We start from the raw sequence: 72,089 nt of genomic DNA, 5'->3' as shown, positions 1-72,089 counted from the left end.
CCCTCAAAGTCAAGGCCACAAACCAACCACCACATTTTAAACTATCAAGATTTTTCATTGATTGAAACAGGGGTAGGAAGTTTCGGTTATTTCGGACAAACCCTCCGTGGAGAAAGGCAGTCACCAACCAGGTTTGATTTTTTTTTTAATTTTCAGGACCCTCCTGAAAAATGGGACCTAGTTTAAAGTTCAGAAATAGCATAATCTAGCATAAATGTATCCCAAAAAATATAAGTCAGCTTAGAAGTTTGCATGTTCGAGATAGGATTCAATTAGGAGTTTCCAAGACCCTCATGAATAATGAGACTTAGCTTTAAGATTTCGATTAGATAACAACATTTAGCGTAAAGTCTGCTGTACGGTAGTAGAATTCAGCCATAGAAGTCGTCAATCTTAAGATAAAAGTTGACTTTTGATTTTCAGGACCCCCTGGATAATGGGGAGTAGTTTAAAGATTCTCTTAGATAGCAAGATTTAGCAGAAGTCACACCTGTAGAAGATATAACTTAGATTTAAAATTATCGTTTAGTTCAGAGTTGTCAGGACCCCCCTGCATAATGGGACCTAGCTTTCAAATTCTTAGTAATATTTGGTAATATGATTCTGTTTAACACTCACATATGTGCCCAGTTACCAAACTGGGGCAAAAAATTTTCTTTGTTTTTGTCTATTTTGTTGAAATAAGGTACCCGCTTGGAGAACAGGGAGAAGACATTCAAGTTTAGCAGTCAGGAGTCCGCCTGGAGAGCAAGGAATAAATTTCAAGTTGAAGTCAGGAGCCCGCCTGGAGAGCAGGGAATACTTTCAAGCGCAGCAGTCAGGAGCCCGCCTGGAGAGTAGGGAATACATTTCAAGTCAGCAATCAGGAGCCTGCCTGGAGAGCAGGGAATACATTTAAAGTTGAAGTCAGGAGCCCGCCTGGAGAGCAGGGAATACTTTCAAGCGCAGCAGTCAGGAGCCCGACTGGAGAACAGAGGAGTACAATTTAAGTTTAGCTTTCAAATTCTTTGTTTTGTCTATTTTGAAGTTAGGAGCCCGCCTGGAGAGCAGGGAATACATTTCAAGTTGAAGTCAGGAGCCCGCCTGGAGAGCAGGGAATACATTTCAAGTTTAGCAGTCTGGAGCCCGCCTGGAGAGCAGGGAATACATTTCAAGTTTAGCAGTCAGGAGCCCGCCTGGAGAGAAGGGAATACATTTCAAGTTCAGCGGTCAGGACCCGCTTGGAGAGCAGGGAATACATTTCAAGTTAGCAGTCAGGGGACCCCGCCTGGAGAATAGGGTCAGTTTTTACTTTAGTCAAGCTTAGTTTACAGTTTTCCTAGTCTATTCTTTAGTTTAATTTCATCATTGCATCAATAATACAAGTGGTTTACAATTTTGCTAACAACTTACAAATCTTCCTAGTGCAAACTGGGGCAGAAAAATTTCTTTGTTTTGTCTATTTTGTTGTAATCAGGCGCCCACCTGGAGAACAAGGGGAAACAACTCAAGTTTCTAGGGAAAGTAGTTTCGAAGGAAGACAATTCGAGTTTCAGGGAAAATGGTTCAAAGTGCAAGGGAAAACAGTGTCAAGTAACAAGAGAAGACGGTTCAAGTTCAGCAATCAGGCGCCCACCTGGAAAAAAAGGGAATTCAATTCAGAATGCAATTCAGAAGTTGATGAAGGATGTGAGCTGCTCAAAACATGGCCGAGGTCACAAGCACTACATGTCCGGTCCTGACCCAAAAGCTGTAGAAGAACGAGCTAGCACCTGCAGCTAACAAGTGTCAAGGTTCAAATCTAAAGTCTGCATGAAGAACTATTCAAGACACAAGATCAAGTTTCAGAAGACTTATAGATAGGAATCTTGTAACTCGTAGTCGATAGGATTAGCTAGTCTTTTTCATCTTTTGATTTTTGATGTAATAACAAGACCGCAGACCGGAACCTCGACGGAACGACACCTCGACCGGATCTCCACCTCGGCATACTCCGTCATCTCACTCATCTCTGAACTACACGTGGCCTGATTCCTTTATAGCCAAGGATATGTAGGTAGCTCAAATGCCAGAGCTCGGTCACATCCCCCTTTTCTCTTAGTTTTAGTCTCTCCAAATAAGGGTCGAGTCAAAATCCTGTCTAGTCAGTCTTTGTCTGAAAACTCTGTACGTTTCCAGTCAAAGAGGGGCAGCTGTAGACATGTGATTTTTGACCCTCTCCAAGATTTTTTATATATTAGCATAAAATATTTAATTTAGGCATAATATAGATATTTTAAGTAATTTTAGCTCTTTTTACTTTATTTATTACAAGAAAACAAAAATCACAAAAAATAGGTTTATTAATGTTTTGTAGTCATTTTTAATCTAAAAAAAATATCTTAAAAAATATATATACAACAATAGTATCGTATTTTTATTTTAATATGATATTTGAAAATACCAAAAATAGATTTGTTTTAATAGTTAGTTTTATTTTAATAATTATTTGAATAGTAGGAATAATTAACAAATCGGCCCGTATTTTTAATCTCGTTCGCAGCGAAAGAATAGAGCTTGGGCTCGAGCAATCCATCGTTAGGCCTAATTTTGGACCTAGCCCATAATTTTTAAGCCCATAATTCCTAGGCCCATACCCCCTTAACCTAAAACCCTACAACCTAGACTCTACACTATAAAAGAATGCTTAACACTAAAGAATTAGGGAGAACAAACAAAAAAGGCTAAAAGAAAAGGCTGCGCAAAAAGGACCCCATCGGATCTCTTTCTTCACCAACGCTTCTTCGTTCAAGAAGCTGGAACGGAAAAAGAACGAACAAAAGGGGCTAAAAAAACGCAAAGCTGCGCATGATAGAAATGAAAAGAAGGCAAAAAGGAACAAAAAGAAGCAGCATCTAAAAAGTTGCGCATCATCTTCTTCAAAATCAGCAGAACGACCCCCCGCGCGTCATCGTCTCCGACGACCCCTGCGCGCAAAAACAACCTCCCTCTTTCAAAAATCCAGCAGCCACGGTCGTCATCTTCAACCTCGACGACAAACTCCACCCCTCAACAGTCCGCTGCCGGAAACACAACGACAGTCGCGTCAACTCCACCCTCAACCAGACGAATCCCATCCAACGACCCCTTCCCGTTCTTCTTCTTCGACCAACAGCCCCGCAACCAGCCATAAACACCTCGAAAGCAGCCTCCTTTTCCTCACAAAACAACAGTATTTTGGTCGGGTTCGAGTCGAATTTTCCGGCGAGTTTCGAGGTTTCGTTGGAGAACTCCGTCCATTATTACGGTAGGCAGTAGCTTTTGGGGGAAGAAGCATCTTGAGGTCATGTTCTTTAACCTTGATTTTTACTGTTTTCTTTTAATATAAATGGTTGAAACTTTACTTCTATTTGTGTTAATAACTTGGATTTGAGATTGAATTGATTTCTTATATTGTTTGTTGGGTTTCATTTGGCGGTTAATTTTCCTTGCCGATTAGTTATTTGATTTGCAAAGTGACATATTCCGCCATATGTGAGTTCAAGCTTATATTTTCGTACTTCTTTTTATTTCCTGATTATGTTTTTAGGCTTTGCTTTATTTTTATTTTTTTTGAGAAAGGTAAGGTTTTGCCCTATCTGGAGGGAAATGATACGAGTTTTCCCAAAAAGGCAAATAGCAGGAGTACTGCGTAAGATTCATTTTCCTAAAATAGGCCAATTTATAGTTGGAGAAAGTTGCTAGTGCCAGAACAATGATTATGCAGGTGGATGGCGTGACACGCGAAATGCAACTGATAATTCATTCACCCTTTAATCGCCCTCTTAATTATATTGTGATTGTGTACACGTTCGCGTGACATAATTACGATTATAAAAACTAGTTCGGAGTATGCATTCGGGCAACTTCGGCCAAACTTTCTTAATACTAATAAAGCATGATTAATTGTGGACACGTATGCGTGACATAATTTTTGACGCACCAAACAAATGGGTACACGTGCGCGCGACCTGTTTCAATATGATCTTCTTAATTAAAAAGCAGCGAAAAGTAAATGCACGTAGGTTCTAAGTTCAGTAATTAAACAATTTAGTTAAGCCAAGTATAATCAAAGCGACCGTGCTAGAACCACAGAACTCGGGAGTGCCTAACACCTTCTCCCGGGTTAACAGAATTTCTTACTCGGATTTCTGGTTCGCGGACTGTTAAACAGAGTCAATCTTTCCTCGATTCGGGATTCTAAACCGGTGACTTGGGACACCATAAATCTCCCAAGTGGCGACTCTGAATCTTTTAATAATAAATCCCGTTTCGATTGTTCTTTAATTGGAAAAACTCCATTATACACCCTTCCGGGGGTGTAGGTAAAAAGGAGGTGTGACAGGCGCCACTGATCGAAAAAGGAATTCCTTACAACCATCGACACTGATAAGAGTCCTGGCAAGGTTTCTCGGTTTTGAGATATGGATTATGAAGGGTCTTTGTAAGATTGGATGGTTGCGCAGATCAAGTATCTAGTCCAAGAAGCATGTCATGTCTATTGAAGTCTGCAGACACTCCAGATAAGTCCTTCTTTTCTTTCCCCGAAAGGGACACTTCTCGTTTGAGTTCTTTATCCTGTCCTTTGTTTACTTTTCTTTGAATCACTTTCGGTTTAATCCTCCTCCGAAACTAATACAAAGAAGAGATGACAAGATTGGTTTTACAGGGTTCTGTTTAACAAAAGCTAAAATTCAAGAAAAAAACCACCCATCCTCAGCAGGTGCATCAAGTCGATCTCGACTGACCATGATGGTCGATGCTCTAGAGTCAAAGTTATTGAAAAGGAAAGAAATTCGAAGTCAAGTGCCCATAAGGGTAAAATAATATGAAAAGGCCAAAGCCTCACACAGGCTACCCATTATGTGAAATTTTAGAAAGTCAAGATCCCTGGGTTTAGAAAAGAGACAGATTTCCAGAAAGCCAACAAGCAATGGAGACTTTCATCGAAAGAGCTGGGCCGAGATCAAGTGATTAAAATAATCAAGGCCACAAAACCAACCACCGTTTCAAACTGACAAATTGTTCTTTGATTTGAAAACTGAAAAACAGGTGCAATCCAAAATAACCTTGCAAGAAGCAGGCGCAATAAAAGCAAAGCACACAGAAATCAAAACAGTTCTGCAGCAAAAGTTGACCCGAAAAGGGAAGTCCCTTTTTAAACTATTCATTCATTCTCCTAAATAAAATGAAAAATGAAGTAAAAAAAAAGAAAGAATAAGAAAGAAAAGAAAAGAAAAGTTCAAAATCATTGTAGCCTAGGGTCCCCAATCTCTAGCAACGTTTTCCAACATAGGGCCCCATTCCCTAGTCGCTGCCATCATAACTTGGTAGTCTTTTCCAGCATAGGGTCCTACTCCCTAGTTGATCCCCAGCATAACCCGAGGACCCTTTTCCGGCATAACGCGATGACTTTCCCGGCATAACCCGTGGACCTCCCCGGCATAGCCCGAGGACCTTTTCCGGCATAACCCGATGACTCTCCCGGCATAACTCGTGGACCTTCCCGGCATAACCCGAGGACCTTTTCCGGCATAACCCGATGAATTTCCCAGCATAACCCGTGGACCTTTTCGGCATAACCCGATGACCTTTCCCGGCATAACCCGTGGACCTTTCCGGCATAACCCGATGACCTTTCCCAGCATAACCCTTGGACCTCCCCGGCATAACCCGATGACATTTTCCGGCATAACCCGATGACTTTTCCGGAATAACCCGAGGACCTTTTTCCGGCATAACCAGATGACTTTCCCCGCATAACTCGTGGACCTCCCCAGCATAACCCGAGGACCTTTTTCTGGCATAACCTGATGACTTTCCCGACATAACCCGTGGACCTCCCCCGGCATAACCCGAGGACTTTTTCCGGCATAACCTGATGACTTTCGTGGCATAACCCGTGGACCTCCCTGGCATAATCCGAGGACCTTTTTCCGGCATAACCCGATGACTTTCCCGGCATGACCTCCCCAGCATAACCTGAGGACCTTTTCCGGCATAATCCGATGACTTTCCCGGCATAACCTGTGGACCTCCCCGACATAACCCGAGGACCTTTTTCGCATAACCCGATGACTTTCCTGGCATAACCCGTGGACCTCCCCAGCATAACCCGAGGACCTTTTCCGGCATAACCCAATGACATTCCCGTCATAACCCGTGGACTTTTCCGGCATAACTCGGTCATTTTTGCCAGCATAACCAGGTAATCTTTCTAACTTAGGGCCTCTGATCCCCAGTTGATTTCATTTTAGATATAGGGCTCCACTCCTTAATCTCTTTGAAGTACATCTTTCAGAAGCCCATGCCCACTGGCAAGCTAGCCAAGTGGCAAATCCTTCTGAGTGAATTCGACATTGTTTACGTGACTCAGAAGGCAATCAAAGGGTAAGCACTAGCAGATCATCTTGCTGAAAATCCCGTGGATGGAGAATACGAGTCTCTAAAGATGTATTTTCCTGATGAAGAGGTATCTTTCATAGGAGAAGATATTGCAGAATCCTATGACGGTTAGAGAATGTTTTTCGATGGAACAGCAAATTTCAAAGGAGTTGGCGTAGGAGCAGTCCTAGTATCAGAAATCGGTCAGCATTATCCGGTATCTACCAAGCTCAGGTTCTCGTTCACCAACAACATGGACGGGTACGAAGCCTGCATCTTAGGGCTCAAGATGGCCATTGACATGAACATTCAGGAATTGCTAGTGATTGGAGATTCAGACCTACTTATACATCAGGTCCGAAAATAATGGGCAACCAAGAACTCCAAGATACTCCCTTATCTGCATCATGTACAGGAATTGAGGAAAAGGTTCACAAAGACAGAGTTACAACATGTTCCTAGAGTTCAGAATGAGTTTGTCGATGCATTGGCTACCCTATCGTCCATGATACGCACCCCGACAAGAACTTCATTGATCCTATTCTGGTAAAGATCTATGATCATCCAGCTTACTGCACTCATGTAGAAGAAGAAGCAGACAGAAAACCTTGGTTTTATGATATCAAGGAATATTTGACGAAAGAAGAATATCTAGAACTTGCAAATCCTACTCAGAAATGCACACTTCCGAGACTATCTAACAACTTCTTTCATAGCGAAGGAATCTTGTATAGGAGGACTCTTGATTTGGGGTTACTAAGGTGTGTCGACGCAAATGAAGCATCCAGGCTGTTGGAAGAAATTCATGCAGGGACTTGCGGTCTGCATATGAACGACTTTGTCTTAGCCAAAAAGATACTCCGAGCTGGTTATTTTTGGATGACTATGGAAACGGACTGCATCCAGTATGCCTGAAAATGCCATCGTTGTCAGACACATGCAGACATGATAAAGGTGACTCCAAACGAGCTTACTGCAACAAGCTCGCCATGGCCATTCGCCGCTTGGGGAATGGATGTTATCGGACCTATCGAGTCTGCCACATCAAACGGGCATAGGTTCATTATAGTGGCAATTGATTATTTCACCAAATGGGTTGAAGCAGCATCGTACAAAGCAGTGACTAAGAAGGCTGTAGCAGATTTTGTCTGCGACCGCATTGTTTGTCGGTTCGGAATTCCGGAGTCAATCATCACTGATAATGGTTCCAATCTTAACAGCGACCTGATGAAAGCCATGTGTGAAACCTTCAAGATCAAACACAAGAATTCTACAGCTTACAGACCTCATATGAACGGAGCTGTAGAAGCCGCTAATAAGAATATCAAGAAGATACTGAGGAAGATGATAGAAAAGCATAAGCAGTGGCATGAGAAGTTAGCATTTGCTTTATTGGGATACCACACCACAGTTCGCACATCAACCGGGGCAACTCCATATATGTTGGTTTATGGTACAGAAGCAGTCATTCCCGCCGAGGTAGAAATTCCCACCTTGAGAATCATACAGGAAGCAGAACTTGACGATGCAGAATGGGTAAGAAGTCGCTACGAGCAGTTAGATCTTATAGATGGGAAAAGAATGAATGCAGTTTGCCACGGTCAGCTCTATCGGAACAGAATGTCCAGAGCCTTCAACAAAAAAGTCAAGTCGAGACAGTTTACACCAGGGCAACTGGTGTTAAAGAAGATCTTTCCACATCAAGATGAAGCCAAAGGGAAATTCTCTCCCAACTAGCAGGGTCCATACATGGTTCACCGGGTTCTAACAGGAGGAACCCTCATACTTGCGGAAATGGACGGTGAAGTTTGGCCGAAGCCGATCAATTCAGATGCAGTGAAGCGATACTATGTGTGACTTTTATGCTTTCCTCATATGATGTAATTTGAACTACGCCTGACCCGATTCTCGTTTAAGAGGGGATACGTAGGCAGCCCTATGGGTTCGGTCACAATTCAATAAAATTTCCATTCTCCCCGCTATTGCAAAACTAGGGCAGAATTTTGAGGAGGACCCTTCAAATTTCGAAGTGATTTCAGCCATTCGATGCAAGCAGCCATCGGAAGCAGCAACACGGTAAACTAGGGCAGAATTTTAAGGAGGACCCTCAAAATTCCGGAGAGAGAGAAGTTGCAGTATCTTGGACCACGTCGTCGTCGTTAGTTCATCTAAAGAAAACTATTCTTAATTATGTATTTATTGTCACATTTCTTTACTAAATCATGCATGTTCATTACTAAAATTGCCTTGTTTAGCAACGCTACCCCAATGATACGTACAGTATCACCAGATCATAGCCGAGTAGGTCAAGCAGAGCCAGCAAGGATACAAACTAACCTCCCCCCTTTTACAAAACTAACGATTTTTCTTTGGATGCAGGCACTTGAGTTGCAAAATCATCAAATATACTATACACTCACGAGACTCACATTGCTAAGAAGTACAACTCTCAGAACCGTTGCACTTACTCACAGCTGCTATCCGCACACAGTGCTCCCAGCAGACACAGTATCCCCAGCAATCGCAATATCTCGATCCGCTACCAGCTAAGAAAATTCTATCATTATTTTGCCTCTTTACTCCTTGCATAATGCTCCCTTTCTGCCTTTCGAGGTTAAGCTCTACCTCCATCTGCATTCTCTGCATTGCATAAGGCTACCTTTCTGCCTTCCGAGGTTAAGCTCTACCTCCATCTGCATTTCCTACATTGCATAAGGCTACCTTTCTGCCTTTCGAGGTTAAGCTCTACGTCCATTTGCATTTCCTGCATTGCATGAGGTTACCTTTCTGCCTTTCGAGGTTAAGCTCTACCTCCATCTGCATTTCTGCATTGCATAAGGCTACCTTTCTGCCTTTCGAGGTTAATCTCTACCTCCATCTACATTTCTACATTGCATAAGGCTACCTTTTTGCCTTCCGAGGTTAAGCTCTACCTCCATATGCATTTCCCTACATCGCATAAGGCTACCTTTTTGCCTTCCGAGATTAAGCATTGTCTCCATCTGCATTTCTCTGCATTGCATAAGGCTACCTTTCTGCTTTCCAAGACTAAGCATTGTCTCCATCCTGCATGGCTGAAATATCGCCACTTTATCACTCTTGTATCGGCTGAAATATCACCACCTTTTATTTACGTCTTGCATCGGCTGAAATATCGCCACCTTCTGCATCTCATGGGCTGAAGATTGCCAAATTGTCCAAAGGCGTCATTGTTCGAAGGCACCATTTGCATAGCCCGAAAACGCCATGCCATGGCCTGAGGACCACATTTTATCCCTTGCATATCATTATTCAAAGGCATCATAGTTCGGAGGCATCATTCTCATAACTCGAGAACATCATTTCATAGCGTGCGAACCCTTTATCATACGCTTCATGGCCCAGGACGTCATGGTCCGAGGACGTCATCCCAACCGTCCAAGGACATCATTTATGGTCCAATGGGAACTTGCATCACGTTTAAACTTATGCACAATATAGTTCGTATTGCTTATTTGCAGGTAAACCGGCTAGCAACGGTCATCTCAGCAAGAGCAATCTCGCTCTAGTTCCCGCAGCCTATCAGACTCTGACCATCTTTCTCAACCCGAACATCGCATCCGCTCTTTGAAATCTCCATCGGTATATTCCGCTAATGGATCCTGAACTACATATGGCCTGATTCCTGTAAGACCGGGGATATGTAGGTAGCTTAGGAACCAGAGCTCGGTTAAAATTCTTCAAATCGTTTCATTCGGTCAAAATTGGCCATCAAATCTTTACCCGATAACTCTTTCATCCTTCCTGGGTAAAGAGGGGCAGCTATTGATACCCAATTTTTTCCTATGTATTTTTATACATAAAATACTTTCAAAATATCATATACATGCATACATAAGCATACCCAAGTGTTTCAGTATTTTTCCAATCTTTTGAAGAGTTTTTAAAATCAATTTACTATCCATTTTAGTAGTACTAAATCCATAATTACTCCCAAAATCATCAATTTTGGTGAATAATTTATTTTATTCCTATATTTATACCAAAATATAATTAAGATAATTTTTGTATATTTTTAAAAATTTATTTGGTATTTAAAAGACTAAATTACATACAATTGCAATTATAGCCTACTTTAAGATTAATAGCATTTTATAATTGTAAAATTTGTTCCTGTATTTTTAAATTAATATTTTTGCATTATTAACTGGCTCAGTACTTTTAATTTGTTTTTAAATCATTTTTTTACCATTTTTTATAAAATAAAAAGGAAAACTGGCTATTTAACATTTAGCCTCATTTTCATTTCAATTACAGCCTATTTACATTTCAATTTTATCCCTCAAATTAACTCAATCCTAACCCCAGCTGGACCGGCCCAATTTCATCTTTTACCTGACCCATGACCCAATTAAAAAACCCGCCCGGATTCCCTTTTGATCTAGGTCGTTGATCATTTTGATCAACGGCCATAATTCCCCCTTTCCTTTTTAATTTCCCAAACACCCCTAACCCTAATCACTTTCACCTAACTAGCCGCCTTTGAATCCCTTCGTCTCTCAAACTCTCTCGAAAGTTCTTCGGAACCCTAGTTGACTTCCACCCTTTTCAACCGTTACTTCACCGGAATCCATGGCTTCTCAGGCCATGGATGGCCTGTACTCACCCTCTCTCACCATCAAACCTAAGTTGTTCGATGATTTGAAGCCCGAATCTGATGTTTCTCTTTAAATCCTGCTCAGATCTGTAGATATATGGCTTCTCCGGCCATGCTCCGGCATATTCAAGTACTAGAAGCCTTTTCTGACCTCATCCGACTCAAGATCGGACCTTCTTCCAAGCCTTTCTCATTTCTAGGGTATCTCTGAAACCCTAGCTATTCGAGGTTTTTCTCGGGTTGTTTTCTTAGATCCATGCTATATCTGTGTTCTACTGGAGTTTTAAAACGTTTTCCCCAATCTTCTCTTTCAAAATTTGTTTCTCTTCGATTTAAGGTTTCTGAAAAGTTTTAAAATGTTTTCTGACTCTTCTTCTTCTTTTCTTTGTGTGTATCTACCTATGTTATGTTCTTATGTTTTCTTTTTATGCCTCGCATGATCCTCCCCTGTGTTCTTATGTTTGCTTTATTATGCATATTCTTCTACTATGCTCCGTTCTTTCTTCTACTGGTTTCTATGTCATGCTTTCACACGTTTATCTTATGTGTTTGTTTAACCCTGTGTCCCTTTACTGTATTTTCTACTAAGCTCTTAGTTCTTATTTGCCTTCTTCTGGACTTTGTTTGAGTTCTTTCTAAACATGTTTCATCTACTGTTCTCTTAAGTGCTATGTTACATGTTTTCTCCTCTGAACCTATTTAAGTTCTGAGATTTTCTTAAAATATGTCTTTATGCTTCAAATCAGTTTCTTCACTATGTTTGCCTCGAACTTGTTATTGTATCTGCTTGTTTTTCTCATAAGTCTCTGAAAGAGATTCCTGAGCATGTGTTCAATTACTTGCCTCCTCCTCTTTGTATCTTACTCGAGTTGGAAACCCTAGGATTTTGGGGTTTTGGGCAAGTTTCGATCTGGTGTTCGGACTAGGGTTCTACTTTGGAACTCTGGGATTTCTCAGACTCGTTTCGAGTCTATGTACTGAACTTGAATTTCTTTGTTTATGACTTTGAACTTTTCTACACTAGATCTTTCTAATTTGCATGGCAGTTCTTTCCTATTTGACAGGTCTGTATGCTTTATATATGGAGAATTCTTCCTTCAAAAAAAGGTTTGCCAATTTGTGATTGATTCAAAATTCCTTTTTTAATAAGGTTCGATTGATTGTTACTGATTTTCTTTAATTAAACCTTTCTTCACCTTTTCTGGTTGGATTCATTCATACCAAAACTCAATTTCTGATTCTACTGGCTGTTGATTGATTGCCTTTCCTTATTTGCACAAACCGTGTTGATATCAAACTCTTTCCTTAAATAGTTTCTATGTATTTGCCCTTCTTGTACTACTTTGGAAAAGATTTTAATCCAATTCTTTCCTTAATTGTCTTCTGCCCGTTTGAAATCAGAATCCCTTAACTGAAGGGAGATTCTGTGTGATTGATTGCAAACGATTCCCTTACCTTTTCTTACTTGTTTTATGCACTATAAAAGGGGCACGACCCTTCTGCACTTAGACAACCTTGAACCTTCAGTTCAATACTTCGAATTCAACACTTTACACACACATCTCTCAATTTCAATACTCTTTCAATACTCTACTCTCTTCTGAGAACTTTTGTACTGATTGATTGCAATTTGATTTACAAGACTTCAGCTTTCACTTATTTGTTTCCCTGAAACTGGTATGCCTTAATTTTGATTTCAGCACCATCCCTATGTGTTTAATAGGCTAGTCAGGGGTGTGCCAACACTCCTGATTGCTGGGCATGACCACCAGCCTGCCATGGCTTTCCCTGATTTTCCCCCTTTGTGCACTTACACTCTCTCTCTTAGATTCTAAGTTCTGCCCCCCTCTTATGAGCCTTGCTTTGGGACCTTAAGTTCCCTCTGAACTTGGACATCTGAGGACTGGCATTTTCACACTGTACTGTCTTAATTTTGCAATATATTTGGGTTGTAAGTACTGCCCGGAGTCCATTTGAGGCTCTTAGGGAACTTTGACACATCCCAAATAAGATAAGGCTTTGGAAATCTGTTCTTGGAAGTTGGTTCACCTCATATTGTTGGACCTTGAGTCTGAATTAGGCTCCTTGGTTGTAGCTTCATTTCTGATGTAATTTTACCTTTTTCTTAATTCATTCTGGTCTGTAATATGTTGTAATAACTTATGGGGTTCTAGTGAAAAGGGGAAGGTCACTTATGTATGCATACGGGTAGACATCATGATCTTAGGTATTTAATCCTGCAATCACAGCCTGTTTTTTACTTCTGCATTTCATATAGAGATCCTGACTATAGGATTCTGCACTTCTATATTTCATATAGAAATCCTGAGTATAGGATTTTGCACTTATGCATTTCATATATAAATTACGCCTATCGGTTTTTTGCACTTCTGTATATATAGAGATCATGTCTATAGGTTTTCTTCACTTACGCGTATCATATAGATAACCTGTTTATAGGATTCTGCATTCTACATCTATAATTGGGAAAAAGTGATAGGTTAAGTAATAATAAGTTTCATTCTAGATACCATGTCTATAGGACTCCTGCACTTTCATAATCGTCCTAAAACCAACAACGCCTATAAATCATGCCTATAGGAGCAACCCTTTGAATCTGATTCGTTTATTTCATCTACGAGTTTAAAATCAGTTGCAATGTTGTCTTAAATCTGTGGAACTTTCGTTTTTTTTAATCAGTAAGTTTTTCTTTAAAATCGGAGCAAACACTGTTAGATATTATGCCTACAGGTCTCCCTTAGGCAAAGCATTAGGTAATTAATTAATTGCATCAGTCTTTGATAAATTACAACTAGGGAAGGCTAATTCGGACTCTTCATTTGAGAAATATGTGATGAATCAGCCTACCCTACGCTTTAATTTGATTTCAGACCATAACCAGTATCTGCAAGATATGCTAAACAATCTATCTTTAAGTGAGGAGGCATGTTTGAGCCTTTTAAATTGTTATGTGTTTCCCATATCTGCCTTATGTGTTTTTGTTTGTCGCTTTAGAATTTTATCCTTTTAAACCATACAAAGCCCAAATTTCCCTTCTCTTTAGGACTAGTAGTCCCAAATGCCTCCAGGACTGATAGGATTGGGGCGGGTACTAGCATGCAATAAATAACGACACCATTCTGCGCTTTACTACCTTAACGGGGTGGGGAGGGTAGATATGGATATGATGACCGGTGCGCTAATACCACGTGCAACCCCTCTTCTGAGGAGAGATTGCCGGGTATTGCATTGACGTGATCCATATTGTTTGTAAACCTAGGACCCCCTTTTCTTTTAACTTGTTTTATTGTCCCAACTATTTCTGCTTTCCTTATTCTCTCCAAACTTTCAATTTGCTTGCAATAAGATGTGAAAATCGCCTTTTATTTGAGGCCCTTAATTGCTTACTTGATTATGTGAAGTCACAATTGTAACATGGCGGGGAACCACACTAGTGGATCTTGAGGTGTGCCTAACACCTTCCCCTCGAGATGATTTCTAGCCCTTACCCGAACTCTGGTTCTTCAAACTCAAACCCTTTTTAGTGTCCTAATGCACTTAATCATTAGGTGGCGACTCTTCAAGTTCGAAAACCCAATTCCCAAAAGGGAACGAGTTGTCCTCCTAAATGTCACAAGCCCGATTTCGCGAGAAAAAGGGGGCGCGACAACACTACTACACAAACATCACGAATAAAAATGTCCTCAGGCCATCACAAGTCATTACAAATCATTCCCCGACATAGCACACCTTGTCTCGCCACGTGCGCAATAATAAAGTTAATGCCCGCCTTGTCTCTACGCACGCGCATAATAATATTCCCACCTTGTCTCGCCATGTGCGCAAACCCACATACATAGCCCGCCTTGTCACGCCGCATGTGCAAATATCAATAATAACAAGAGCATGGACAACTTACGCGTGAACACCCCGACAATCCTCTCAACAATACCACATATGCCAAAACATAACAACATAATAAAATGACTTTCACAACATGTGCCCATATTCCACAACCACGCATAGCCCTTGGCTCGACAACACTGAGTACAACAACAATAACACGAGAGTATGGAAAGTAAATCAACACAAGAACTTCAGATCACAAAGAAACGGAAGAACGAGCTCACAATGAAAGAGACAACAAAGAATAATGGTTTCAACAAGAATAGCTCAACAAGGGGAAAGATAGTGTACAACAATAATTCCACATAAGTGCAACTTGTCGATAAGAGATATAACATGATTCAATAATTCCAAATAAGGATAAGTCAACAATGGATTGGGTAACAACACTTCAATTAAGGTTAAGCAATTGCGGAAAGGACGACGATAACTTCAATTAAAGTTAAGCAATTACAGAGAAGGCAACATAGCAATAAAAGAGGCAACAACTTCAGTTAACGTACATAAGAGTTTAATTGGCAATAAGGGTAGAACATGAATCAATTAATTCCAAATAAGACACATAAGGGTGAATTTAGTAAATTGAGCATTTAACATGATAAAACAACTTCATATCTAATAAAAATAAGACCTAAGAGCCCTAAACGGTCAAATTTCTAAAATTAAGCCCGAGTACGTGCTTCGTCACCTCACGTACACGGTCTTTACATGACACAATTAGCACAAATGACTCAAATTATAAGTGGTAGTTCCTCCACACAAAGTTAAGCAAGATACTTACCTAAGAGAACCTAGACCGATACTCTAAAATGACCTTCTAGAGTGAAACAACCTCCGAACGGCTCAAATCTAGCCAAAAAAACTTCAAATCCTAAATAAAACTCATAGGAAATAATTTTGGATAATAAAGCATCAATCTTTAACAAAACTAAAAAGTCAAACCTCGAGCCCGTACCTCGAAACCTATAAAAATTTATAAAATCTAAATACCCATTCCGATACGAGTCCAACCATACTAAATTTACCGAATTCCGATATCGAATCGCTCTTCAAATCCTCATTTTATATTTTGAAAGATTTTTACAAATTTTCCTAATTTGTTCCATTCAATCCACTAATTTAATGATAAAAACAAAGATAAAATTATGGAATAAAATCAAATCCGAGTAAAGATCACTTACCCCAAACGACCACATGAAGAACACCTCAAAAATTGCACAAATCCGGAGTCTACAACTCTAAAAATGAATAAATCCTCAACCCCTCGAAACATACATTCTGACCAGGCTCGATCTCACCTGCGATATAATTAGCCGCTTATGCGGCGTCGCTTTTACGACCAAAGAACTGCACCTACAATGTCCACTGGCCAGCTGACCTCTCGCACATGCGGACTCTGCTCCGCTTCTGTATAATCTCAGGTGCGAGGCCAAAATTGGCCTCTGCGAAAGGCTTCGCTTCTGCGCTCCAAATCTCCGCAATGTCGCAGGTGCACTCCCGCTTCTGCAACCTCACGCCATCCTTCCAATTCCGCTTCTACGATCAAGGTGTCGCACCTACATCGCAAAGTTCTGCAGGTGCGACCACACTAGGACTCTGCCCAAAACCAGCCTTAACCAACATGCTCCAAACGATTCGAAACCCATCCGAACCACTCGGGACCCCCTCCGAATATACCAACAAGTCCTATAAAATAACACAGACCTACTCAAGGCATCAAATCACATCAAACAACGTTGAAACTATGAATCGTACCACGAATCGAACTTATGAGTTTTCAATTTTTCCAAAACTCGTGCCGAAACACATCAAATCAATCCGAAATAAACTCAATTTTTGCATGCAAGTCCCAAATGACATAGCGGAGCTACTCAAATTGTTGGAATCGCAATCCAAGCCTGATATCAACTACGTAAACTTCCGGTCAAACCTCTCAACCTTCCAGAACTTCAACTTTTCAATCTTCACCAAAATGCTTCAAATTATCCTACGGGCCTCTAAATCCAAATTCAGACGCACACCTAAGTGCAAAATTATTATATGAAGCTATTGGAATAATCAAAATGCCATTTCGGGGTCATCTACACAAAAGTCAAACTCCGGTCAATTCATACCGCTTAAGTTTCAAAAACAAGAATCCTTCTTCCAAATTGATCCCAAATCATTCGAAAACCAAACTCGACCACACACGCAAGTCATAATACATAATGTGAAGTTGCTCAAGATCTTAAAGCACCGAACGAGACGCTAATTCTCAAAAAGACCGATCGGATCGTTATAGGTAGCTTATTCCAAACGCCTTTCTTACTTTGAACATCAAAATGAGAATATTAAGGAGGGAAGAAGATGAGTGAAATGGGGAAGGGAGAAGAGGGAGAGAAAAATGGATAAAATTGTAGTCTAATGCATTATTTCGTATATAAATAATAATTTATATATCAACTTGTAATTAAGTTAAAATTTTAATATTTAGGGTAAATAAGTTCAAAAGTAGAATAGATATGTAAAAATCTCTGTTACGAATCAAAAGTTGATGTTACTACGGAGCTGAGTTGAACCGACCTTACGGGGCCATATTCATTTTGACGGATCAAGTAAATTGGATAGATGCCTCGCCTGTAGAGAAATGGGAGATTTGCACAAATAGGATTAGTTAGGGCCATTATATAACATCTGTTCATGTTTAAAAAAATTGTGTAAAAGTAACTTTGGCATTACACACTCGAAAAAATAAAAAAATTATGCTTTCACAAGATATATTTGCGGGACATGATATAAGTACCATTTTATTCTATAACTTATTAAATTGTTCAGAAATTAAATTAGACAAAACTTGCCTGGTTTACGTTATAAAAGTGGCATACGACTGGTGGGCACGTAACTTTATCAATGAAATGGCTTAGTGTATCTGAAAATGACTTTATAAAAGTGGCATATGGTTGGCGTGCACGTACATATTCAATTTTTTCCTCTTACTTTTTCATAGGTGAATATTTTATATATGTATTGGTCAAAATATGACCATCACGATCGAGTTGACCAACGTCCCGCCTAAGTGGCCGGGCAACGAAAGATAGTATAGCCCGTTATATACCCCTTTCCCGACATCCAACGAGTCGGAAAGAACGGCGCCTAAAAGCACGACTAAGACATATTGGAGGCAAGAGAACGTCGGGCCAAGCAAAAGGCAAGGGTGCCACGACTATATATAGCAGGGGAAAGCTTTCATTGAGGGAGGGCTCCTCCTATCTCTCTCTAAAGCCACAAAGCTCTCTCCTAATATTGTTGATAGAGAGGAATTATTCTCTAGAAAAAGATGTAAAGCTATCTCCTCATCGACTGATGGGAGACGCAATATTGAATCTCAATATGATCATTTACATTTTCTTTATCTTACATACGATCCATAATGCTAGCTCTTTAATCTGGATTTATTATGTCTGACTAAGATTTACCCCTTCATCTTTGATTGACTTGTCCAAAAAGATTCTGATATCTTTTGAGTCAAACAATTTGGCGCCGTCTGTGGAAATTTCTTAGTGAAATTTCCTAGTCTCTCCCAGATCAAAGACAAGAAATACGATCGCTCACCAAAAGGAGCGCGAAGGAAAAATCCAACCCACGCGAGACAAAGGAGCAGTACAGTAAGGGGAGGAGAGACAAAGGGGCAGTGCAGTAAGGGGAGGAGAGCCAAACAAAATTATCAAGCTTAGAAACCTTCGCCCCATCAACCATCAATATGCCAAACAAGGCGAATGACGTTACCAATCAGTTCTTCCCCATCAGACCACCAGAAGGGGGAAATGAAAGTTTCATTCTAACTTGCCTCCTAATCTCTGCTCAAGTAGGAATACAATGGCCGCGCAGGCGAACGAATAAAGAAACACCTTAATTAAAGGACGAAACTGCAAAACAACTGTGATACCGCCCGCCGGTGATATCTCCGAGCCGGAAGACAAGAGCCAGACAAGGAAACTACAATTTGTAGGCAGAGTGAACTTAAGCGAAACCGCAACGTTTCGCATTCTCCGACGTTATACCCTCCGTTGCGAGCAATGCCAAATGGACCGGGACTCTCCCAGAAGATATTTGGCTCTCCAAAAACTGGGACTGACGATGGGTTACTATTTCGATAAGTACGAAATAACACCCTTTAAGGCCAAGGGCCTTCGCCAAAAATAGGAGAGTTCGACCTTGATCGAACGATGACGGGTTACTATTTCGATAAGTTCGAAATAACACCCTTTAAGGCAAAGGGTCTTCGCCAAAAAGAGAAGAGTTCGACCTCGATCGAACAGTGACGCGTTACCATTTCGACAAGTTCGAAATAACACCATTTAAGGCTAAGGGCCTTCGCCAAAAATAGGAGAGTTCGACCTTGATTGAACAACGACGGGTTACTATTTCGATAAGTTTGAAATAAGACCCTTTAAGGCCAAGGGCCTTCGCCAAAAAGAGGAGAGTTCGACCATGATGAACAACGACGGGTTACTATTTCGATAAGTTTGAAATAACACCCTTTACGGCCAAGGTCCTTCGCCAAAAAGAGAAGAGTTCGACCTCGATCGAATGACGACGGGTTACTATTTCGATATGTTCGAAATAACACCATTTAAGGCAAAAGGCCTTCGACAAAAAGAGAAGAGTTCGACCTCGATCGAACAATGACGGGTTACCATTTCGATAAGTTAAAAATAACACTCTTTAAGGCCAAAGGCCTTCGCCAAAAAGAGAAGAGTTCGACATTGATCGAACAACAACGGGTTACTATTTTGATAAGTTCGAAATAACACCCTTTAAGGCCAAGGGCCTTCGCCAAAAAGAGGAGAGTTCGACCATGATCGAACACCGACGGGTTACTATTTTGATAAGTTTGAAATAACAACCTTTAAGGCCAAGGTCCTTCGCCAAAAAAGGAAGAGTTCGACCTCGATCGAATGTCGACGGGTTACTATTTCGATAAGTTCGTAATAACAACCTTTAAGGCAAAGGGCCTTCGCCAAAAAGAGAAGAGTTCGACCTCGATCGAACGACAACGAGTTACTATTTCGACAAGTTCGAAATAACACCCTTTGAGGCCCAGGGCCTTCACCAAAAAGAGAAGAGTTCAACCTCGATCGAACAACGACAGGTTAATATTTCGATAAGTTTGAAATAACACCCTTTAAAGCCAAGGGCCTTCGCCAAAAAGAGAAGAGTTTGACCTCGAACGAACAACGGTGGGTTACCATTTGGACAAATTCGAAATAACACCCTTTAAGGCCAAGGGCCTTCGCCAAAAAAAGGACAGTTGGACCTCGATCGAAAAACGACGGCTTACCATTTCGACAAGTTCGAAATAACACCCTTTAAGGCCAAGGGCCATCTCCAAAAAGAGGAGAGTTCGTCCTTAATCGAACAACGATGGGTTACTATTTCGATAAGTTTGAAATAACACCCTTTAAGGCCAAGGGCCTTCGCCAAAAAGGGGAGAGTTTGACCATGATCGAACAACGACGAGTTAGTATTTCGATAAGTTCGAAATAACACTCTTTAAGGCCAAGGGACTTCGCCAAAAAGAGAAGAGTTCGACCTCGATCGAACGACGACGGGTTACTATTTTGATAAGTTCGAAATAACACCCTTTAAGGCCAAGGGCCTTCGCCAAAAAGAGAAGAGTTCAGCCTCGATCGAACAACGATGGGTTACTATTTCGATAAGTTTGAAATAACACCCTTTAAGGCCAAGGGCCTTCGCCAAAAAGGGGAGAGTTTGACCATGATCGAACAACGACGAGTTAGTATTTCGATAAGTTTGAAATAACACTCTTTAAGGCCAAGGGACTTCGCCAAAAAGAGAAGAGTTCGACCTCGGTCGAAAAACGACGGCTTACCATTTCGACAAGTTCGAAATAACACCCTTTAAGGCCAAGGGCCATCTCCAAAAAGAGGAGAGTTCGTCCTTAATCGAACAACGATGGGTTACTATTTCGATAAGTTCGAAATAACAGCCTTTAAGGCCAAGGTTCTTCGCCAAAAAGAGAAGAGTTCGACCTCGATCGAACGACGACGGGTTACCATTTTGACAAGTTCGAAATGACACCCTTTAAGGCCAAGAGCCTTCGCCATAAAGAGAAAAGTTTGAACTCGATCGAATGACGATGGTTTACTATTTCGATAAGTTCAAAATGACACCCTTTAAGGCCAAGGGCCTTTACCAAAAATAGAAGAGTTCGACCTCGATCGAACGACGACGGGTTACCATTTTGATAAGTTCGAAATAACACCCTTTAAGGCCAAGGTCCTCCGCCAAAAAGAGAAAAGTTCGACCTCGATCGATCGACGACGAGTTACCATTTCGACAATTTCGAAATAACACCCTGTAAGGCCAAGGGCCTTCGCCAAAAAGAGAAGAGTTCGACCTCGATCGAACGACGACGGGTTACTATTTCGATAAGTTCGAAATAACACCCTTTAAAGCCAAGGGCATTCGCCAAAAAAGAGAAGAGTTCAACCTCGATCGAACGATGAGGGATTACTATTTTGATAAGTTTGAAATAACACCCTTCAAGGCCAGGAGACTTCACCAAAAAGAGAAGGTTTCGACTTTGATCGAATAATGACGAGCCGCTATTTCTATTAGTTCGAAGTGCTAAGGACAAATGCCATCAGGAAGAATAGAAGGATAGAAAAACTGGGATTTGCCATATAGGCGCCTATCATACACCAAAGCCATAAACAGTTGGAATAAAGGTGAAGTACAAGGCAAATAACGAAGAAAAAACTCTCATTTATACAAAGTCATTGTGCGGACTATTGCCGCTTACATATGGCCCAAGCCAACAATAAAAAAAAGAAAGGGGGAAAGAAGGAAGAATGAAAAGAAAAAGGGAAAGAAACAATGACAACAGGTGACAAACAACTATAAAAAACAACAAACAAACAACTAAAAGTAAGTATAGGCGAGGACAACATTCTTCATACGGCGTCATCACCGCCATCACTATCACCATCACCATCTGCAAGAAGCCCTCCATCACCAGCATGCGCACCCTATTAGCTTCAGGCGTCGCTGCATCATACCCATAATTTATGCGTGCCTCCCACGCTTTCACTCGCGCTTCTTCATAGGCAGCCTCAGTCAAAGTACCCACCTCCCATAAACTCTTATATATATCCCGCTGGGCTTTGGTGTAAACCCAAAGCTCGTGCATATGGCGGGAACGGCGGTGGAGGAAGACTCCATCTGAGCCAATAGTCACCCATTTTCTGCCTCTAGTGTTACGACCTGATCTCGCAGAACTGATGCCTCTTGATCGATCTCGCTGATGCGTTATTTGAGCCTTGCCTCCATAAGGGTAGTCGTTGCCCTTTCCGACTCCTATTCGGATTGGAAGACGCGGATGGTGTTCTTCAGGGCTGCCTCCCTCGACGAAGCCTCGGACCAAGCACCATCGATGCTTTCCAACCCAACAAGCTTGTTCTCCAGCGCGGTCAATTTCCCCATCCATTCCACACTCATTGCCTCGACCTTGATCAAGTTCTGATCCATCTCTGCCTGTATAGACCTTAATCTCTCCTGCAGATGCTCACATTCTATGGCGACCCCCTTGCCCAACTCGAGCTCCTCGTCCTTAATTCAAAGTTGCTCCTCGAGCACACTCTTGCTGCGGATAGCTTGCATCAACTCTTGGTCCCTTTTCTCCAACTCCTCACCAAGAGCCCGACTACTGTGGTTTGCCTTCAGCCGCTCATGCATATCGCGGCACTTATTGTGGTAGCAACGATACTTCTCCAACATCTTCAAGAAAATCTTGGCCCGAATGTTGGCCTTGCGAATGCAAAGACAGGTTAAAATCGTGTCCTCAAGAAAGACGAGGAAAAAGCGAAAGAGAGCATAATGTACCCTCAAGCCCATAGAGGTAACCTCATCCATCAGATCAACATCAGGAACGGACCGAAGGGATGCGTTCTCGGATTTGGAGCACAACATGCCAAATTGCGGCACCAGATCCTCCGTGTCCCCCAAGAGATTGGTATCTGAAAGGATCTCAAGAATACGGGCCAAGCCTCTCGCACGAGCCACCGAGTGAGTAAGGCCCTCCTCAAAATCCTGACATCATTAGGGTCGAGGTCCGACTCGGATTCATAATCGTCGACTACCATGCCTTTCCCTCTTTCGGAAACCGAAGGGGGAGCACGACCAACTGCAGAAGATGAGGGTACGTCCGAAATTATGACGGCGGCCCTGGAGATCTGATTCTCCACCATGAAAGGTTGTTGATCACCGACAACGGCAAGAACTTCTGATTGAGCCAAGGCACCGGCCGGTTTCGTCCCTACGAGGGAAGCCATGACAACACCCTCTCTAGAGCCCGTCGTGGGAGAGTCATCCAGATGAATCACTATAGGGGGCGCAATCTCAAACTCCACTCTCCGTCTCTTCGACGACCCCTCCTCTTCCCCAATAGACGGTGATTCACCCGTCGGGCGAACAACATAGGTCGGGACCTCGTCCTGAGAAATGGCCCTCGCAGGAGTAACTAAGTCCGTAGACACAACTAAAGCAACCCTCGATGAAGGTCGGGCGATGGGTACCACGACAGGGTGAGCAGATAAGGCCGGCTGACGAAAAGCTAACAGAGGAGCCCTTGCTCTCCGAACTCTGCCTGACATCAACAAACGATACATAAGAAGCCAAGTAAAAAGAGAGGAAGAATAGCAGACAGAAACGTCATCTTACCTGTAAGAGGCCTGCATCCGAACCTATCATGAAAGGTCGACCATGTGCGAATCCCCAATGTATGGGGAAGGATGGTACCTACCCAGTCATGAATACCTTCGACGGGAGGAGGGGCAATCTCTCGGCTACAAAAACATGATAAAGTTTAGTACCATAACAGAAAATGTTCGGGCATCTCATCGACTAAAGATACAAAACTTACGCACAAAGTTCCACTTCTCAGGGAATCCCGTTTGGCGACTCTCTCTCAACACAAAGAAAGAAGAGATGAAAGGATCTTCAAGTAGCCCTGACTAAGGTTTGAAAAGATTCCCGGGGGTACTACAGCTTGCGTGGAAGGCTAGGGGGGTTTTTAGAAAGCGCGAAGACAGAAGACGTCGTAGGGAACCAATTTCTATCGCTTTCCCCCTCTAGTGGTCATTCATTCTTTTGATGACTCGCAGTCGAAAGAGTTGGTTGGCAGTTCAAACCTCAGAGGGAGTTGAAGAGAGGCCTTTCAGTTCGTTCAAAGGCACTAGGGACGAGCCATTACAGACGGTCTGATGCTTCTGGAGTTCGCTCATATCGAATTGTCCAAAAGCTCATCAACCTGTCCGAGGGATGATGAAGGCGATGCCACAATTGAGGGAACCGCCCTCTTACTCTTTTTTAGATAAGAATGCGAAAGACCCTGACCCTGCCAACCAAGCCCACTCAGATAGACTAAGTAGACTAAAAAAAGTGCACAAGAAAGACTAAGGAAACAAAACCTTTTCTCGATAACGCTGGGCCAAGTAGCGACACTTCACCCAGATTCGATCATCACGTCAACTTGCTTTATTCAACAAAGTGATCAAGCTTCTTAGCCACCGGGGACCGGCCTCGTGAACGCATTCGCTAAAGGCACTACTGGCCGAGTGGGCAGGTTCCGGTTCAACCCCGGTGGGAGTACTGAAGTCGGTCGACTCTCTCCCAGGGCGAGGCAGGATCTCAATCACTGATGGGATCTCCTCATCTTCCACCACATCTACCCCTCCTACGGCCTAAGCAACACTTTTCGATACCGGACTAGTGACAGGGAGATCGGCGCGAGAAGAATCGCCAACCATTTTGATCAAAAGACATGCCAAAGAAATAACGAAAAAAAGGGATGAAAATTTTCAGTGAATACGAGGGCAAGCAGAAACTTGGGGTATCATAAAGAAAGTATATCTGTGGAATTCTCTCAAGTAAAAGGGGAAGAAGTGTGTCAATCGAATGATAAGCTCCCTCTATTTATAGGAGATATAAATCCCCCGAGCATGAAACCCAAGAGTCGCTAATCGAATCTGATAGGGCACGAAACATTTCAGTTCCCCAGGAACATGTGTAATAATGGCGGTAACCACGAAACAACTTTTTGATACCAAACAACGTTTCGGTTCCGAAACTGCCGCAACGGTCCATGGGAATCGAAAGAACGCCTCCACTCTACCAAAAACCCAAGAAATGTAACTAAGGAACAAAGAGTCAAGAGTCAGATTTAGCTCGAATTCGTAACAATCATGATCCGTCTGCCGAGCCCGACAGAGGACGACCCCGACAGACGGAGGGACTAACTGTATTGGTCAAAATCTGACCATCACGACCGAGTTGACCAACGTCCTGCCTAAGTGACCGGGCAGCGAAAGATAGTATAGCTCGCTCCATACCCCTTTCCCGACATCCGATGAGTCGGAAAGATCGGCGCTTAAAAGCACGACTAAGACATATTGGAGGCAAGAGGACATCGGGCCAAGCAAAGGGCAAGGGTGCCACGACTATATATAGCAAGGGAAAGCTTTCATTGAGGGAGGGCTCCTCCTATCTCTCTCTAAAGCTAAAAAGCTCTCTCCTAATATTCTTGATAGAGAGGAATTAATCTCTAGAAAAAGATGTAAAGCTGTCTCCTCATCGATTAATGGGAGACGCAATATTGAATCTCAATAAGATCATTTATATTTTCTTCATCTTACATACGATCCATACTGCTAGCTCTTTGATCTGGAATTTATTATGTCTGACTAAGATTTACCCCTTCATCTTTGATTGATTTGTCCAAAAAATTTCAATATCTTTTGAGTCAAACAATATATTTCCTCCAACTTTATATTTAAAATGCCCTCTGGCTTAAGACTTAGACATACTTCATTTCCTATCTTGAAATCCAACCATAACGATTAACAGGTGATTTTAGAAAGGTGATGTCTATCTGGCAATTGGCCTTCTAAATTTTCAACATTCCATTCTCTTCCCCTCGCTTCCTTCCATATTTTTTTGATTTTCACCCGATGTTTGGTATGTGTATCAAATTCGCGCTATGTAAGATTCATGAAGGGGAAAAACGTTTTAACCAAGATTTTTTTTTCGTTCTCAATACTCAAATTCGAGACATACTATCCATCTCACCACAACGCTTACTAAACCTGGACCCTCCCAAAATAACCTCTACTTGTGCCTTTTTCTTTTCAATAAATTGGTTGGCTTGGCTTTATATTCTTTCTTAACATTTTTTTCCAAGTTAAATGTTTATCTTTAGTTTGGTGTCCTCTGTTATTTCTAAATTTGTGATTCTAAGTTCATTCAGAAAAAAAAAAGGATGAGTTTTTTGGGAATAAAATTCAATCGCTAATTTAAACTAGTGTTATGTTAGTTTCTGTAATTAAAGTTCTGAATTTTGATTGGTACAGAAAAAACAAAACCAAATTAGGAGTAATCTTTCCCTTTTAATTTAAATACATCTCATCCATAAATAACTTTTGATTAGGTATATAGAGGAGCCAAATAATATTAATGCAAACAATATAATACTAATACAATGCTGATGGGTTAAGGCACAATTAATCCTTGCAAATGACAAACTTGGCTGTATCATGTCTTAACAGTTACAAGAAATAAGATAGTATTCCTTATTCCATAAATAACTAATATGAACACATATTGCCTCTCATTAACATAATTAATATCAAGGAACGAAACCGCGATCGACAACTGAACGCAAAAGAAATGGAAAACGTAAAAGAAATAACAACTCATATATAGCACTGCCTCTTCCCTAGACCATGAATGCAAACAAGGCACCAAACACAACTGAAAATCCAACAACTATTTTGCTCATGGCGCCAAAAGCTCCAGAGGCACCATTAGGCTTAGTGGTTGGCGCCGTCGAGCCGGAGCCGGAGGAAGTTCCTTGAACTTTAATGGCCAATTTCATGCCAGTAGCACAGTGATTAAGTTTAGGACAAACAAAATAGACGTCAACAGGACTACTTGCAAGGGTAATGGCAGTGCTGCCATCAGTAAAGCTTTTGATGGCATTTGCAGTGTTGCAATTATCATAGCCATCTTTTGTTACTATGTCCACCCCATGGCTTCCATCATAGTTGAACACTGATCATCATCATGTAAATGTAATTAGATAATACGTACACCCGATCGATAGTCTTAAGGTTTTCTTTTACTATCACTGTTGTTTAATTTACTTGTGAAAGCAGGTCATTTAATTTATTATTTTCATCAGGTTAGCAATTACTAACCCTTATTATAGCTATTTATTTGTAATAACCGTTAATTTTTTGGATTGGAGAAAAATATTTTTCAAAACTTTTTTTTAACCTTCCATACTTTATTCCCAACCTCTACCCCAACCCCCACCAGCACCCCACCCTACCCCTACCCCATCCTCCACCCCACCCCACCCCATCCCCCACTCCCTACCACTACCCTCCATCCTCTACCCTATCCCACCCCCTACATCACCCCCACCCTCTTACCCATTTCATCTCCCGTGGTGTTTAATTTATTTAAATTATATATTTTCCAAAAAAATATATTTTTTGCTCACTAACCAAATACTAAAAGATATTTTTTGAAAAATATTTTTTACTCACCAACCAAACATGAAAAATAATTGATATAACCATTCATTTCCTAGGAAAACATTTTCCATGAAAAATATTTTCCTTCGTAAGACGAAACAAAAAACTATGAAAAGCGTACATTTTGCTGACTGTAAAAACAATTTTTTTTTCCGGCAAAGGGCCAAATATAACCTTGTACTATGATAAAAATTTAAATATAGCCTTCGTTAAATATTTGGTCCAAATATACTCCTGCTGTGATACTATTAGTTCAAATACCCCTCTTCTATTAAGTTTGTCCAATGTGGACATCCAATCCTACTTGGCGTTGATATTTGATGAGGTGGATGCCACATGACATGCCACTTCAGCGCCCTAATCGATATTTAAAAGACTAAAATTTGAAATACAATATCTTTTATGGTAGCAGTAGCAGTGGCAATAGTGGTGGAGGGGAAAAAAATTTTAGTGGTGAAAAAAAAAAGGGAGGGATAAAATGGGTTAGGGGCGCTAAGGTGGCAAACCATGTGGCATCCACCTCATCAAATGTCAGTGCCATGTAGGCTTAGATGTCTACTTTGGACAAACTTAACGGAAAAGGGGTATATTTGAACCCAATAATATAACAACAGATGTATATTTGAATTCAAAGTATAACGCAAAGTATAATTAAACCTTTGGTGATAGTATAGGAGTATATTTGGCCCTTTATCCTTTTTTTTTAACCTAGTCTACTTCAGTTATATTAGGTGCAGTGGCGGAGGCAGGATCTCCACGAAGGAGAGTCAAAAAAAAAATTTGTATCTAGTGAGAATTGAACTCATGACCTTATGTAGATTTTGAACCCCCTTGACCACTAAACTACACTTTTGGATTGTGTTAAGGAGGTTCAAAACTTAATATATAGAGGTAAAAAATAGATTTTGCCTTATATATACCGTGTATTTTTTCGGCGAAGGGGTTCGAGTGAACCCATTGCGCCCTAAATCCGCCCCTGATTAGGTGAACCTTGAGTAAGATGTGATTTCATAAAGTCAAACCATGATGTAAAACTCAAACAACCATATAATATTCTCAATAATATACATATATCCTTCAGCACGTCAGCCATGATGAGGCATCGCCTGATTTGGTGAGTGCGATCTAATTATTTTAACTAGGAATCTTGTGTAGTAGATGAAAAGAGTACTCAAAGACAGTGACATCTGAACTAATATATTCGCTTTTCTACTTATCCTGAATTTGACTGTTAATATCTCCATCTTCATTTAGAGTTTATTCTTTGCTTCATTTTATCACTCTTTATTAATTTTATCACTCTTTATTAACAAGATGTTTGATACGGTCACTCCCGAGAAAACGATGATTTAAATGATTCTCCATTTTTTAGGAAAGATAAAGGGTCATTTAGTCAAACGACCGGAATAATCAGTATTATTAAATAATTCTTTTAATTGGTGCACCAAAACCTTAAAATGGAAGAAAAAGATTATTTTGTTGATCTAATTATTTGATCAATCTCGTGGTAGTAATATCTTTAACTAAAAGTTTTGCCTTTTTTCGGCAAATAAAATGAAATTTAATGCTTATACATAAATCTATGTTTCAAAGCCTACACTCTCAACTTATAAACTACGACTTATTCGCACATAGTATTTTCATCAAATTATATCAGCTTATCATGTTTAAATGATCACTAAGAAAAGTATATATGCAAATACATGGTATGCATATATTGATTGAGTGTAAACATCAACATCAATATCTTCGCTTTTTTACATGCAGAATTCGAGTTGAAAATCATGGATTCTGTTAAACCCGCAAAAGCCTTTTACATCCCCGACGGTCTAAATACTATCTCCCCCTCAAAAAGGCATCATTTTCAGTTTCCAAAGGATAAACATAGTACCTCTAAATTGACGAAAATTTGTAGATTTTTCCAAGTTCCCGCCAAAAAAATTAAAAAATTATGTAATTCCTTTTAAAAAAAAAGAAGTAAATAAAGATGACAAACTTACCAAGGGTGTCACCGACATTGAAAGTTTCACCAGATGCCCAAGAGGAGTAATCTACAGATTGGCTCCATCCATTGCTGCCTCCAACAATATGCTCCTTGGCAAAAGCCATTGGAGAAGCAAGGAGAAGAAATAGGAAAATGGTTGCAGCCACAGCCATTAGATATATAATTTCTTCAAAGAATTGAAATTAGAAGCCTTTTGTTCTTTGTTTCTGACTTTATTGGAGACAGAGATATTGAAGAAATACACAAGTTTGGAATGATGTTAGCCCAACTTATGTAGACAGCTTATGGTCATGAAAAGCTTATTTGAAATGTCATTTATTTGATTAAGCACAAGAAACTGTGGGACCAGTCCCAATTAAAATAAAAGAACTAAAAGAAAAGATAATTATCAAGCGACGCAATTAATTTACCAAAACAGATTTGATAACCAACTTGGTAACAAGATTGCAACTTGCAATTGCAAATTGAAAAGAGAACCAATCTGATTGGTTGTAAGGGACAACAACTTCACTAGAAATAGGAACATTCATTATTCATTTCAAGTACACCAAATCGAGAGAAGCAATAGAAAGTTAGTGAAAGTAATCCAAAGATTGTACTCGAGATAAATAGTGAGTGATAGTAATATCGAAGTGAGAAGTTAAAGTAAAGATCAGTGTTATTTCTTTTGAATTTGTAGTAGTCTTTTGACACTATTAAATTATAATATTTTAATAGTATTATATTGTTCCGCTCGACTATTGTATTTTAGCCTGTTAAAAGATTTGTGTCTTTGTTACTCTCTTGTGTTATTATTATTTATAGTGAATATTATTCCTAGGCGGGATATTATTTTTCCAACTACTTAAAAAAATGTAAGAATTTTAGTTATACACGACCAGATCAGTTTTTTACATAAGATAATTATCTATGATAAACATCAATTCTCAAAATATCTATATATTATCGGTGCATATACCTTAAATAAGCAAAAATGGTAGTAGTTCGAAGTTTCTCATGAGTAACAACATTATATATACTAAGGAGTTTGGTGCTGCTTTTTTCCATGTCTACCTAATGCATTAGGACATTTTTGCATGTTTCCCCACACAAATTTTCTTCTACTTGCCTTGCTGATGAGGCTTAGCATCTTGGCTTTATCGTTACGAAAATGCCTCGTTTATATATGTTTACAACAGTTTTAGATTTCTATAAAAATAAAAAAGCACTATTTTCTTCAAATTCTGCACTAATAAAATAAAATTCACTATTAGAAATCCGGTAAAAAGTGACCACAAAAAGCGACCAAAGTTGGTCGCTTATAGGTCTAAAAGCGTCCAAGCATGCTTGGTCGCTATATTGCTCGTCCCTTTATTTTAGGGACCAAAGTTGGTCGCTAATTAGCGACCAACTTTGGTCTCTAAGGTAAAAGGACCAAATATTCTGGGTAAAGACTATAGCGACCAACTTTGATCGCTTTATTATTTTAATAATATAATTTTGGCAACCAAAGTTGGTCTTTAAATGTAAAATACGTTTTTTTATTTATTATTAATCATAAAAAAGCGACCAACTTTGGTCTCTAATCCAAATATTATATTTTAAAATCTGAAAAATAGAAACCAAAGTTGGTCGCTTTTTTATTAATTTTTTTAAAAATTAGCAACCAAAGTTGGTCGCTAATTTCAAGAATTTAATTTTTTTTTAAATATAAGCGACCAAAGTTGGTCGCTATATTTCCAGATTTTTTTTTAATGGAATAGCGACCAAGGTTGGTCGCTTTTTGAGAAACCTGGGTTAATTAGCGACCAACTTTGGTCGCTATTTCCCAAAAAATTATTTTTTTTAATAGAAAAGCGACCAAAGTTGGTCGCTTTTCTGGGTATTATTTTGGCAGAAACTGGTTGTTTTGGCAGCTACACCACCTGTCAGTCGTACCAAATCCCTATTACAAGCAACAACAACAACACAACAACAACAACAACACAAAAACAACATTAAAACCCATAAAGTATAAAGTTCAATAGAACTACCACAATAAGCTAACCAAACTAAGTCAACTCTTATTACAAGCCCATTCGAAAATCGATTCTATTTGTCTAGTTCAAAGTGTATAAAAGTCAATGAGTGTTTTGTACATCATTATCATCACCGCCTGATGAACTTTCATCGGGAAAATGGTATCCAGAAGGGTCTACTTGTCTAGGACGGGAAGAACGATCACGGGGAGGACGGGAGGAACGAGCACTTGGAGGACTAGAGGAATGAGCACGGGGAAGGCGAACCTCTGGCGATGAGTCACGAGACCGGGGAATCGGAAAACCTCCAGAAGATAGGAGAGATTTGAGTTTCTCTTGCATGCCCTGACACTGAGAGACCACGCCAATGTACTGAGCATCTCTAAGCTTCTCTTTCCTTGGCCGTTTCTAGCTCGGATGTAAGCTTTGTCACAGTCTCCCACATAGCGGAGAGGCTCTCCTCATCAAGTTGCTCAGCTTGTGAGGAAGTCCATATTCCTTGCATTCCACACTTATAGCGATGTAATTTCTTAGTAGGAAGCCCGTATACCTTCCCCCATTTTGGACCGCCTGCAGCCTCCGTCCACATTCTTTCAGAATCCTCGTTCGAAGGTTGGATTGGATCGCCTGACTCATTAGGTGGCTGACTGCGTATGAATTCCTCCACTTCAGCTGTGAAGCGACCCTATATGAAAAATTACATTGAATTAGTATTTCAAAATTTATATAAAAGTAAATCAACATACTTAATGAAAAGTGAAAACTTACATGTACGGTCGAGGCTCGTCTCTCGACCCACATTTCTTGATCCGTCTCTTTCTTCTTCTTCACAATATGAGTCTCCTTGAATAGCTCATCTTGGTTCATCGGACGCCCCAACTTCTTTTCCTGAAAACTCATAAATTTTAGTTAATAAATAGAATAGATATACTTTGAAAATTAAAATAAATTAAGCAATTACGTACCATTCTTCTTTTTATTGTCCCTAGGCTGATCGCACCTCCAGTGTGCAAGGATCCTCCCTTCTCAGATTTGCGAGCTTTCTTTCCTTTTTCACTCTTCTCTAAGAACTTTGCAGTAAGCCATTGCCTTTGCAAATCCTCCCATAAATTCTGAAGCAACCAGTCGGGCTTCTGGTTCAACTTTCTAGCTTTGGCGAAAGTATGTGACAACCGCTTGCGAGCTTTGAGATAAAAATTTGCAGCCACGTCCGCGCTATAGCGGTGTTCCCATACACACTTGCTCTGTATTTCAAAAGTTAAATATTATATAGAAATATCATAAATATAAATAATTATACTGCTTAAAAGAACATTTTTACCTTAAATTCATTGAAAATTTGCTCCTTCAGCGAGAATGGGAATTCACTCCAAGACGCATAAGGGCCATCATAAAGCTTTCTAGTTGCTTTTGTGATTATCCTCATAGTAATATTACTCGGGATGAACCTACATGTCACGACCCAAATCCCGACCCTGGTCGTGATGGCGCCACTCGTGAAGACCAGGCTAGCTAGTCTAACCTAACTCGTCCTTTAAAACAGTAATTTAACACAAATATAGTATAAACATGGTTTAATAGTACCAAGTAGCGGAAAGTATGAATAAGAAAGCAGAAATCCAGCCCGACACAGCCCTAACCGGGGTGTCACAAGTCACGAGCATCTACTAGGGTATAAATACAACTGAAAGCCTAGAGTGTACAAATACAGACTAATGAAATGAGGAGAGAGAAAAGCAGTGCTGCGAACGCCGTCAACTACTTTGCTAAACTCTGATGACTTTGCCTCCGATCAGCCAAAACATACCTGAATCTGCACACAAGGTGCAGAGAGTAATGTGAGTATTCCGACTCAGTGAGTAATAATAATAAATAAAGAATGAAGGCAAGAAATCACGCAAAAACACAAGGCATTCTATGTTGAAGCAGTACAATCACTTTAAATAGTAAAGCAGTGAGAAATCAAGTGAAAATCCCTTTTTCCAACAAGTAAAGCAAGTAGTTTACAAGTGAGTAACAAAAATGATAGAAATGTAAAAGCCCCTCGGGTAAAACATGTACAACAAACTGCCCCTCGGGGATAATATCAATAGAACCAGCCCCTCGGGCTCAATATAGAACAGTGCCTGCCCCTCGGGCTCAATATCAGAACAGTAACAACCCTTCGGGCTTACTCTCAGAATAGTATCAGCCCCTCGGGCTACCACACAATCACTCATATCAGCCCCTCGGGCATAATATCAATCACTCAGAACAATGGGTAACCGCGCTCACTGTGGGTGTGCAGACTCCGGAGGGGCCCCTTACGGCCCAAGCGCTATATCAAGACACCTCGTGGCATCATCACTCAGCATATCCTCACATCACTCAAGCCACCGCGTGGCATATAAAGTATCTCAGGCCCTCGGCCTCACATCACTCAAGCCACCGCGTGGCATAAATAGTATCTCAGGCCCTCGGCCTCATATCACTCAGCATATCCTCACATATGGCCCTCGGCCTCACTCAGTCCGGAAATCATCATAAGCCCCTCGGGCATTTGTAAAACAGTAGTTCTCAGCCCATAATACCATTTAGAAATATCATTTGAGTTTTCAAATCTGCATAAAAGCGGCTGAGTTTGTAAAACAATAATTATCAACAGGACTGAGTTTAAATATAAATCAAAACAGTGAGGAAATAGTGATAAAAATTCCCAAAGGATTCAAATAATTGGCACGAAGCCCAAGTATGGCAATCAACCCAAATCATGATGATAACAAATAAGTTTCAATCAAATATGCGGTAAAATCATCAATCGGGATGGACCAAGTCACAATCCCCGGTAGTAAAAGACCCCGCACTCATCATCCAGCGCGTGTCTCACCTCAATATAGCACTACGATGTGCAAATCCGGGGTTTCAAACCCTCAAGACATTATTTATAATCATTACTCACCTCGAACCGGCTAATCCTCTAGCTCGCGATGCCTTTGTCTCTCAAATTGACCTCTGAATGCCTCGAATCTAGCCACAATAATTCGATTCAGTTAATAAAAATTATAGGAATTAATTCCATATGAAAATCCACATTTTCCATTAAAAATCCGAAATTGCACTCAAAATTCACATGTGGGGCCCACGTCTAGGAACCCGACAAAAATTACGGCATATGAAACTCCATCCAACCACGAGTCCAACCATACCAATTTTACTAAAATCTGACATCAACTCGACCCTCAAATCTTCAAATTAAACCAAGAGGGTTTTCAAGATTTTCCCAACTAAAATCACCAATTAAATGCCAAAACTAGTAATAGATTCGGGTAATCTAACCAAAATTAAGTTAAGAACACTTACCCCATTGTTTTCTCTGAAAATCTCCCGAAAATCGCCTCTCCCCGAGCTCCAATTTGGTAAAATACTGTATACGGGGTACTGTTCATATGTATTGTACACGGGTATTGTACACGGATACTATTTATGCAGGTGCGGTTACTGTTCACACGTGCGAAAAATGCAGAAACTGCCCAGAAAATTGCAGCATCTTTTCTTTTCACTAAAAAGGCTCTAACTCCATCATACAAACTCGGAATTCGATGATTCTTATTCCTATGAGTCACAAATAATAATACGAACATATCCCTTCAGTCGAAACTCAATTTGGAGCTCATTTGCTCAGTTCAATACCCATTTCACTTGTTAAACAATTAACTCATGTTTCATGTCAAAAACCCAATCACGACTTGATGAAATTAGACCAAACTTTCCAAATCAGTCCTATAATTCATTATCTAAATTCCGGAAGTCTCAAAATCAAATTTCGATCTCTAGAACTAAAAATAGACCTTTGGATCATTACATGCTTATAATCAAAACGCCAAAATCTTCCAAAAACTCTTCCAAAACATATCTGAGCCTCATGGAACCCCGACCAAACATGCCAACACACCCCATAACATAATTCAAACTTGTTCCAACCTTCGGAACGCTCAAAACAACATCAAAACATCAAATCACCCTCGGATTCAAGCCTAAGAATTCCAAAACATCCGAAATTCGAATTCGATCAAAGAGTCGACCAAACGACGTCCAAATAACCTGAAATTTTGCACACACATCACAAATGACATAACGAAGCTACAGCAACTCTCAGAATTCCATTCCGACCACCGGATCAAAATCTCACCTATCAACCAGAATTAGCCAAAATATTAACTTTGCCAATTCAAGCCAAATCCTTCCACGGATTTCCAAAATGCATTTCGATCGCGCTCCTAAGTCATAAATCACCCAACGAAACTATCCAAATCATAAAAATTCCGATCCGAGCTCATATACAAATAAGTCAACTCTTAGTCAACCTTTCAAATTCAAAGCTTTCAACTGAGACTGTTCCTTCAAATTCATTCTGATATTTCCTGAAAACCAAAACCGACGATCTACATCAATCATAATACGTTACACGGGGCAAGTCATGCCCGAGAACTGGCGATCAAAGTGCAAAAGTTCAAAACGACCGGTCGGGTCGTTACATCCTCCCCCACTTAAACACACGTTCGTCCTCGAACGTACCCAGAGCTGTTCTTAAAGCCCATCAATCGCTAAATAACCTTACCATGTATATAACCGGGGGTGATCCCACGTCACCCTATCTTATATAGGTTCGATAACACCGTTTAACTAAAATTACACAATCCAATCTAGCCCATAAACCATAGAACCACATCTTCACTTCTGAAAACATCAATACGATCAAAACCTCACACCTATACTTTGAATGGACCCGAACTAGCTGTAGTAACCCATGCCTGCAACCTCAAGTGCAATTATCCCATATACCACGTAACTCAAACACATGTAGCGATAACTTCCATTCACAGCAGTTGCACACAACACCCGAATACCGGTAGAAACCTCTTATCAACTAAAGTCTCATTCCAACACTTCCATATACTACCAATGATAAATGAAACACGCAATAAATCATAACCATCTCTCAGATCAGTCATCCATAAGGTTACTTCTCCTTTGGCAAGGACCATAGCAAATTTCTGAACCGAACCTCGATATTTACCCATCAAACATGCTGAAATCGAATCTGTTTGTATTTATTAATGATCCCCTAACGATCTCCTCTAATCCAACACATTGCTCTGGTGACATGACATATCCATACAAACCTAAGCCACAACTTGCACAATACACGCATCAATACGCAACAATCCGAACATACTCAAATCATGAAAATGACTCAAATGAAAGAGCTGAACCTCAGGTTCACTAGTACCACCACAACACAAGACTGAGAACCCGTCTCACATCATAGAAACAGAACACACGAGTCTAACCTGCAAGGTCATACCTCCACATATTCACTGCAATGCACTACCTTATTTAAACACTGATCCACATGGAACCACCTTAAGTCACTATGCTCGAAATCGACAACCATGCACAATTTGATATCTGGAACCAAAGTAGTTCATCATACTCACGGTGAAGCAAATAACATACACCACGCACACCCAATAGGACATAACCGATACGTCATTCACCGAGCAACACCAAATTACTCTTCTCGCTTGACTTCTATTATGAAACTCTGATAGAACCGCACCATAGTTGCCTATAACCAACAGACCGTATCATCTCACAACACAAAAAGGTAACGCATAGATCCCCATAATTGCTAATAGCTCAAAACAACCGAAGCCACACATCCTTCGCCAACAGCAACTTGAAGTCAACAAAACCATCTCGATGCCGGACACATATCCCATATAGGTCTACCAATGGACCATACATCAACTCCAGTTACACACAACAGATAAATAATCCTTCGAAGGTCCACAATGACTGAATCATGGAACATACTAATATCTGACTAACTTACCCACATTTTTCTATCCACAACCACAAGCTAACCTGTATATGAGAACTCCCAGTCTCAAAGTCCATAAAACACATGAATTACCATATCTGATCCCAATTCCACCACTCTCATATATAAATCACCTCTAGTACCCAATCACCCCACGGGAGATACTCTAAGATTCTTCGGTGCTGCCAAGCAAACCCGAATATCAGCAGCTAACCTGATGAGAAGTGCTGAAATACTACAGAAGTACCATCAACTCAATCACATGACTCTTTCTGGAACATATACCCTCGTCAAATCGCATTAAAACCATCAAGAACTCTCCGAGTTCCCTTTGCACAAATCAGACTTGTCAGGACTGAATCCTTCTAACTCAATCAAGCTAAGCAAGCCATCAAAACCTAAGAGCATCGCCGCAAAATACCTGAAAGAACTTATTACCTCGAACACACACCAGGAATTAATCATATCCTTACCATACCGATTCGGTCTACTATCAAACTACCCCATCTATCTAAATTTCCTTCTGATTCATCTTCAACTTGATATTCTCTCTTAAATATTCCAAAAAGCACCACATTTGAAATACTTTGCTCTAAAGAACTTCCTGCGGATCTAAATCCATTACCTCCTGATACTGATACATCGAATACCACAATTAATATGGAAAACACCACAAGTCTTGACATCTTCCAAGGAAAACTAAGTTTGTATTCATAAGTACAACTTGAAAGCCTCCAATTATTGCATGTAAAATTTTGAACACAATAGGACCATTCTCTAGAGGCATCCACTATACTCAAATCGCAGTTAGATTGATTAAACGAACTGAACAACCTGTGCTTCATTTGCACTCCGACACTGTAGAATGTGACCTCATTCCAATATAACCAAGCAACTTCATGCTCTATGCACCGAGCATTCGTTACCAACCACAACTCAAGTCATTCCCTGATTTTCGTACACCCATAAAGTATAAAACAGCCTTTATTGAAATTTCCTTTACTCGAGCCACAACTGATTTACAAATACGCCTCAAACTGGAACCATTAGAGCACATAACCGTGCAATCAACTATTCAATAACGGACTTCCCCACTTGGCTCGAAGCTATAGATAAACACACGCTCAATAACTCATAACAATTATACTTTATTGATGCCATGATACCATAATGAGATTAAACTCAAATCTTTTATAACCTTGTGAAAACACAGATCATCTAGAATTTTAACTCTTCTGCAAATCTCTCATTCCACTCTCGCAACAGTTACACCCACTCACTAAGCGACCCAATTTAAGTTGCAACATGTATCCTTCACTCGCAAATCTAACAGACACATAAGGATCGTACAACCTCAGAACACTTCGCATGAGATAACCCGCCTTCTTCGCCTTAAACTAATATTTATGTATACCTTCCACTGTCATAACCATTACGCAGTCACTTAGTCTTCCTGAGTCTGAACTCATACCGCAACATGAAATTTACTTCACTCCCAACTAGGACACATGAAAAGACTCTTTGCACACCCATACCTCGGGGCTATACCTCAATCAACATGGATACATCTTGCAGTACTAACATACTCATCACATAGTTATCCAGCCATCACTCCCACTAGTAGGGACACTATTGAACATATAAGTTCAAAAATACTTGCTCACACAATCAGCACCTCGATGCTCAAGCTATAGGCAAAAATCCGGCCTTAAGTCCTCCAGACTGGCCCAACATCAACACATAGAGATCGTATCTCGCCCCTCGATCAGGGAATCACAAGCCATCAAGGCATATCTGATACTGAGCGTTCATGCGCACACACGAACGCGTGGAAGGAATTCAAAGAGTAACATTTCAAGCTGAATAAAAAGGATGCACGATAAGAATTCAAGAATGTGAAGTTTTCCTAAAGGTTCTGTAGCCTCTCGAGGATAAATACAGATGTCTCCGTACCGATCCGCGAGAATCTACTAAACCTGCTCATGACTCGTGAGACCTATGTAACCTAGGCTCTGATACCAACTTGTCACGACCCAAATCACGACCCTGGTTGTGATGGCACCTCTCGTGAAGACAAGACCAGCCAGTCTAACCCAACTCGTCCTTTAAAACAGTAATTTAACACAAATATAGTATAAACATGGTTTAATAGTACCAAATAGCGGAAAGTATGAATAAGAAATGCAGAAATCCAGCCCGACACAGCCCTAACCGGGGTGTCACAAGTCACGAGCATCTACTAGGGTATAAATATAACTGAAAGCCTGAAGTGTACAAATACAGACTAATGAAATGAGAAGAGAGAAAAGCAGTGCTGCGAAAGCCGGCAACTACCTTGCTAAACTCTGATGACTTTGCCTCCGATCAGCCAAAACATACCTGAATCTGCACACAAGGTGCAGGGAGTAATGTGAGTACTCCGACTCAGTGAGTAATAATAATAAATAAAGATTGAAGGCAGAAATCACGCAAAAACAGAAGGCATTCCATGCTGAAGCAATAAAATCACTTTAAACAGTAAAACAGTGAGAAATCAAGTGAAAATCCCTTTTTCCAACAAGTAAAGCAAGTAGTTTACAAGTGAGTAACAAAAATGATAGAAATGTAAAAGCCCCTCGGGCAAAACATGTACAACAAACCGCCCCTCGGGCATAATATCAATAGAACCAGCCCCTCGGGCTCAATATCAGAATAGTGCCAGCCCCTCAGGCTCAATATTATAACAATAATAGCCCCTCGAGATCACTCTCAGAATAGTATCAGCCCCTCGGGCTACCTCACAATCACTCATATCAGCCCCTCGGGCATAGTATCAATCACTCAGAACAATGGGTACCTGCGCTCACTGTGGGTGTGCAGACTCCGTAGGGGCCCCTTACGGCCCAAACGCTATATCAAGCCACCTCGTGGCATCATCACTCATCATATCCTCACATCACACAAGCCACCTCGTGGCATATAAAGTATCTTAGGCCCTTGGCCTCACATCACTCACGCCACCGCATGGCATAAATAGTATCTCAGGCCCTCGGCCTCATATCACTCAGCTTATCCTCACATATGGCCCTCGGCTTCACTTAGTCCAGAAATCATCATAAGCCCCTCGGGCATTTGTAAAACAGTAGTTCTCAGCCCATAATACCATTTAGAAATATCATTTGAGTTTTCAAATCTGCATAAAAGCGGCTGAATTTGTAAAACAATAATTATCAACAGGACTGAGTTTAAATATAAGTCAAAACAGTGAGGAAATAGTGATAAAAATTCCCAAAGGATTCAAATAATTGGCGCGAATCCCAAGTATGCCAATCATCCCAAATCATGATGATAACAAATAAGTTTCAATCAAATATGCGGTAAAATCATCAATCGGGATGGACCAAGTCACAATCCCCGGTAGTAAAAGACCCCGCGCTCATCATCCAACGCGTGTCTCACCTCAATATAGCACTACGATGTGCAAATCCGGGGTTTCAAACCCTCACGACATTATTTACAATCATTACTCACCTCGAACCGGCTAATCCTCTAGCTCGCGATGCCTTTGTCTCTAAAATCGACCTCCGAATGCCTCGAATCTAGCCACTATAATTCGATTCAGTTAATAAAAATTATTGGAATTAATTCCATATGAAATTCTACATTTTCCATTAAAAATCCGAAATTGCACTCAAAATTCGCCCGTGGGGCCCACGTCTAGGAACCCGACAAAAATTACGGAATATGAAACCTTATCCAACCATGAGTCCAACCATACCAATTTTACTAAAATCCGACATCAACTCGACCCTCAAATCTTTAAATTAAACCAAGAGGGTTTTCAAGATTTCCCAACTAAAATAACCAATTAAATGCCAAAACTAGTAATAGATTGGGGTAATCTAACCAAAATTAAGTTAAGAACACTTACCCCGTTGTTTTATTTGAAAATCTCCAGAAAATCGCCCCTCTCCGAGCTCCAATTTGGTAAAAAAGGAAAATTGTCCCATTTTCAGAACTCAACATTCTGTCCAGAATTTCCGTGGTTACTGTTCACGCATTTTACTGTTCACATGTACTGTACACAGATACTGTTCATGTTTACTGTACATGGTACTGTACACGGATACTGTTCACGCAGGTGCGGTTACTGTTCACACGTGCGAAAAATGCAGAAACTGCCCAGAAAATTGCAGCAGCTTTTCTTTTCACTAAAAAGGCTCTAACTCCATCATAAGAACTCGGAATTCGATGATTCTTGTTCCTATGAGTCACAAATAATAATACGAACATAGTCCTTCAGTCAAAACTCAATTCGGAGCTCATTTTGCTCAGTTAAATACCCATTTCGCTCATTAAATAATTAACTCATGTTTCATGTCAAAAACCCAATCGCGACTTGATGAAATTAGACCAAACTTTTCAGATCAGTCCTATAATTCATTATCAAAATTTCAGAAGTCTCAAAATCAAATTTCGATCTCTAGAACTAAAAATGGACCTTTGGATCATTATATGCTTATAATCAAAACGCCAAAATCTTCCAAAAACTCTTCCAAAACATATCCGAGTCTCATGGGACCCTGACCAAACATGCCAACACACCCCATAACATAATTCAAACTTGTTCCAACCTTCGGAACGCTCAAAACAATATCAAAACATCAAATCACCCTCGGATTCAAGCCTAAGAATTCCAAAACTTCCGAAATCCGAATTCGATCAAAAAGTCGACCAAACGACGTCCAAATGACCTGAAATTTTGCACACACATCAAAACTGACATAACGAAGCTACAGTAACTATCAGAATTTTATTCCGACCATCGGATCAAAATCTCACCTATCAACCGGAATTCGCCAAAATATTAACTTTGCCAATTCAAGCCAAATCCTTCCACGGACTTCAAAAATGCATTCTGATCGCGCTCCTAAGTCATAAATCACCCAACGAAACTATCCAAATCATAAAATTTCCGATCCGGGCTCATATACAATAAGTCAACTCTTAGTCAACTTTTCAAATTCAAAGCTTTGAACTGAGACTGTTCCTTCAAATTCATTCCGATTTTTCCTGAAAACCAAAACCAATAATCTACATCATTCATAATACGTTACACGGGGCAAGTCATGCCCAGGAACTGGTGATCAAAGTGCAAAAGTTCAAAACAACCGGTCGGGTCGTTACACTACAATTTAATAAAAAAATACATTAATATCTTAGTAAAAACTGTACAAAACAATAAACGTAAAAATAACAAATAACTCTTACCCATCACCCTCAGGGACTATGATAATCCTGCCATATTAATCATAATGCAGCTCCTCGTCAGCATCAACATCACCGTCCGAAATATGTATATCATAGGCATGCGTGGAAGGTGTAGGGGGGTCAGAGCTAGTATCTCGCAGTCGAAGGCCTAAAATAAATGGAGTCCTTGATGAAGATGGATGCGATCCCTATGACTGCGACATAGCTCTATGGACCGCCAGTGGATGTGATACTGATTGCTGTGACTCGAGTGGATGTGACACTAATGGCTGTAATCCATATGGATGTGACATGGATCGATGTGATCCATGTGATGATGATGGGTGTGATCCACGTGGTAGTGAGGCAGGTTGAATGTATGTCAGACGTATAGTCCTATGATGAAAGACATGGTGTTTGCACGAAGGTGTAGGACGTGTGTTGCTGCGGCAACTCAGAATAGCCCTGGGGTGAAGCAAAGACATAGGCATAGGCATAGGCACATATAAGAGGGTGGAAAAGATTGAGTATTATCTTCTACCCTCCTCTTTGGTTTCCTAGCCTTTTCTCGACCCCGTGAACCACTAGGGTCATTGTTACCTCGACCCTTGCCTGTCATCTGCATAATATAATGCATATTTAGATTGAAACATATAAAGAAACTAGCTATAAATGAGAGTTATTAAAGAAACCAACTTTTTAAAGCTCATTGACGTATTGTTCCTCGTCAGAGGATTCTTCTTCCTCACTACTTTGAGCTTCATCAGTTGATTCTTCTTCCTCGTTTTCTATAATTCTTACTTCATTTATATCAACTTCTTCCAATATATGTTCAGGATGTTCCAAATCATTTTCTAAAAGTTCTTCCACTATTTGGTGAATGTCGATGCCCCCTTTTTCTACGGGTCAAAATCGGGTATACGACATTTGGGAGGACAACTCTATTCCCTTTCGAGAATTGGGTTTAGAAGTTGAAGAGTCGCCACCTAATGATTAAAGTGCATTAGGACACTTTAAGAAAGAATTGAGATGAAGAACCAGAGGTTGGGTAAGGTCTAGAAATTATCTCGAGGGGAAGGTGTTAGGCACCCCTCAAGATCCACTAGTGTGGTTCCCGGCCATGCTACAATTGTGACTTTAAGTAGACAAGTAGAAAAGAAAAGGATTTTTCACATAATTTTGCAAACAAGTTTAAGAGTTGAAGGAGTAGAGAGTTTGGAAAATTAATTTAAAAGAAAACTTAAAAATTAACAAGTAAAGGGGAGAGGGGTCCTAGGTTTACAAATAATATGGATCACATCAATGCAAAATCCATCAATCACTCCTCGGAAGAGGGGTCGCACGTGATATTAGCGCACCTGGTCATCATATCCATATTCTACCCATCCCACCCCGTTAAGGTATTAAAGCGCGGAAAGTTTCATTACTTATTGCATGCTAGTACCCGTTCCAATCCTATTAGTCCCGGAGACATTTAGGACTACTAATCCTAAAGGGAAAGGGATTTGGGGCCTTTTTAGAGCTTTCAAAGGACAAAACACTAGGCGTCAATCAAAACACATAATGCAAGTAAAAGGGGAAGCAGATAAGCAAGTAAGGCTCAAGTAAACCTCCTTAAGTCAGATAAGCCATAGAGTTTAACATGTCTTGCATGTACTGGTTTAGTCTTTAAAATTAAAGCTATAAGCGGACTGGTTCAACACATACTTTTAGACAGGAAGTTCGCATTAGGCTTGCTCGAATGCATTTCTTAAGGACTAGTCTACTTTCAGCTATGTGTTGGATAGAACTAACGATTTCGAAAAGTGAACTGGTTATGAAGAGTTACCAGTTTTTTATCAGAGTGAAACGAGTTTCAGAAAAAGAATGTACTGTTTTGAAAAAGATTTAAATGAAAAGAAAGGAGCTTCAGAAGACATGCAGACTAGTTGAAAAAAAAAGAGTTTCACAAACCTTATCAGAAAAAAGTGAGTTTCAGAAAATGCCAGTTTGGTTTAGAAAATGTTTGTTAACTTACGGGGTTCAGAAAATCACAGAAGACTGCCAGTTTTACCAAAGTATATATTAACTTAATCGGTTGGTGCTGTTTTGAACAAATGAGACAGTTCCGACTCGAAGTTCCTATAGGCATGCTTTCTATACGTTAACTGATTTTAACACTTTTTTAACAGGAGTCTTACAAACTTGGTATCTATATGCAACTTTATAATTAAGCCTACAGTTTTCCTAATGGTATCATTATGTGCAGAAATGTAAACCCCTATGAGCACGGTATCTATATGCATAGTTGCAGAAAGTTTAGAAATTAAATCCTATAGGCATGGTCTCTACGTGTGAAATTGCGTAGTGTAGAAATTAAACTTATAGACATGATTTCTACCCTTTTGTGCATGAAAAGTAACCCCTTCCCCTTTTCACTAAAATCCTATGAGTTTATACAAATTATTACAAACCAGTAAAAAAATAAGATAGAAATAAAAAATACATCAGAAATTACAGCTACATCCGAGCAGACTAATTCAGACTTAGTATCTAACAATATGATATTGAACCACTTTCGAGATCCAGATTTCCAAAGCCTTCTCTTATCTATGGTGTTTCAGAGATCCAAGGAGTTTCAGGAACTCCAGGCAGTGCTTACACCCAAGATGTTAATTAGAAAAAGTTACAGTGCAGTGTGGAAGAGCCAACCCTCAGGTGTCCAAGTTCAGAGAGAGGTCATGGATCCCAAAGCAAGGCTCACAAGAGAGGGGCAGAACTTAGGTTCTAAGAATGAGTGTAAGTGCAAGAGATGGGGTTGGGGAATGCTATGGCAGGCTGGTGGTCATGCCTAGCCACGAGGTAGGCTGGCACACCCCTGACCAAACCTGTTCAGCCAACAAATAAGAGCACAGACCTATTGAAGGTCAGACTATGGTCTGGGCAGTGATTAGGACACTGCCAGACCAAGGTCTCAAGCTCAGAATACATATAAGGGGGAAAAGGAATGGGAATTGAAAGAGTTTAGGACTCAGGGAGTCCAGTCCATATACATGAACAACAATGTCAAGGGTTGTCATGTTTTCTGAACCATAACTCAGCAGACAAAGGGTTCAGGGATGGGGATTCATATAGGAGCAGGAATAACAAGCTTGCAGAAAGCAGTAAAATAAACAAAGAAAAGACTGAAGAATAAACACATAAGAGAAGGGGCAGAATTTAAACAAGAAGAGACATACCAGTTGCAGAAAAGTAAGCACAAAGAAAAGCAGGATACTTGCAGCCAAAACACAATCAGAGAAGAGAGCTTATGAGTTCAGAGAAAACTCGAATGCTTTTTTAGAAAACCTAAGTGTATTTGAGAGAAGAAGTGGTGACTTATGCTATGTGTTCGAACTTGTTTTTTGAAAGAGAAGAGGTACTTGTATTTATAGTTTTGAAAATGAGTAGAGAATAAGGTAACAAATAAGGTTTCAACACAAACATGGAAATAGACACAGTCAGAATCAATTAACACAGGTATTCCCCTTTAATCAAGGGATTACTGCTCAAACGGACACTAACAGGATTAATATAAGGAAAGAAGATCAATTTGTAAGCAGAATGATTGTTACCATAAAAAGGAGTAGTAAACCCATATAGTAAGGGATTAAGTCTAAATACATGAATGTACTTATTTTGGAAAGGATATGGTAAGGCCAAACAAAGAGAGAGAATCAATTAACCCTTAACGGGCGAGTAAAAAATAAGAATTTCATAAGGAAAAGTTTTGAAAATCAATCACGAGTTTGAAAATCAATCACAGAAGGGACTCAGTATACAAATGAAGTGCACAAGTAATACGCATGTGAGGCCAAGCTATGGCGAGAAGGAACAACATACAGTAATAGCATAGAGCAAACATTCATAGCGTGATAGTCACGTAGGTTAGGTTTTAGTGATTTAGTAGTAGAGGAAAAGATCATAAGCATGCGAAGAATCAAGTAAAAACCTTTCTGAAAACACAGTCGAGTTTGACAGATAGTCGGAAATCAGAACAAAAAGGAATCACATAAGGAAGAGAGATGTTGAAACAAAAAGAATCAGGCTGAGCAACTTCAGACAGACGAATTGCACGAATAAACTCAAGGGACTCAAATAGGCCCCAAAGAACTAGGGTTTTCGAAAATTAGTCGAGTTTAGAGGCGATAAACAAGTGAAAAAAACAAGCTAATTCATAATCTCAAATAAACCCCAAAAATTAGGGTTTTCAACGCTAATCAGGTGTAAACAAGGTAAATCAAACTAATACAAACAAACAGACTAAGAAACTCAAACAAAATTCCAAAAATTACGGTTTTCAACATGCTAACTCAAATAGAAAAACAACACAAGCAAAACATAGCAAAACATGTCGAGAATCAGAGAAGAGATTTGAGATAACTTAACATGAAACCCTAGTTGAAGAATAAAGAGTTTTTGAAAGCAAAATTAAAGAAACTTCGAGAAAAAAATACTTAGCAAGTTCAAACACACATAGATCCAGAGCAGATCTGAAATAAAATTGGAGGAACCTTAGAGATTAGGGTTTCGTAAGAAACCCAGGTGATGAGTAGGGCTTTGAAACCCATCGATCTAAGCAGGAGAGTCGAAGGTCGAACTCGGATAGCCATGGCTGGCCGGACAAAGGTTGAAGACGACTGGAGAACAGTCATCAAGCAAAGGCTTGGTCGAAACCTTTCAAGATCTGGTCATAGGACCTCAAAAACGAGCACGTAGAAGCCATGAGAGGTTGGTATAGGCCTCCAATGAGCCTGGGAAGCCATGGATTAGGGTTTCAGTGAGAGGCGACGACTAGGGTTTGAGGTGAGTTGAGAGAGAGAGAAAGAAGGGATTCAAAGGCGGCGTCTCTGAAAGAATGAGGTAGGGTTTAGGGTCGTTTGGATTAAAAAAGGTAAGAAGCAACGGTGGCCGTTGATCTAAATGATAAACGGCCGGGATTAAAAAGGGTTATGGGCTGGGTCAGTTGAATAGATGCTGGGTCGGGTTAGAGTGGTAATTGGGCTGGTCAGAATTTGAGTTTGAAATTGGGTCAATTTTAGGCTAAAATCGAAATGTAATGGGGCTACAATTGAAACGAACTGAGGCTAAAATTTAAATAGCCAATTTCCCTTTTCATTTTATAAAAATAGTAAAAAATGATTTTGAAAGCAAATTAAAAGCACTGGATCCGTTAATAGTATATAATATTAATTAAAAAATATTGGAACCAGTTTCATAATTATAAAATGCTATTAAATCTTAAAGTAGGCCAAAATTATAATTATATGCAATTTAACTTTTAAAATACCAAATTAATTTGTAAAAATATATGAAAAGTAACCTACCTATATTTTGGTATAAATATGAGAATAAAATAATTTATTCACCAAGTGATAATTTTGGGAATAATTATTGAGCAATAAATCAATTTAAAAATCTTTTAAAAAATTGGAAAAATACTAAAACACTTGGGCATACTTATATATGTATATATATGATATTTGAAAGTATTTGCATGTAAAAGAAATACATAGTGAAAAATTGGGTATCAACAGCAGCCCCTCTTTACCCGGGAAGGATGAAAGAGTTGTCGGGTAAAGATATGATGACCAATTTTGACCGAAAGAGACGATTTGCAAAGAATTCTGACCGAGCTCTGGCTCTTGAGCTGCCTACATATCCCTGATCTTACAGGAATCACGTCATATGTAGTTTAGGATCCATCGGCGAAATATGCCGATAGAGTTATTGAAAGGAACAGACCCGATGCCTAAGTTGAGAAGGATAGTTGAAGTCTGATAGGCTGCGAGAACCGGAGCGGGATCGCTACTACTGAGACGGCCGTTTGCTAGCCGGTGTACCTACAAGTGGGCATTACAGCATAGATTGTACATAAATTTAAACGTGATGCAAGTTCCCATTGGACCATGAATGCTGTCTTTGGACGGTTAGGATGACGTCCTTGGACCATGACGTCCCGGACTATGAAAGCGTAAATAAAAATTCGCAGGCCATGAAATGATATTCTCGGGCCATGTAGATGGTTCCTCCGAACTATGATGCCTTTGAATAGGTTGGCGATCTTTCAGCCCATGAAATGCAAAAGGTGGCAATCTTTCAGCCGGTACAGAATTTAAATGAAGGTGGCGATGTTGCAACCATGCGAGAAAAGTAAAGAGGCGATATTTCAACCAAGCAGGATGGAGACAATGCTTAGTCTCGAAAGGCAGATAGAGTAGCCTTATGCAGATGGAGATAAGGCTTAGTCTCAAAAGGTAGATAAGTAGCCTTATGCAGGTGATGATGGAGGTAGCGCTTAACCTCAGAAGGTAGAAAAGTAGCCTTATGCAAAATGCAGATGGAAACATGGCTTAGTCTCGAAAGGCAGAAGAGTAGACTTTTAAAGATGATGATGGAGGTAGAGCTTAACCTCGGAAGGTAGAAAAGTAGCCTTATGCAAAATGCAGATGGAGACAGGGCTTAGTCTCTAAAGGCAGATAAGTAGCCTTATAAAGATGATGATGGAGGTAGAGCTTAACCTCGAAAGGTAGAAAAGTAGCCTTATGCAAAATGCATATGGAGACAGGGCTTAGTCTTGAAAGGCAGATAAGTAGCCTTATGCAGATGATGATGGAGTTAGAGATTAACCTCGGAAGGCAGAAAAGTAGCCTTATGCAAAATGCAGATAGATATAGAGCTTAGTCTCGAATGGCAGATAAGTAGCCTTATGCAGATGATGATGGAGGTAGAGCTTAACCTCGGAAGGCAGAAAAGTAGCCTTATGCAAAATGTAGATGGAGACAGGGCTTAGTCTCGGAAGGCAGATAAGTAGCCTTATGTAGATGATGATGGAGGTAGAGATTAACCTCGGAAGGCAGAAAAGTAGCCTTATGTAAAATGCAGATGGAGACAGAGCTTAGTCTCGAAAGGCAGATAAGTAGCCTTATGCAGATGATGATGGAGGTAGAGATTAACCTCGGAAGGCAGAAAAGTAGCCTTATGCAAAATGTAGATGGAGACAGAGCTTAGTATCGAAAGGCAGATTAGTAGCCTTATGCAGTGCAAGAATGTAAAAGGGAGATTAGTAGTAAGATCTCTTAGCTGATAGCCGATTACAACAATATGACTGTTGGGGAGATTGTGTAGGGATAGCAATTGCGGGCAAGTGATGATTCTGAGAAGTTGCATTCTTGGGAAAGTATGCGTACATAAATATACTTAACGATACTGCAAGTCGAGTGCCTGCATCCAAAGAAAAATCATGAGTTCTGTAAGGGGAAAAGGTTAGTTCGTCTTCCCGGGGCTCTTGACGTTGTGTGTCATTGGGGTAGCATCGCTAAACAACAACAATTGCAACCTCTTTCGCTCCGGAATTTTGAGGGTCCTCCTCAAAATTCTGCCCCAGTTTGCTGAGCGGACATTTCTGACGGCTGTGCTGAATGACTAAAAAATCGTCTTCGGAATTTTGAGGGTCCTCCTCAAAATTTTGCCCCAGTTTACTGGGCTGGCGCTTCTGGCGATGCATGGACTAAAATCAACTTTGGAATTTTGAGGGTCCTCCTCAAAATTCTGCCCCAGTTCCAATAGCGAGGATAGCGGGGGAAAATGGAATTTTTTTAATAAATTGTGACCGAACCCATAGGGCTGCCTACGTATCCCCTCTTAAACGGGAATCAGGTCAGGCGTAGTTCAAATTACATCATAGAGGGAATCATAAGTGGTTACACATAATATCGTTTTACTGCATCTGAATTGATCGGCTTTGGCCAGACTTCTCCGTCCATTTCTGCAAGAATAAGGGCTCCTCCAGTTAGAACCCGGTGAACTCATGCTTGGTGCAGTTGTCAATTAGAATGTGTATGTTCGGCAAGGGGAAGTCGTCTTTAGGACTGGCCCAGTTAAGATCCCGGTAGTCAACACAAACTCTAACTTTCCCATCCTTTTTTGGAACTGGCGCGATGTTGGCTAACCATGTCGGATATTCTACTACCTGAGAACCCTGGCTTTGACTTGCTTGGTAACCTCTTCTTTGATGTTCAAACTCATGCCGGGTTTGAATTTCCTGAGCTTCTGCTTTACCGGCGGACATGTTGGATCTGTTGGTAGTTTGTGAGCTACAATGGATGTACTGAGACCATTCATATCATCATGCGACCAGACGAATATGTCTTCATATTCCTTTAGGAATTCCGTGTACTCTTTCTTTTCTGATGGTGACAGGTGAACACTGATGCGCGTTTCTTTGACATTCTCTGTATCTCCCAAATTAACGACCTCAGTTTCGTCCAAGTTAGACTTAGGCCTATTCTCAAAATTCTCAACCTCTCTGACAACCTCTTCCGGTATATCATCCTCTTCTGAATCCATATCCGTTTGTTGCATTGTCTCATTGCAAGTCACAATCGTTGGTTCATTGTCAAGGCAAGTAATAGTAATGCTGTGTAAAATAAAGTGAATGATAGAAAAAATAATAAGAGCGAGATATATAATAAACTGAAATGCTTCGATTGAATTCATAATTGTTTTGAATATCAGAGCTCTTTTCAAAATTAAAGGCAATACGGAAATAAAATCAGCTAGTAAAAAGTAAAAATGTGATGCATGGTGCTTTTGTTTAGCCTTGCTACCCCGAAGCTTTCCAGGCCCTTGGATATCGCACTATATGATGATGGTGCCAGAATGCACGAACGAACCTTTGGGGAGGAGAATAAAAATAAAAGAAAAACAAAAAAGGTAACAAGTTAGCGCGAATTATGAGGAAAAATGTTGCAGTATTTAAACACATTGTGCAAGAATATAAATCGCGTCCTAATTTGGGTGCCTCATTGTGCCCGAGGTAGGCCTAGCGGCAAATTAATTTGGAGAACTTATAATGCTAAATGCCTCATTTTATTGATAAAAATAAGACGAATCCAAAACGACACTAAATAACGGAAAGTAAAATGTCACTAGTGGCCATTGGCCTTATTAAATTAAAAGCGAAAAGAAAGACTCCTAACTACTTGGTCCCAGACGGACCTTCTTCAGGTTGAATGTTCTCGTTGATCAAGTCCTCCAGCTCGCGCAGATTTTCCAGTAAAAATGCTATCGCCAGACATTCTCCTTTACCTTCCTCCGCATTTTGACAGTTGATGACTCTTTTCCTCACTTTCTCTTCCAATTCCAGCAAGCTGTACTCCAGGTATTCTAGCTTCTCACTAGCCTTGGTGACTCTCTCTTTCCATTCGTTGATTTGGTTGCTCGATGGGAGGTTTATCCACCAAATCTGCAAAAGTAAAGGTATGTTTACCATACCGAAGTCAGGAACTTTGTCATTCATTTTCTGCAAAACAAAAGGGTTAAGACCTCACCCCCACCAGACTCGACTATTTAATGCCAATAATCAGCATAACAAGCTTTTAGTTCTCCAAATAAATGCACAGAACATGTAGGTGTCTGTTTGGGTTTCAAGGAAACCTAGTGGACTTCGGACAAGGCTATCTTAATGAGTCATTATGTGGACAACATAACTGACTCGGCTAGGTTTGACCATGATACATGCACAGTTAAACAGAGTAAGGTTTCTATTGGGGTATTAGATAGGTACCCTTGAGCGGACAACTCAAGAAGGAAAGGCACGGAACCGTCGACTGCACCGCTGATCGACTGGTTTTACCGCAAATATGCCCTTGCCGAATTTAAAGGGTGATAATATTGGAAGAGCGCAAACACTCATTATAAGCGTTGCTATGGTATTTGTTTGGCACGAGTGGAATATGTTGTTGAAGATGCAGTTTACAAGAATGAAACAAATTGACATGTATTTCCACGTTCATAAGATAAATGATTACAATAATTGCAATAATTACAACAGTATTGAAATAAAGCAGTAAAGGAAAGCATTTAAAGGAAAGAAAAGACATGAAAAGCCAAGTCAGTTTCGTAGTGAAAGAATAAAAGACAGTAAATAAAGCAATCAATGAGATAATAGAGTCACAAGCAGCATGCAGTGGTAAAAGCCTAAAGAATTCCCAGCAGAGTCGCCATGCTGTTGACGCCCCCTTTTTCTACGGGTCGAAATCGGGTATACGACATTTGGGATGACATCTCTATTCCCTTTCGAGAATTGGGTTTAGAAGTTGAAGAATCGCCACCTAATGATTATAGTGCATTAGGACACTTTAAGAAAGAATTGAGATGAAGAACCAGAGGTTGGGTAAAGGCTAGAAATTATCTCAAGGGGAAGATGTTAGGCACACCTCAAGATCCACTGGTGTGGTTCCCGGCCATGCTACAATTGTGATTTTAAGCAGACAAGTAGAAAAGAAAAGGATTTTTCACATAGTTTTGCAAACAAGTTTAAGAGTTGAAGGAGTAGAGAGTTAGGAAAATTAATTTAAAAGAAAACTTAAAAATTAACAAGGGGAGAGGGGTCCTAGGTTTATAAATAATATGGATCACATCAATGCAATATCCAGCAATCACTCCTCGGAAGAGGGGTCGCACATGATATTAGCGCACCTGGTCATCATATCCATATTCTACCCATCCCACCCCGTTAAGGTATTAAAGCGTGGAAAAGTTTCGTTACTTATTGCATGCTAGTACCCGTCCCAATCCTATTAGTCCCGTAGGCATTTAGGACTACTAATCCTAAAGGGAAAGGGATTTGGGGCCTTTTGAGAGCTTTCAAAGGACAAAACTCTAGGCGTCAATCAAAATACATAATTCAAGTAAAAGGGGAAGCAGATAAGCAAGTAAGGCTCAAGTAAACCTCCTTAAATCAGATAGGCCATAGAGTTTAGCATGTCTTGCATGTACTGGTTTGGTCTTTAAAATTAAAACGATAAGCGGACTGGTTCAACACATACTTTTAGACAGGAAGTTCGCATTAGTCTTGTTCGAATGCAGTTCTTAAGGACTAGTCTACTTTCAGCTATGTGTTGGATAGAACTAACAATTTCGAAAAGTGAACTGGTTATGAAGAGTTACCAGTTTTTTATCAGAGTGAAATGAGTTTAAGAAAAAGAATGTACTGTTTTGAAAAAGATTTAAAAGAAAATAAAGGAGCTTCAGAAGACATGCAGACTAGTTGAAAAAAAAGAGTTTCACGAACCTTATCAGGAAAAAGTGAGTTTCAGAAAATGCCAGTTTGGTTTAGAAAATGTTTGTTAACTTACGAGGTTCAGAAAATCACAGAAGACTGCCAGTTTTACCAAAGAATATATTAACTTAAACTGTTGGTGCTGTTTTGAACAAATGAGACAGTTCCGACTCGAAGTTCTATAGGCATGCTTTCTATACGTTAACTGATTTTAACACTTTTTTAACAGGAGTCTTACAAACTTGGTATCTATATGCAACTTTATAATTAAGCCTACAGTTTGCCTAATGGTATCATTATGTGCAAAAATGTAAACCCCTATGAGCACGGTATCTATATGCATAGTTGCAGAAAGTTTAGAAGTTAAATCCTATAGGTATGGTCTCTACGTGTGAAATTGCGCAGTGTAGAAATTAAACCTATAGACATGATTTCTACCCTTTTGTGCATGAAAAGTAACCCCCCTCCCCTTTTCACTAAAATCCCATGAGTTTATACAAATTATTACAGACCAGTAAAAAAATAAGACAGAAATAAAAAATACATCAGAAATTACAGCTACATCCGAGCAGCCTAATTCAGACTTAGTATCGAACAATATGAGATTGAACCACTTTCGAGATCCAGATTTCCAAAGCCTTCTCTTATCTAGGGTGTTTTAGATATCCAAGGAGTTTCAGGAACTCCAGGCAGTGCTTACACCAAAGTTGTTAATTAGAAAGAGTTACAGTGCAGTGTGGAAGAGCCAACCCTCAGGTGTCCAAGTTCAGAGGGAGGTCATGGATCCCAAAGCAAGGCTCACAAGAGAGGGGCAGAACTTAGGTTCTAAGAATGAGTATAAGTGCAAGAGAGGGGGTTGGGGAATGCCATGGCAGGCTGGTGGTCATGCCTAGCCACGAGGTAGGCTGGCACACCCCTGACCAAGCCTGTCCAGCCAACAAATAAGAGCACAAACCTATTGAAGTTCAGACTATGGTCTGGGCAATGATTAGGACACTGCCAGACCAAGGTCTTAAGCTCAGAATACATATAGAGGGGGGGAAAAGAATGGAAATTGAAAGAGTTTAGGACTCAGGGAGTCCAGTCCATATACATGAACAACAATGTCAAGGGTTGTCATGTTTTCTGAACCATAACTCAGCAGACAAAGGGTTCAGGGATGGGGATTCATATAGGAGCAAGAATAACAAGCTTGCAGAAAGCAGAAAAAATAAAAAAAGAAAAGACTGAAGCATAAACACATGAGAGAGGGGGCAGAATTTAAACAAGAAGAAACATACCAGTTGCAGAAAAGTAAGCACAAAGAAAAGCAGGATACTTGCTGCCAAAAAACAATCAGAGAAGAGAGCTTATGAGTTCAGAGAAAACTCGAATGCTTTTTTAGAAAACCTAAGTGTATTTGAGAGAAGAAGTGGTGACTTATGCTATGTGTTCGAACTTGTTTTTTGAAAGAGAAGAGGTACTTGTATTTATAGTTTTGAAAATGAGTAGAGAATAAGGTAACAAATAAGGTTTCAACACAAACATGGAAATAGACACAGTCAGAATCAATTAACACATGTATTCCCCTTTAATCAAGGGATTACTGCTCAAACGGACACTAACAGGATTAATATAAGGAAAGAAGATCAATTTGTAAGCAGAATGATTGTTACCATAAAAAGGAGTAGTAAACCCATATAGTAAGGGATTAAGTCTAAATACATGAATGTACTTATTTTGGAAAGGATATGGTAAGGCCAAACAAAGAGAGAGAATCAATTAACCCTTAACGGGCGAGTAAAAAATAAGAATTTCATAAGGAAAAGTTTTGAAAATCAATCAAGAGTTTGAAAATCAATCACAGAAGGGACTCAGTATACAAATGAAGTGCACAAGTAATAAGCATGTGAGGCCAAGCTATGACGAGAAGGAACAACATACAGTAATAGCATAGAGCAAACATTCATAGCGTGATAGTCACGTAGGTTAGGTTTTAGTGATTTAGTAGTAGAGGAAAAGATCATAAGCATGCGAAGAATCAAGTAAAAATCTTTCTGAAAACACAGTCGAGTTTGACAGATAGTCGGAAATCAGAACAAAAAGGAATCACATAAGGAAGAGAGATGTTGAAACAAAAAGAATCAGGCTGAGCAACTTCAGACAGACGAATTGCACGAATAAACTCAAGGGACTCAAATAGGCCCCAAAGAACTAGGGTTTTCGAAAATTAGTCGAGTTTAGAGGCGATAAACAAGTGAAAAAAACAAGCTAATTCATAATCTCAAATAAACCCCAAAAATTAGGGTTTTTAACGCTAATCAGGTGTAAACAAGGTAAATCAAACTAATACAAACAAACAGACTAAGAAACTCAAACAAAATTCCAAAAATTAGGGTTTTCAACATGCTAACTCAAATAGAAAAACAACACAAGCAAAACATAGCAAAACATGTCGAGAATAAGAGAAGAGATTCGAAATAACTTAACATGAAACCCTAGTTGAAGAATAAAGAGTTTTTGAAAGCAAAATTAAAGAAACTTCGAGAAAAAATACTTAGCTTATTCAAAACACACATAGATCCGGAGCAGATCTGAAATAAAATCGGAGGAACCTTAGAGATTAGGGTTTCGTAAGAAACCCAGGTGATGAGGAGGGCTTTGAAAACCATCAATCTAAGCAGGAGAGTCGAAGGTCAAACTGGGATAGCCATGGCTGGCCGGACAAAGGTTGAAGACGACCGGAGAACAGTCATCAAGCAAAGTCTTGGTCGAAACCTTTCAAGATCTGGTCATAGGACCTCAGAAATGAGCACGTAGAAGCCATGAGAGGCTGGTATAGGCCTCCAATGAGCCTAGGAAGCCATGGATTAGGGTTTCAGTGAGAGGCGACGGCTAGGGTTTGAGGTGAGTTGAGAGAGAGTTGAGAGAAAGAAGGGATTCAAAGGCGGCGTCTCTGAAAGAATAAGGTAGGGTTTAGGGTCGTTTGGATTAAAAAAAGGTAAGAAGCATCGGTGGCCATTGATCTAAATGATAAACGGCCGGGATTAAAAAGGGTTATGGGCTGGGTTGGTTGAATAGGTGCTGGGTCGGGTTAGAGTGGTAATTGGGCTTGTCCGAATTTGAGTTTGAAATTGGGTCAATTTTAGGCTAAAATCGAAATGTAATGGGGCTACAATTGAAACGAACTGAGGCCAAAATTTAAATAGCCAATTTTCCCTTTTCATTTTATAAAAATAGTAAAAAATGATTTTGAAAGCAAATTAAAAGCACTGGATCCGTTAATAGTATATAAATACTAATTAAAAAAATATTGGAACCAGTTTCATAATTATAAAATGCTATTAAATCTTAAAGCAGGCTAAAATTGCAATTATATGCAATTTAGCTTTTAAAATACCAAATTAATTTGGAAAAAATATATGAAAAGTAACCTACCTATATTTTGGTATAAATATGAGAATAAAATAAGTTATTCACCAAAGTGATAATTTGGGAATAATTATTGAGCAATAAATCAATTTAAAAATCTTTTAAAAAATTTAAAAAATACTAAAACACTTGGGCATACTTATATATGTATGTATATGATATTTGAAAGTATTTGCATGTAAAAGAAATACATAGGGAAAAATTGAGTATCAACAGTGAATACTGGAGATATCGTTTTGATATGCAACATCTAACACATTCTCGACTTCCACCCTACCTACAGGCTTAGTTTTGATTACAACCCACCGATCAGACTTATTCCGCCGCAATGGATAAGGAGCATAACACACTTACCTAACATTATGTGCAATTATGAAAGGATCATAGCGATCATACTCCATCGTATGATTAACCTCAATTATGTTTTATTGGTTGTGTACTCTTGTACCTCTTGTTGGATTTGGGTCAAACCACTTGCATCTAAAGAGTATCAATTTCTTAAATGACCAACCTGTATATTCTAGTTCTATTATTTCTTTGAGCACACCATAATAATCAATATCTCCAACTTGGTTGCCATCACTACCTTGAACCCACACCCCACTGTTGTTGCTATTTTTATTTGTAGAGCAATCCTCTGTATGAAAATAACCATTCACAACGTACTTAGACATTGTTGTGACCTGAAGCCCAGGTCCCCAAGATATATCTTTCAAAAATTGATTTACACCATTATTTAGATCATTTACCTACATATTGCTAAAAAAATTCATAAGTTGGCATAATTTCCAAACATTTTTTACCTACATAGTGTTAGAATATTTTAAGGATAAACTTACAAATTGTTTGAACTACATATCAAATGTCGTATATACAGCATCATGGACAAATTGACCCACGAAGTGACTGTGACACATCAAATATTTTTAGTAGTTGCATTGAGATGTTATCGCAGTAAATTTTATATTTTGATAACTACTAAATCAATACTTACTTGAGAAATGGTACAACTTCGGGACAATTTAGCAACACATGAAGTGTAGCTGACTTGTACTCCATATCACTCAAACATCTCTTTCTAACATCCTTAGAACATCGGCCTGATTGATTGAATATGGACATAGGCGGATATAATGGATCATTCATAAGGTCGACTGTGTGCCTGTTAGGCCTATTCCTAGCACATGGCACATTGCTCTCAAAATAATAAGAACAAAAATGAGCATTTTCTTTTGCAAGATAAGTTTCGCATATAGACCCTTCAATCTTATTCCTCTGCTTAACAAATTGTTTGCATTTTCCAATTGTCCTATATAATTTCAGGTTAGCCAAGAACATTAAAATAAAACAAAAAATTACATCAAACTTATAATATTACTTCTCAAAGGGATACATCCATCTACATTGAACAGGCCCTCCAAGTCTTGCCTCATGTATGTGAGCACGTGATTTTTGCTTCACGGAAGCTATTCCAAAAGAAATCCAAAAATAAAGAAAACAAGTTACCTTCGGGTACAATTTTGGGAATGTGCATGACATTTTGATAATTGTTCTGCCCGTAAATGCTCGCCTTGCTATAGTTAAAAAATACAAAGATACATGTTGCCTGAATCTAGGAATAAATGTTACATTTAGGAATTAATTAACTATAATTTGGTTTTTAAAATCGAAAATCACAAAAATACGCATTTTTGTTGTCATGATAATTTTTATTAAAATGTTTTAATTTTGTGATAATTGTTGTTAGGTGGTAATCAATATTTGTGTAGTTTAAATTTTGGTTTCTAAGAATTTTTGTTAATTATAAAGGAAAAATATACCGGATTTGGGCAAAAAATCCAATTGAAAATCAGGCCCAATCCCTTGCATTGATCCAGTCCAGTCGCCTGACCCCTCAGACGCACCAAATGATGCCGTATTAGCATCCCCATTCTGAGCCATTGATTGATTCAAATGAACGGACCAGATCAGGCCATTCACTTACCCAAACGACGCCGTATAGGGCCAGCTAATCTCAACCGTTAACCCAATCCTATCCAACGGCCTCAGGCCATCCCCATATGCCCGACCCATTTAACCCCGGACCAGCCCAACCTCCTTTAGGTGGAACGACACCGTTCCCTTTAAGTAAAGGGATCCTGGCCCTCGATTTCACTTGATCCAACAGCCATGATCCATTTTCCCCCTCCGTATATAAACCCTTCATCACACCCCACGCCCCCTATCCAAACCACACCCCCTCACCTCCTGCTCATCGTCGTCTCTCAAGAGACGAACCCCTTCCAAACCCTAGCCACCCCCATACGCTCTCACCATAAACCCGGCGGCAACGACGCCGGTGACCACCACAGTAACACCCCTGATGCACCTCACCACCCTGAACCCAAATCTGTTACCCCCTTGCCTCGAATTAGCCCCCTCCATCTCGAATCTTGATTTGAAGATTCGAGCCCAACCCTGATCTACACCAACCCACCTCGGATTCATACCAACCACTACCCTGCCCTCACTCGTGACCAAACCAATCTTGGTTTGGTCCGAATCTACCCACAAATCCCAAAACCCCAAATCTGACTGTTCGAACCCTAGAACACAAGAATTTTTGGAATCCGGTAAGATTAAACGGAAGGTTGGGGTCTAATAGACCTTAATCGAAGTGTTCTCGGTCGAGAACACCTCGATTAAGATCTGTTCGACCTCAAATGGGCAAATCCAGCTCGGGCCTGGGTCGTCTGTGTTTAAGCTTTTTAGAGTGAGTTCACTTTTCCTTTTCTATTGTTGTTTTAGTATTATTTTAGTTTATCGGCATGGTTAATTAGTTTGTTTGTTATTTCTGGGATTTTCTGTCAGTTGTTCTCCATCTCCGTAAGACCTTTTATTCGATCGATTGTTATTCTGTTTATGGTTTAATACGTATAGTGATATACATGTTTCAATTTGATTAATATCGTCGAATCGATAATGCCTGTAGTTTCCATGTGTCGTGCAAAATTGTCAAAGACAGTTGATGCCCTATTTGTGTTGTTTGTTTGGTCGACTGTTTGTTCTATGTTATAATTAGTGTAGTCGATTAGATAAATGATGTCGATTAGTTTCATAAGACTGAATGTACGAAGATTCTGATTTGTATAGCTTCATATGACTGATCGAATCATTATCGTTTAGTTGATTACTTGACATTATCTGTGAATGGATTGTAGTTGCACTATAATAGCTAGAATTCAGTTTGGGGCAGCTTGAATTTGAACTTGCAGAAGTTTAAAATGTCCTACTGCTGCAGTAGGGTAATACAGTAATAATTGGGAGCTAACAGGGGTAGTTTGGGGTGGGAAAAGAGCAGAAATAAGTAGTTTAAGATGGGCTGACAATAGGGTACTAAAATAGCATTAAACTAATATAATAGTGGGGAACAAAACTTGATAGCACGGGGTTAATTTAAAGGTTGTCAGCTGCCCGTACCATTGAGGCACAAAACACTTGTTAATGAGAAATAAAGGGGTATGGGCAGAGTTTAGGGCTGAGGAAACGAGGCAGCCTGGGGCTGGTTTGTATTCAGCCTATAAAAGGGCTCATTTAAAGGAGTTTTAGGGTTTAGACATCAGAGGTTAAAAAGGTTAGGAAATCAGAAATTTTGGCAGAACACTAAGATTTCAGAGTTTGAAAAGCTTTCAGCTACTGTTTTTCTGAAGCTTCACAAGTCAGAAATAGGCTGAAAGTTGAGCTAATTTTCCAAAGCTAAAAGAGTAGTTTGAGAGAGAAATAGAGTGTTTAAAGCTGAAACTCCACATCAAGGAGTTGGAGGCTGTTTTTTTTTTGGGATTTTCCTTTTGTTTGTCAGAAACCAGAAATCACTAATTTTCATGTACCAATCTGCTGTGTTGGGACACTGCTGGATTCCAGTTTAGTTTTCTTGGTTTTTTATTCGCTAAAAACTGTTTCAGTTGAGTTTCTTGGTTTTCTGTTTGGACTAAAAGTCCACTGGTTGTTGTTGTTGGTTTTGTTTTGAAATTTCTGCTGGGCATTCTCTTAAGTTGCTGTTGAGTTTTGGTCTATTATTGGGTTGTCCCTGTTGCTGCTGTTGCTGTGTTGTTGCATACTGCCCTGCTGATCATTCCTCCTTCTTCTTTTACTTTCCTATACCAAGTACACGACTGATAAACTGTCAATGTAAGATGAAATTTGAGGCATGAATACAAAGAAAGTTGGAAGAGTTGAAGTTATTTCGAATTAGCTTTAGAAAATGTATTGAAACAATAGGTCACCTGCATGATAAGTTTACTTTCCCTAATAGAACTATGTGGTTAGCTGTGATGTAGTTGAACTTTTATACCTATCATTCAGTTGGAAAACTATATGTGTTGCTTATAATTGAAAGGGATTGATGTTGTAGTAGCCATGTTCTATTAATTCATTATTGTGTTTGTCAAGAAGCATGTTAGGTACCCAATAGTTCTTTCTTTAAACAAATGGTCTATTTTAAGTTGTTAGGAATATGGTTTGATTAAGGCAAACAATACATCGCATTTCAGCTTTTTCCCCCCTTTTTTGTTTATAAATGTTAAACACATATCAAATAAGTTGAACATGCCCAATTGGAATAAGAGTGGCCCAGGCCGAATTTAACTTCATGCACATTAGGCCTGGGCCCATAACTGCCAAACGGACTACCCGTATCGCGTCCCTCTTTCAACAAATCACGTTCGAAACTTAACTATAATAACTCATAAGTATGTAAATACAGTAGGACCTTTCCATTTTTTAGAGACAAACAAAGATAGGAAATCATAGTTGCTTTTAGGTTTGCCTTTAAATAAAAAGGAGATGAGCCTCGCCCAAATAAACGCATAAATTGCGGGCCCCTCGTTAAATGTATATATTAAATATTTAGATTCTGGGACGGGTCGTTTAGCAAATTTCACGGCTTTTCCCCAAAGAAACAACACACTAGTTCTTTAGGACGCGTCTTAATTAATCTTATTTTCTTAAATTCGGGTGCGCATTTCATGCGACCCAAATCCAAATCCCAAAACATTGAATAAAAATGTGTTCCGGATCGTGGGTGCATTTCATGTGACGCCATCCAAAGACATGTTTTTAAACGATGTTCACATTCTTTTAAAAATATAATAATAAAAGCGGTAAAGAGTTAAAACTTGCACATGAGCACATAATTATATAAAATCAGATAAACAAGCCGAATATGACAGTTGAGCGACCGTGCTAGAACCACGGAACTCGGGAATGCCTAACACCTTCTCCCGGGTTAACAGAATTCCTTATCCGAATTTCTATTTCGCGGACTGTAATACAGAGTCATTCTTTTCCTCGATTCGGGATTAAATTGGTGACTTGGGACACCCTAAATCTCCCAAGTGGCGACTCTGAAATAAACAAACAAATCCCGTTTCGATTGTCCTTTAATTGGAAAAAACTCCTTCACCCCTCGCGGGGGCGGAAAAAGGAGGTGTGACAGACGGTGTGACAGCTCTGGCGACTCCGCTGGGGACTTCGACCCAGAACCACTGGTTCAGGGTTAGAAATCGAGCTTAGAATAAATTGTTATGTTCAGCTTTATCTGATTTTGTTACATGATCTGTGCTTAATGTGCTAACTAACTGCTTTTACCGCTTTGATATTTTGTGAACTGTATATAAATTGTGCCGAAACCCATATCCTCTCTGAGTCTTCTGAATCATGAAGAAGGGTGTACCTCGTACGACTTCTTTTTTGTATAGTGTCAAATCCCAATTTAGAACGAGGTTCGGACAAGTTGCTAAGCCGGTAAAGCTTCTGTATTCCCGGTATGCTGCCCCCCTCGGCTCGAGCTGTCCGCTCGGGTAAGCCAGGTCTAGAACAAACACCCAGGTTCTGAACCTAGTATAACAAAGCCACATACCGGATCCCTAGTAGGAACGCTTATCTGCATCATGTGCATTTTTGACTTAGGGGACTCAACACAGGGGTTGGGTCCGTCTAGGAATAGCAACCTGAAACAGAAAAGACCGTCCTGATGCATCTTACTCAACGCTGTGCATTTATTTGTTTGGACTTACATGACGACCGACTTTGAATAAAAAAACAGCGTATAGGGTTAATCTTCTGTTGTGAAAAAAAATAATAACAATGTCTAAATAGTGTCGAAACTCTGACAAAATTTGGAGAAAAATATTTTTAATATAGTTGTTTTATTCAAAAAAAAAAGAGTATCATTTTTAGTTTGTCCGATCTACAGAAATGGAAGAATGAAATAATAACTTATTCTGTTATGGGAAAAGAGTCTTGATTTTTGTTTTAGTTTATTTGTCAACAGAAGCGAAAATAGTTTGTTTTTTTATCTTTTATAAAATAAAATAAAAATCAAGGTAATAGTTTTGCCCTTATTTTATTTTCATTTTTATTTTGCTTAAAGTACTTCAAAATAGTTTGTTTAATTGGGCGAACTACGCCGGTTTGATTCTCACCGGATGTGAGATACGTAGGCAGTCCTAATCGGGTCCAACTTCCCCTTTTGCTAAGATAACCAAAAAAAATGTCAAATGCTAATCTCATCAGAAATAAATTTAGTCAGGCTGTTTTGCCATAAATAACCAAGTACTCCCGAAAGGGACGCCGGAAGGCTTGAATTTGCACAGACGGCCATTTTTGTTGATTTTTTGATCGGTATACCCACACAGCCTTAAAATCTTCGTCCCTGAAGTGCTGAAAGGCCGTATCTGAAAAACGAATCCTTCATCTTCAAGATTCAAAAAATCAAATATAGATAGTTCTGTTTTGAGTCTAATAAAAGTCTTCTTTCTTTAATTATCTTAATAAATGTGCAGGATGAGCGCAAATCAAAATGAACCGTTCTCAATCTTTAGCGAGGTCCCTCTACAACTCCACATGTGGTGGAACGATCTGGAAGCCAATGGTAAAGAGATAATGGGAGGAGTATTGGGAGGTTTTATCAATCTACTAAATATCAAGCCAAGGACAAATATCCTCGAAGCTCTAATACCGTTCTGAGACCTAACCCGCAATGTATTCCGTTTTGTTGACTTTGAACTTTCACCTACACTAGAGGAAGTCGCCGGATATGCGGGATTGAATGGGAAACTAAGAGGACAGTATTTACTTTCACCAAGGCCAGTATCTCCGCACGCATTTTTGGATTTGCTAAGCATTAGTCGGAAGGTACAAAATGATGATTTGTCAAGAGGATGTTGTGCTCTCCAATTCCTATATCAATGGTATGGTACTCCTCAGGGTTTTGAAGAACCAAACCTCGGACTAATTCATGCTGGGAACAGAAACAAGTGGGAAGCAAGACGTACTTTGGCGTTCATCACGGCATTCCTGGGAATCGTGATCTGTCCTCGAAAAGATAAGAATGTAAAGATAGGCCTTGTGGGGATGGCCGATGTTGCAATCAAAAGAACTGACAACACTGTGGTTCCTTTGATTTTGTCCGAAATCTACCGAGCTTTAACTATATGCCGAGAAGGAGGCAAGTTCTTTCAGGGATGCAATTTGTTACTCCAGCTGTGGATGCAAGAACACCTCTGTCACCGAGCAGGATACATGAACCACGGGTTGACCGAGAGGAACTGTATCAGCGGTTTTGAGAAACGAATGACAGGCGTCGTATTCCCCGAAGGTGTCGAAGCATGGCTTACACGTTTGAGGTCAACAACAGCCGACCAAATTGAGTGGGCATTTGGGTGGTTGACCGATACTGAGGTAATATACATGGCGGCCGAGGAATGTCATATTCTTTTGATAGGACTTCGCAGCATCCAACCATATGCTCCTCATCGGGTATTGCGATAGCTAGGAAGATTTCAAGTAATTCCCACTGATGAAGATCTAAGCAAGCACGCCATTGAGCTGAGCCCAAGAGTCGTATTTCCCGAAGGAAAGATTAGAAAGCTGTGGCATGAATGTAGATTCTTAGAGCCCAAGACTATGGTTCGAGAACTAGCTAAGGGTGAGGTAGACCCAAAGTACGATGTTTGGTTCGAGAGAAGGTTCCAGATTTGTTAGAGACCTGCTAAAAGAGCTCACGTCCAACAATTTATGGATGATTCGCAGGAGCAGTGGGGCTGGTTAAGGAGGGAGGAAGGCTACCGGGCTGAAATCGGGAAGCTAAAGCGACAAGTTGAAAGGCTTATATTTGAGAACAACGTGCAAGTCGCCTCTGAGCAGGGTGAAAAGAACAAATTAGCCAAAGAAAACCAGACACTGAATGCATGCATTCTCCAAGTCAGTAAGAGTAACAGCGACTGACAGAAACGTCGCTCCGACGAAAGATTGATAGCAGAGTTGAGAAATCAAGTCAGCAAAAGCCGAGAAGAATTATAGAGATCGAAGCTTATAGAAAGAATAAAGGTCAGATGGGCAAAATGTACAATGGCCCGGAGGAAGCATCTGCAACAAGTCATAAGGGATTCTGAAATGAGCATCGGGATATTAAGGAAAACGAACTCCACTCTTCAGGAGCGGATCTTCAAACAAGCACGAGATGCCCAAGATGATAGAAGGCGCTGTTACGATGCGATGACCAGAATGGAAAGACAAATGGAGAAGTTCCAGGATCGACTCGCCGACAATGCTCAAGCACTGGGATTAAAGAACCGGCGAATAGAGCTATTGTTTGTTGAGAGGGACAACATTCGAGGAAGGATTGATGAGATTGGGCACTACATCTACATGAGATGCCTAGCATGTGAGCAAATACCTTGGGATACCCTCCTTGCTTCCATCATGGGCTACGTCCACCGGATCATGAATGAGTTGAAGAGCTTGCAGAGAGGCCTTACACCAAAGTCCGCGGAAAGGCCGAACGATGCCTCGCGAGCCCCTAAGTTGGAATTTTAATGTATCCCTAGTTCGAGTCTTGTTTGTTGGCTTTATTGTCTTCCCATATGTTGTTTTCTTTTTCTTTTCATCGAGTCAGGTTAAGAACTTTGGAATATGTACTATTGTTGTTCTTTGTTTGAGATAAGTAATTTGTAATAGCAAATTTTGGTGATGAATTGAATGATTCCAAAAGAATTTTTGTGTCTTTACTTTGTGGCAGAACTATGCCCGGTCTGATTCACGCGGGGACATGATACGTAGGCAATCCACATAAGATTCGACCGCCACTAAAAAAGAAAGAAAATAAAAATAAAAAAAAAGAAAGAAAGAAAGGGAAAAGAAAAAAAGAGAAAACGAAGGAATAATAGAAAAACGGGGGTTCCCAAAACACTTTAAAGGCACAAATAAGGCAATCCGGGATGACGCATGCGTTGGAAGCAAAGCATGTTAGAAATGGTTAACTGCCTTGGAGCATTGCATCCCCAATGTGCTATTATCAAATCTGTTAAACTCTAACGCTAACAACTTTGTTGTTTTCCACAAATACCAAACAGTTAGTTGTTAAAGCGTTCTGGCAACACACCCTTATCAGACCAGATCCAAAGGACCGGTACTAACAAGCATGACTACTTCAAAAAATAGTACTGAGGAAGAAAGGCCGATAAGCCAGTTGTTGAAAGAAGCGATGGAAAAGATAGAAAGGATGGGACTGGAGATGAATGCAATGCAGTTAGCTTTGGCCAAAGCGCAAAAGAGCCCTGAACCACTAGGGCATATGCCGGACTACCCTCACTCTGGCCCTTCAACAAGCCTCCCAAATCACCGTTATTATCATGAGAGAAGCCCCCATGATTCCCAAGCTCCACCTCCCCATCAACCTCTCCCAACACCAAATGTTCCCACTTTTATGGGACCCACACCAGCCACACTGCAAAGATCAACCAGCGAGCCATTGTTTCAGGCTCACGATACGCAGTACTATCCCCTTGAACCCACATTCAATGCACCAGAACCCCATACCTACAATCCGCACCTGGAGGTACCGGCGGAGATTGAAAAGCCGGTTAAAGTCCCAGAGCAAGATGAGTTAATGAGGAAGTTCAAAAGCCTGGAGCAATCCTTCAGGAGCCTGCATGGATTGGGCAACCAGGTCAGCGTGGCCTACAAGGATCTATGCCCTTTCCCGGACGTCCAACTCCCGTCTGGTTTCAAGATGCCTAAGTTTGATTTATATGAAGGGAACGGTGATCCCATGGCACATTTGTGGGGCTTTTGTAGCAAAATGAGAGGGGCAGGCGGCAAATATGAGCTACTGATAGCTTATTTCGGTCAAAGCTTGAGTGGATCGGCACTGGAATGGTATACCAGGCAGGATTCCAGCAGATGGTACACTTGGGATGATCTAGCGCAGGCTTTCGCGGGTCACTTTCAATACAATCTCGAGATAGTCCCCGACCGTCTCACTTTACTGAGGACCGGAAAGAAGCCTAGGGAAAGCTTTCATGAGTTTGGTTTGCGCTGGAGAGAACAAGCAGCCAAGGTTGATCCTCTCATGAGGGAGGGAGAAATGGTGGACTACTTCCTGCAAACGCTGGATCCAACTTACTTTGGTCACTTGGTGACGACGGTTGGAAAATCCTTCAATGAAGTAGTAAAGATAGGAGTTGTGATCGAGGAGGGGCTGAGGTCTGATAAAATCTTAAATTACTCAGCACTCAAGGCAACGACCCAGGCTATTCAGAGCGGCACGGGAGGTGCGCTGGGAAGGAGGAAGAAAGAAGAAGTCGCCACGGTTGAGGCAGGCAGTTGGTCTAGGTCCGGCAAACCATACTACAACCAACCCAGACCCCACAGGCCAAGTTATCCATACAGCTCGCCACAATACTACTATCCACCTCAACAACCACACTTCTCCGTGCACCAAGCCCAAACATACACTCAGCCTCCGGTTTGCCCGCAATGGCGCGCGCCGGCTCCCCAAAACACATATGCACCCCCACAAAACACCTACCCTCCACCACAAAACACCTATCCTCCACCAAGAGCATATAGGAACCCTCTAGGGGCGGGCTTTCGAGGAAATCACGCTGCTAGAAATGACAGGTTACAGAGACAAAGAGCTTTTACTGAGTTGGGAGAGACCTATACCGCCGTGTTCCACAAATTGAGATGGCTAGGTTTGGTGAGTCCTGTCGAGCCAAACCCCCCACCCCAAAATTTGGACCGATCGATAAGCTGCGAGTACTGCTCGGGAATGCTGGGGCATGATACCGAAAAATGTTGGAGGTTGAGGCAGGCAATACAAGATCTTATTGATGCCAACAAGATCGAGGTCCAGGCGCCGGAAGCACCTAACATCAACCAGAACCCATTGCCAACACACCACGAAGCTCACATGATCGAGTTGGTGTATGAGGGAGGAGAGCCGAGGAAGCCCTCACAGACAGTGATGATGATCCAGGTCGCTCCGAAAGAAGAATCGACCGGTGGAAGACCAGGGGTACAGTTGCAGGGGGAAGGTGTCAAGCCAGTAGTGATATTAGGAAAGAGTCAGTCCACTATAACAAAGAAACCAGAGCCAGCCAAATTGGTAATATCAGGGACATCACCCACACACGCAATTGTGTTGAAAGGGGTATGCAGGGAACTGGTCACCATAAAGCCGGTAGTCCAATTGCCAATGATTGATAGCAAGGCCGTTCCTTGGAAGTATGAAAAGGCAGTGGTGATGTACAAGGGAAAACAAGTGGAGGAGGATAGTTGTGAGGCGCAGGGACTGACTCGATCAGGATGGTGTTTTGCTCCAGTGGAGTTAAGAAGACCCAACCAAGCTGCAATAAAGAAACCTGTGTCAGAAGAAGAAGCTGAGGAATTCTTGAAGAAGATGAAAGTGCAGGATTACTCCGTGGTCGAACAGTTGAAGAAAACACCGGCCCAGATATCGCTGTTATCATTACTGATCCATTTAGATGAACATCGCCGGGCCCTGATAAAGATAATGAATGAAGCTCATGTGCCCAACGAGATTTCAGTAAACCACCTTGAAACGATTGCCAACAATTTTTTTGAGGTGAACAGGGTAACATTCTCTGATGATGATCTGCCAGTGGAGGGCATGGAACATAATAAAGCTCTCTACTTAACTTTCAAATGTGAAGATTCGGCAGTTACTCGGGCATTGGTGGATAATGGCTCAAGTGCCACTATTTGTCCATTATCCACCCTGAACCAGTTGAAGACCGACCATGGAAGAATCCACAAGAACAACATTTGCGTCCGAGGATTTGACGGAAGTGGGACTGCCACCGTGGGGGATATTATACTTGAGTTGACCATCGGTCCGGTTCAGTTTACCATGGAGTTCCAGGTATTAGATGTCGCGATATCTTATAACCTCCTGTTGGGACGACCATGGATCCACGCGGCCAAAGCGGTGCCATCCACCTTGCATCAAATGGTCAAGTACGAGTGGGATAGACAAGAGGTCGTACTGCACGGCGAGGACACTGGGTGCACCATGGGAGGCGCCATTGTGCCCTTCATAGAGACCAATGATGACAAAGGTCCCTGGGTTTACCATATTTTCGATGCAGTGTCGGCAAACAAGATTCCTGAGGGCGAGATCATTCAGCACCCTAGGATAGCTTCCGCAATGGTCATGATGGTTTCAGAAATGCTGGGTAATGGGTTTGTGCCGGGAAAAGGCCTTGGGGCTGAGCTTCAGGGGATTATCCAACCTGTCTCCTTGCCCAAGAATTTGGAGACTTTTGGACTGGGGTTCAAACCCACTACGACAGATGTAAAGCGAGCGCGGAAAATGAAGAAGAGAGTTTGGTTTCTTCCAAAGCCAATACCGCGTCTCTCAAGATCCTTTTTTAGAGCAAGTGCCAAGGGGTCACCGGTCCCAAAAATTCTCGGACCATTGATTGGGATGGACGGGGATTTGAATCAGAGTTTCGAAAGGCTGTTCACTGATGTCAATATGGTAGAAGTTGGAGAGGGTTCCAGCAGAGCAAACATACAGTTTGTGGGGCCTGGGGCCAAAACCAACAATTGGACGGTTACTCCTCTTCCTATCCGGGGGGAGTCTTGGTAGTAGGCTTTGATTTTTGCTTTCTTGTTTCGGATTATTCCAGGGTGTAATCCAAATCTCATTTTATTTTGTAAAAGTGTGAACCCTGTTATCCCGCATTTTTAATAAAATTCTCTTCTCTTGTCTCATTTTAATTTTGTTTTGTTCTTTTTTCTTTCTGAACAGTTCTCTTTTTACTGGTTCTAATGACATGGCATGCACAGAGGATCTTCAACCTAGTTTAATAAATCAATCCGACTCCGACTTAATGATACAAGAGGTCGAAATTCCATCCCTCTGAATTGTCGCTGAAGCCGGGATTGACGACGATGAATGGGTCAAAGCTCGACTAGAGCAGCTAAACTTAATAGATGAAAAAAGATTGGCAGCAGTGTGTCATGGCCAGTTGTATCAGAAAAGAATGGCGAGGGCATACAATAAGAAGGTGCACCCCAGGAGATTTGAAGTAGGGCAGCAAGTATTGAAACGGATCCTCCCGCATCAGATCGAAGCAAAAGGCAAGCTCGCCCCAAATTGGTAAGGGCCTTATATCGTGACCAGGATGTAATCCAACGGCTCTTTATGTCTAACAGATATCGAAGGAAGATGCGTCGACATGGCTATCAATTCTGATGCAGTCAAAAGATATTATGCGTAATTTCTTTGATTATGATAGTTATTGGTTTGCTTGTTTGTACTTGGTACTTATTGGATAATGAAATGATGGAGGCAATTCTTTCTTCTATCCAAACACTTTTAACCTTTGCTTCCCCCCCTTTGAGCCTTAGTTATTTCTTTCATATCCCTCTTTTGGAATCACTAAATGGAAAAATACATGAAAAAAAGAGAGAAAAGAAATTAAGAGAAAACGAAAACAAGATAAATATCATAAGAAAAACAATGGAACCGTAGGAACTACGTTTTGACATGATTCCTCAAAGAGGATACGTAGGCGCCTCACGGCTCGGTCATAAGTGCACCATAATCTGCATAGTGTGCATAACTCCACATAGTGAAAATATAAATATAATATATATATATATATCCCCAAGCAAGAAAACTGGGGCAGGAGTTATGTTTTGAAGTTTCAAAAGGGGTTTGATTCCAAGAGTTGTAGTGTTTCACCCGTCGAAGTGACTTTTTGAATTTTGATAGCTTTTCTTTAAACCCCCGCAAAACCAACGTCGATATCCCAAAAAAGACCTCCCGATCAATATCCGAGAGGTGCCAAGTCAAGCAAATGAACACTGAGAGTAATACACTGATCCCCAACAAAGAGGAGGATCATAAACTGGAAATGAATTGATAGCCGAAAAGAATCTCCAAAAGAAAGAGTCATATCGGCAACACTCCAACCCCCCGCTAGAAAATAAAATGAGAGAGTCTTATCGGTGAAAACCTTCACAGGAACTATAAGGCGACGGGAGCTGAGAGAAAGGAGAGAGCCTTATTAGTGAAAACCCCTCGAAGGGCACTATAAGGTGCAAGATATATCGGCAAAAAGGATCCGTATTTGCGAAGAGGTAGGCACCTATTTATCCCCAGCAAGTAAGGCCATCAGGAAGATTGATTGATATAGATAGACTGGGTCGATTAATCCGCAATGCACGACATAATCGTTGGGACCGTTCCTACCATCCAGACAAGTTCTTTCCTTTTCTTCTTCCCCAGCATCTGTTCAGAAAGATTTTTCTCTTTACTTTTCATTTTTTTTGCCTAAAAATATTTTTCCAGAAATTTGTTTTGAAAAGGATTTTTCAAAGTTTACTACCAGGGGCCAAAATGGTGCAAAGCAAAATGCGAATGGGACAGGCCAAAGCTGAGGCAAAAGACAAAAGGCGTTTGTTGCAAAACCAAATGACAAACTGGCTTGGAAAGTTAAGGGGGGACATGAAAAGAAGCGGAAAACGACGGTTGAGGGACTTATGAACCAAGTTCCAAGAAGACCCCCATCAAAACTTCGATAGATCATGGACCAAGGTCCGAGGTGGTCAGACACCGCAGAAAGGGGGAAGGAAGAGAAAATTAATCCGCCACAAGATAACCCTAACAGTCCTGTCCCCAATAACGTT

At 40.4% G+C, this 72,089-nt stretch overlaps 1 protein-coding gene across 1 annotated transcript; it reads right to left on the bottom strand.

Annotated features, from left to right (window-relative positions):
• Positions 1 to 26,446: 26,446 nt before the first annotated feature.
• LOC142181297 (basic blue protein-like) lies at positions 26,447 to 29,834 on the bottom strand. The gene is made up of 2 exons (XM_075254298.1): positions 29,520 to 29,834; positions 26,447 to 27,031 (listed from the first exon to the last, which is right to left on the bottom strand). The coding sequence occupies exons 1-2, from the start codon at positions 29,674 to 29,676 to the stop codon at positions 26,697 to 26,699; spliced, it is 492 nt and encodes a 163-aa protein (XP_075110399.1). The 5' UTR covers positions 29,677 to 29,834; the 3' UTR covers positions 26,447 to 26,696.
• Positions 29,835 to 72,089: the final 42,255 nt, after the last annotated feature.

The sequence above is a fragment of the Nicotiana tabacum genome, chromosome 1 (genome assembly GCF_000715075.1).
Source record: "Nicotiana tabacum cultivar K326 chromosome 1, ASM71507v2, whole genome shotgun sequence".
NCBI lineage: Eukaryota > Viridiplantae > Streptophyta > Magnoliopsida > Solanales > Solanaceae > Nicotiana > Nicotiana tabacum.
The sequence above is the reverse complement of the archived record's forward strand: the minus strand, read 5'-3'. Positions and strand labels throughout refer to the sequence as shown.

What these genes read in the sequence shown, in the direction of transcription:
- LOC142181297 (XM_075254298.1), bottom strand. Translation starts at nt 29,676, where the DNA reads ATGGCTGTGGCTGCAACCATTTTCCTATTTCTTCTCCTTGCTTCTCCA. An exon ending in CAATGTCGGTGACACCCTTG is followed by an intron (nt 27,032 to 29,519) that starts GTAAGTTTGTCA and finishes GATGATGATCAG; the next exon opens with TGTTCAACTATGATGGAAGC.